At 43.5% G+C, this 71,457-nt stretch overlaps 1 protein-coding gene across 1 annotated transcript; it reads left to right on the top strand.

Moving 5' to 3' along the window:
• The first annotated feature begins 12,335 nt into the window (after window positions 1–12,335).
• Window positions 12,336–53,516, top strand: TDRD15 (tudor domain containing 15). The gene is made up of 4 exons (XM_020967468.2): window positions 12,336–12,470; window positions 34,470–40,677; window positions 47,615–47,728; window positions 51,315–53,516. The coding sequence occupies exons 2-4, from the start codon at window positions 34,473–34,475 to the stop codon at window positions 51,380–51,382; spliced, it is 6,387 nt and encodes a 2,128-aa protein (XP_020823127.1). The 5' UTR covers window positions 12,336–12,470; window positions 34,470–34,472; the 3' UTR covers window positions 51,383–53,516.
• The last annotated feature ends 17,941 nt before the right edge of the window (window positions 53,517–71,457 follow it).

Here is a 71,457-nt window from a genome sequence, read left to right as displayed (position 1 = left end):
GCTGAATCAATCTTCCATGTCTCCCTTCCTAATTGCCCTCCCCCGCCCCACACTGTATGAGACTGGTGACTGGGAGGACAGTAATGAGGAAGTCAGGAAGAGGGGAGGCCTTAGGGAAAGGGAATAAATTCTGTTTTGGAGATACTCAGTTTTAGGGTCCTTTGCTTTGGGGTGTCTACCATAGGCAGCTGGAGATCGGAGGCTGTAGGTCTGCGGAGAGGTTCGGATAAATCCATCTGGGGAATCATCCCCGCAGAGACAATTATTGGGATCCACGGCATGTGATGAGTTCCCCAAGCGAAATAGACACACATATGTGGATGGATGGATATGTGCACATGTCTATGTGTTGAACCATATACTATGCATGCATCTATTCTGTTTGGCTTTTAAAGCCCTTCACAGCCCCGCTCTCTCTCCTACTTTCCAGTCTTCTTCTGCCTTACTCCATATACTTCAGGCTCCTTGCAGTTCCTCAGAAAAAACACCCATCTCCTGACTGCATTTCTAGCTGCTCCCTGCATCTGCCCTTTAGGGCTTCCCTGGCTTCCTTTAGAGCTCAGCCCAAATCCCACCTTCTGTAAGGAACCTTCATCAGCCCCACTCAGTGCTGTCACCTTCCTTGACCTCACCTCACATTTAATCTATATGTGGCTTGTTTGTACATGTTTTCTTCCTCATTAGAAGGTGAGCTCTGGAGCGGAGGGATTGTTTTTGCCTTTCTTTGCATCCCTTAGCACAGTGCCCAGTACACAATAGGTGTTTAATCAATGTATTTGAACCTGACTTGCTATCTTGCAGTCCACTCAACTTCCCAGCTGGTCCAGCCCTGCTCCCCTCATCCTAAACTTGTAAATTAGACTTTTATTTATCCAAGCTTATGACTTTACATTGGTCCCTCTTAAATCTTGCTAGATTCGATGTTCCCTCCTGGCAAGGAGGTGACCTGAGGTCACCCAGTGTGTCAGCTCTGTGGCCTGGCCTGCTTGGATCCCCGTGCTGCCTGAGCCTTTCTCTAGGCCACTGGTATAAAAGTTCAACCAAATGGGGCCAACAGAGCATCAGACCCTGAAAGGCCGCCTTCAGCCAGCCTCACAATCAGTCCAGAAGCCATTGCACTGGATTCTCATGGGGTCCATTTCTTTCCCCATTCAACAACAGTATGAGATTTTATTAAAGACTTTGCTCCCACTGGGGTCTGAGCCTCTGCCCAAAGTTGTTTGTCTTTACGATATTGTTATCCTTGCACAAATTGTTCTCCTGATCCCCCTCACTTCCCTCTGAATCAGGTCATACAAGCCTTCCCAGAAACCATCCTGCTCATCATTTTTTAAAATAATATTTTATTTTTTCCCTAATTACATGTAAAAACAATTTTTGACATTTGTGGGGTTTTTTTAAGTTTTGAGTTCCAAATTCTACCCCTTCCTCTCCTCCCCCCTCCCTGAGACAGTAAGCAATCCTATATAGGTTATACACACGCAATCATGTAAAACATTTCCATCTCAGTCATTTTGTGCAAGAAAACTCAAACAAAAAAGAAGAAAGAAAGTGACAAATAGTATGGTTCTGTCTGTATTCAGATGACATCAGCTCTTTCTCCGGAGGTAAATGGTATTTTTCATCATGAGTCCTTTGGATTTGTCTTAGACCATTTTTTAACCTGTGTTTGCCTCAGTTTTCTCACCTGTAAAATGTTGTGAGGATCAAATGAGACAGTCCTTGAAGAAGTGCTTAGCTTGGTGCCTGGCACATAGATGGTGCTATATAAATACTCTGTTCCTCCCCCCTCCTATCCTTTCCTACTCATCTAAGAGCCTAACGGCTCTCTATTGCCTCAAGGATCAAATATAAAGTTTGGTTTTTTTTTTTTGGTTTTCTGGCATTTAACACTTTGCAACGTGACCCAATCCTGCCTTTTCATTCTCATTCCACGTTCCACAGATCTGTACATTCTCCTGCCCCTTCTCTCTGCACCATTCCCTTCAATTTCCCATTATCATGTCTTTTTACTAGCCATGCACCATGCTTAGAAGGCCCCCTGTGCTTCCTTCTGCTCCCCTTCCCAGAATCCCTCTCCCCTCCAGCACTGTTCTATAAGCTAAGCCTTTCCCAGGCCCCACAGCGCTGGCTTCTCCCTCCCTGATGACCTCATGTTTATTCCACTTACAGAGGCGCATGTTGTCTCCCCAGTAGAATACAACTCTTTGAGGGAGGGATTGTTTCATTTTCACTCCAGTGCCTGGCATCCAGTAGACACTTAATAAATGCCTTTTAAATGACTGATGTCTTTGTAAACCCCTCTTCCCCCGATGCCTTGCACACTGTTGGTGCATAATCAGTGATGATGAGTGACTGACTTTATTGTTGGGTCAGTGATGGGTATAGGGAAGGCCAGGCTGCTTGACCGTCTCCCCAGTGTTCCCTCTACTCTGCTCATGGCAGTCCATTCAGGCCTTGGCTGGCCTCTGTCCATGATGGAGGAAGCTGAAGAGGTCAGTGAAGGAAGAGGGATGATTTACTCTGCTTAGCCCCAAGGAACCATGGTCAAATTTACAGAGGAGAGTGCAGGCTCAGTGGAAGGAAATATTTCCTAACAATCAGAGGCATTCCAAAGTGAGCTGAGCCACCTTGGTAGGTGATGAGTTTTTCAAAGAGATGGTCCCTTTCCAGGAATGTTATGGGCAGGATTAGCCCCAGATAACCCCAGAAGGAGGGTCCCTCAAACTTTATGATCCTATAACTTGATAAGCATTCAGGGCACTAGACTGTGCTGGAGGGGTGAGGGTGGGGTTGCAGGATGGGGGGGTCACCCCATTGAAGACCGGGCCTCACTCCTCATAACCTTAGCTCACGAACCACTTTCTACTCTGCCGCCGAAAAACCCACAGCTGCATTTTCTGAGTCTGTCTTAGTCAAATCTATTGAGTAATTAGTAGAGAAGCAGCTGACAGATGACTCAGAGGGAACAGAGCCCAATGGCCCAGCAAGCTGACCTCTTTGGAAAAAAGATCAATTCCTTTGGGTTTGTTGAATATTCCGCAAACAGGCTCCTGGTGGTCAAGGCAAAGGTGAGCCTGGCCAGGTTAAGCAGCTGCCCTTTGTCCTTCACCCTGCTTCCCTGCTCCCAGCTGTTCTTTAGAGGGGCTCTCTGAGGCTGACCTGAGGCAGAGCAAAGCAGGCAAATCCCGTGTCTGGCGACCATGCTTCCGGGCATCCTGGCAGACACACGGAGCTTCGCCTTTGTCTCTTCTGCCACCACCCAGGATGGACAAGACAAGGCCTGCAGCTGGGGTCTCACATCAAGAGCCTGCCACATAAAGACCAGGCCCCTTCTTCAGATCTGAGATAAGTTCCTGAGCACTAGGAGTTAATATCAGTCACTTTCCATGGCAATGGCTCACATTCCCAGTCTTAATTCTGACCGAATTTTAAAATCAACCCAAGAGATCTGTGATCTCCCTGATTTGGGAGCTACCTTTAATAAATCAGAGTGCAGCCTATCCCTGCCTGCCCATGTCCTCCAATAAGATGGCCTCATGGGGTTCACTGGGGTGATGGAAGCCTTCCTCAATATTACTGTCAAATTGAATAATTCTTTCCTTCTAGCAACCCCGTGAAGTATTCAGGGATAGATGAGCCCTAATTACACATGGGATGAAGGGACTCCCCCAGCTCACACAACTAGTCAAGTCAGTAAACATTTGTTAAGCACCTACTATATGCCAAGCACGAGCCAAGTGCTGAGGGTGCAAAGAGAAGCCAGAAACACAGCTCCCACTTGCAAGGAGCTCACAGTCTGAAGTTGAGTAAGCTGGCAAAGGGTCAGGACTCATCACCCTCATCTTCTGGCCTTAAGATCAAATTCTTCCCTGGAAATTCTATCGAGTCTTGTATTTCTTCAGTATTTATCTTTGCCTCAAAAAAAAAAGATTTTTTTTTTTAACAATTTACATTTCTATACGATGGCATTTTATGACTGTAAAATCTCACTTCCTACATTTTGGAATGTAAGCTCCTTGAGGGCATCCCTAGAGGTGGCTCAGAGGGGTACTTTATCAAGGCCTGTTGATGAATTCATTGATGTGGGACTGGAGCACAGGATAGAGGTTCTGACGAGATCTACAGACTGGGGAGTCATTTGTATAAGACTGATATAGGAACCTGGGGAAGTGGATGGTGTAGACAGAGAGGAGAAAAACCCCAGTCCTGCCAAGTGGCCAGGAGACAAGAGACTAAAGATGGCAGAACGGAGAGAGAGTGGCAGCAGAGATGTCAAGAGGAGGGATGGATCAAGGGAGGAGGGGTAGGAGGGGGAGGAGGAGGAGGGGGAAGAAGCCTTTCCCAGAGCAATCAGGATGTCCCCTGTGACTTTGCAGAGAGCAGTTGAAGTCCTGGGATGGGTTCAGATTCCAAGGACCTTGAGGAGTGAGTGGGAGGTGAGGGTGTGCTGGATGCTGGTCTGACAGTGAAAAGGAGGAGAGATAGAAGATGGCCATCGGAGGACTGGCTGAGGCAATGGCTGGAAGTCCAAGGAGGTCATCTTTTGATGTCTGTAGGCAGTAAGGTGGGGGCAGGCCTAAGAGAGACAAGACAGACAACATAGAATCAAAGAAAGTTCTTAGGGAGACAGGAGGGGTGGGGTCATGGACCAGACTTAGGGGCTGTCTCGGTAAGGAAGGGCCACTTCTTCCTTGGAGAAAGGAAGCCACATTGCCATCTGAATGCAAAGAGCAGGCAACGTGAAGATTTGCAGAGGTGGGCTTCTTAGATTTCTTTCTCCTGAGAGGGTTGGGGGAGAGGGAGCCCCTGGGGGCTTGAGGAGGAAAGAGAAGAGGTTGGGAGGAGGTGAGAGAGGACTGAGTGCTCTGTTGCGGAGGTCCTGTGGGAGCAGGAGCTCATATACTGAGAGCTGTCCTCTTGCCCAGGCCCAAGGAGGCCAAGGCACCTGCCCAAGGTCACGTGGCTGGAAAGTGGCAGAAGTGAACACCGGTCTTCCAATGCCAGTCTCAGAGCTTTTCAGGAAGCAGGAAAGCAGGCTCAGACACATCAGAGAGATTTCCTCCAGCAAAGGTAGAGAAAAGAAAAAAAAAAGCATTTCTAGGTGGCCATCAGCCAACTAAAAGTTTCAAGTAACCCCCACCCTCCAATCCCTGACCAAGGGGGGAGGTGACTTTTTTTTGACCAAAGGAGACTGGCCAGTGTTAGTCATAGGTACTTAATCGGTTAGACAGGCTTCAGTTCTGGGCCCTGAGGCTTCAGCTGATTCCCACACCTGCTGGGTGGGTCAGGGATTGGAGGGTGGGGGTTACTTGAAACTTTTAGTTGGCTGATGGCCACCTAGAAATGCTTTTTTTTTCTTTTCTCTACCTTTGCTGGAGGAAATCTCTCTGATGTGTCTGAGCCTGCTTTCCTGCTTCCCGAAAAGCTCTGAGACTGGCATTGGAAGACCGGTGTTCACTTCTGCCACTTTCCAGAGGCCCAGGGAGGGTCAGCCCTGATTGGCCAACCATGACCCACATTAGCTGGGCCAGCCAAGCCCTGACACTCCCCAGCTCTAGACGAGTGGGGTCATTAAGCACCTAAGACTCCCTGCTGGGACTTCCCCAGGCCAGCACTGGTCTCGGGTGACTGCATTGGGCAGCTGCCACCAGGCCTGGACACCTTCTTCCCCCTTCCCAAGAAGACTGATGAATGGCCAAGAGCTGCCCTTGGCATCTGGCCCTTACTTTGGGCCTTTCATAGCCCACCAGCAGCTGAGTGTTGGCGGGTCCCTCACTTTGCAGGTGAACTCTGGGGAATCTACCTGGTTGAAAGGGTTCTGGAAATGTCCCTGGAATCGGGATTAAAAAGCTCAGGGCTGAAAACATCAAGCCAGCAGAACCCACCGAATTTAGGACAGCCCAAAGGGACCATGCCTGAAGCTTGGGGCTGAGCCCGTCAATTGCTGACCAATTAGAGAGATGTCATGCCTAGAGAAGGGGGTGTCTGGAAGCAGGGCCTTGAAGGACAGATGGGGGGCCTGCAGACAGGACTGGGCAGAGCTCGAAAGCCAAAAGAGCAGTGGAGTCAAGGGCTTGAAGGGGGACAGACAGAGTATCCATGGGACACACTGTGAGCAGCGCATATGGGTAAAGTTGAGGCACGGGGGTGGTCGAGAAAGACATGAGGGTTTCCCTGACCACTCTCCGCCCCAGGCCCAGCAGCTACTGTCTCAGATGGCTTGGATTGGATGGCAGCTAAGGGTCTTTCTGACTCTCAAATTCTGTAATTCTGCAGCAGTTTTTCACATATCCTTACATAGATGCTGTCTCCCCAGACTGAATAACAGCTCTATGAGAGCAGGGCTGATTTCATTTTGTCTTTCACCCATAGTGCCTGGCAGAGCACCTGGGGAAGGGTAGGCACTTAAAAAGTGCTTCCTTGATTCCCATTTTATAGATGAGGAAACTGAGGCTCAGAGAAAGGAAATCATAGAAGCAGTCACTGTGTGAGACAGGATTGGAACCCAGGTCTCGGTGGCATGTAGTTCAGCCTTCCATCTCCCATGTCATCCTATAACTTTTAGTTCCACCCTAATTCAATTGATTCAGAGGGAAGAACCATACCTTGGTCTTGAAGCCAGGAATGGTAAAGGGATGCTCCCTCCTTCTTGGGCTAGACCCCAGGAAAAGAATGTCCTCTGTCCCCTGACAGCCCTGGCTGCTTCTCCTGCCACAGGCCACACACTCAGTCATCTTTGCTTTTCTGGGCTGGGCCCATGGCATGATTCCCCTTCTCTCTGTGGGAGCCAGTGGATTTCAGGGTCCCTATGGCTCCCCCTTCCATAGCTGCCACCTCTGGGGCTGAAACATAGCCTTCTTAGGAGGGCTCCCAGAGCCCCCAAGACCCGCTCTTAGGGCTGCAGTCTTAGCTCTGAGCCTGAGGTGAGAAGGACATGTGGAGGTCATCTAGTCCAACCTCATTAATTAACAGAGAAGGAAACTGAGGTCCAGCAAAGTGACCCAGAGCCAGACCCTCTGGCTCCCAGTCCAGAGACTTTTCCACTGCTCACACAGCCTTGCCTTCAGAACAGACATGACCTAACACCCAGGCAGGCCTAATTATTTGCATGAACCTTCACTCCCAGCTGATGGATAATAATTTATGGCCCCCTTATCAAATACAATGACAGGTGGCTGGGAAACAGAAACTGAAGAGGGAAATTCCATTTTATTGATGAAGATCAGGTTCAATGACTGCACTGTGGGTGAAGAAATGCCATGTATGTGATATCCTCAGCCCTTGGGAGCACGGCTGAGATTAGGGAAGTTTAAACAGCCTTTGAACAGTTGAGATTGCTGGGCCAAAGTCCATTCAAGAACGTTCACTCAGGGTCCCTGCAGAGAGTCTCTAAGTCATCCCTCAGAGCCCTAACCCTAACCTCTTACTTTAGGCACAATTTGGACAATCTGGGTGACCTCAGTTCCCAGCTCACAGCACAGTTAAAAGGGGATGGGGAGAGAGAATCACAGAATTGAGAACTGGAGGGAGCCTCAGCAGCCATCACACATCCAGTCTTTATCTGACTCATCCATTGGCCGAGTGACGCCTCCCAGTGTGCTGTCCTCTGCATATCTGAGGAGCAAGCCATCTATGTCTTTATCTCTGTCATTGATAAAAAAATGTTAACCAGGGTAGATCTGGGGAACTCCACTGGAGACCTTCTAGTCAACAAGCATTTATTAAGTACTTATTATGTGCCAGTTAACTCGCTAAGCTCTGGAGATACAAAGAAAGACAAAAGATAGACCCTGCTTTCAGGGAGCTTACAGTCTAATGGGGGAGACAACACGTAGATGACAGGATCAAATGGGAATTATCTTAGAGAGAAGGCACCAGTAGTAAGGTGAGATTTTACCTTCAGGAAGCTAGGAAGTCCAGGAGGCCAAGATAAGGGACATAGTCTAGGCATGAAGTGTGTGTTTGAGGCGCAGAAGCAACAAGGCTGGAGTCACTGGACCTTAGGGAAGATAGAGGGGAATGAGGCATAAGAAGACTGGAAAGGTAGCAAGCTGCTAGGCTATGGAGGGCTTTAAAAGTCAAAGACAGGATCCTTTATTTGATCCTGGAGGCCACAGGGAGCCACAGGAGTTCACTGAGTAGAAGGGTAACATGACTGGACCTGCACTTTGGGAAAATCGCTTTCATGGCTGAGCAGAAGATGGACTGGAGTAGGGAGAAACTCAGGCAGGCAGACCCTGCAACTGTGACTGCAATAGTCCATGTGTGAAGCACCAGGGTGGGGAGGGGTGAGAGGAAAGGAGGGAACCTATCCAAGAGATGCTACAGAGGTGAAATCAACCAGATATGCTACAGAGGTGAAATCGACCAGGAATGCTGCAGAGGTGAAATCAACAAGTGATGCTGCAGAGGTGAAATGGACCAGAGATGCTGCAGAGGTGAAATCAACCAGAGATGCTACAGAGGTGAAATCGACCAGGAATGCTGCAGAGGTGAAATCAACAAGTGATGCTGCAGAGGTGAAATAGCCAGGTTTTGGTACAATATTAGGTGGGGAAGGAAGGGTTGGGATGGTGTGAGAGAGTGAGGAGTTTAGGATGACTCCTAGGTAGGGAGTCTGAGAGATTGGGAGGATGGGGGTGCCCTCAACAGTAACAAGGAAGGTAGGAGGGGGAAGAGATTGGGGGGAAAGATAATGAGTTCTATTAGTTTAAGATGTCTACTCTGGAAGCTACAACAATCCTCCTCTGATATCCTGGAGGTAACCAGCTCTTGGGAGGCTCTGCCCACAGATCCTGAGCTCTACCAGGCTCTCTTCCATGCTTCCACGGCCATCTTGGGGACGAGATGTGCTGCTCCAAGCATGGAGAGGTGCACCTCTGCAGGTTGGTCAGTAGGTGAATTCTTGGGCAAGGCCACCCCGAAAATGAGAAAATGACCACCAGGGGTGCTAAGAATTACTCGATTTTAGGCAGTCTATAAACAGTAACTTAACTTAGAATGTAAACTCCCTGAAGGAAGGGACTCTTCACCATTTCTTTTTAACCTCAGTGCATAGCACAGTGTCAGGCATGTAGTAAGTACTGGGAAGGGAAGAGAAGGGAAGGGAAGGGGAGGGCAGGGAAGGAGAGGGGAGGAGAGGGGAGAGGAGGGGAGAAGAGGGGAGGGGAGGGGAGGAAAGGAGTGAGGCTCTCACCTTGAGAACTTGGCAGAGTTGGGTTCTTGGTCTGTCCAAATGGGAGCAGGAACCTTATTTCAGAGACATTCCTCATCTCACCTAGTTGTGCTCTAGATGAGCAGAAACAATAAGGCCACGAATCATAATCATGTTAGATGAATAATGGTAACAATAATAGCTACCATTTCAATAGCATATTAAGGTTTGGAAGGAGCTTTTTAAGAAGAGATTCTCATTTGATTCTCACAACAGCCCCATCTTACAGATTTGAGGCAAACAGAAGTAAATAGACTTGCCCTGGCTAGCACATTTAGTAAATGGCTGAGGCAGGATTTGAATTCAAGTCCTCCTGACTCCAGACCCAGAGCTCTATACTGTGCCATCTGAATGCTAAATGACTCAAACAAAATGCATTTTCGATACCGTTAAAAATTGAGAGATTCCTTGGCTGGCACTGCCACCTGGTGGCACTGACATCTCCACTGTTTTCTAGGGTACCACCGTCCTTCCAGTGTGCCAAGGCTCCAAACCAGAGCCTTACCTTGGGCTCTTCTTTTTCTTCCCCACCCTTCATGGGCCCCATCACCCCTAAGCTATGCAGGGGCCAGGTCCTACCTATCAAGCCGATTTGTTCACAGCATTCCTGAAGTGGGGCCCCTGTCTGCTCAGATGTTGACTGCCTGACTAATCAGGACCCTCACCTCTTACCTGGATAATTGCCACAATAATTAGTAATAGTGATGACAGTAGATGACATAAATAGAGCTTTTTACAAATATCTCATTGGAGCCTCACAAAAACCTTGGGAAGGTGGTGATTGTCATTTCTCCCATTTTCCAAATGGGGAAGTTGAGAGGGGGAATTAGAGAGGCAGCTAGGTGGCACAGTGGATACAGCACTAGCCCTGGAGTCAGGAGGACCTGAGTTCAAATGCAGCCTCAGACACTTGACATTTACTAGCTGTGTGACCCTGGGCAAGTTACTTTACTCCATTGCCTAGTCAAAAAAAAAAATAATAAGATAGAGAGGGGGAATTAGAAGCCAGGTCTCACCTGCTTTCAAGTCCAACCAATGCTTTCTTCCTACCTCACTTAAGGCCCTTTCCTCACTCTGGGCTGTTCTCAGAGCATTTATAATAATAACATTATTATTATTATAATAAGCATTCACCTAGAGGGAAGAAGCATTTGCATAGCAGCCACTATGTGCTAGGCACTATGCTAAGCACTTCACAAATATCAACCCTCACAACAACGGAGGGAGGCAGGTACTTATCCACCATACTACTCTGCCTGCCCCGCCCCAGGCTGAGTCTGGAAGGAAGCTAGGGAAGCCAAGCAGAAATGGGGGTGGCGAGGAGGGAAGGTGAGGAGGAAGAGGCAGAGAAAATGTCCAGAGCTGAGAGATGGAATGTTAAACAGTCCGGAGGCCAATGTCACTGGAGTGTGTGGCGTGGAGCAAGGTGTAAGAAGACTGGAAAGGTAGGAAGGGCCTAGGACTAGCTGTAAAAGGTTTTAAAAAACCAGAGTTTGAGGAAGCCAGGGAGTGCAGTAGTAGAGTACTGGGCCTGGAGTCAGGAAGACTCAGTTGAAATCCAGCCTCAGACCTCATTAGCTGTGTGACCTTGGACAAGTCATTTCACCTGTCTGACTTAATTTCTTCATCTGTAAATTGGGGATGATAATAGCACCTACTGTTATTAACAACAGGGTTGTTATGAGGATCAGATGAGATGATAATGGTAAGGTATCCAGCACAGTACCTGGCACATAGTAAGGGCCATAGAAATGTGAGCTAGTATTATATTGGGGAAAAGCCCGTCTTCCACAACTTTCCTGGCGAGTGGCCGTCCAACTTTCCTGCTTACATCTTATGCTTCTCCTGCTGGTGACTTCCTCCCAGGGTCCCTGCCAACCTTCAGTAACACCTGCCTGCCTACATGACTCTCTAGGGAAATTTGCTGTTGTATTCCGTGATTTGTGTGTGCCCTCACCTTGGCCCAGGGTCTTTGGGCCATAATGATGAAGGCCTGTCATCTTGCCTCACTTCAGCACCTGGCACCAAGCCTAGAAAGCCAAGATATTGAATTGGCATTCACATGGGAAGGGGTGGGGAGGAAGATGATCATCACCACAAGATCCCCTTGAGGGTTTGCCCGGTGATTGACAAATATAGATTATATCATTTGATCCTCATAACCACCTTGGGAGGTAGATAGTACAATTAATAAGATGAGGAAACTGAGGCAGACTGTTGAGGCAGGATTTGAATTTACATCTTCCTGTTTCTAGAATGAGCACTTTGTACACCGTGCCTGCCTCCTAGTTACCATACACCATGTGCCCTGCCCTGTGCCAACCTCTGGGGTCCCTGATTGAGGAGACCGCAGTCTACTGGGGAAACACACTCTAGCCAGGCCCATTGGAGTCAACCCACAGAGGGAAAGCACTAGAATTGTGAACTGGGACCTCCAAGAAGCCAGGAGGCAGAGATGAGGAGGGAGAGCCTTCCAGAAGTCACCGGCCAGCTCCAGAGAAGAGAGACTCCAAGAAGGGGTCCATGGGCTTGCCCAGACTGCCACTGCGGGCCATGATGTAGAGAAGGTCCACAACACTCAGAATTGTGGGGGGCAAGAGAGACAGAGAGAGAGACAGAGAGAGACAGGGAGAGACAGAGAGAAAGACAGAGAGACAGAGAGAGTTTTCCCACCTGATAAAACCTTGAGCCCCTGGCAGGCGTCCCTGCACAGGCTCTTACTGAACTTTTGTGGACTCTATTGGAAGGCTGTTTGAAAGGGGCTAGGGCCTGAGGGGGCCTTAGCTTCTCAGTGGATAGGCGGAGGCCCCTTTCTGCACTTTCTTCGATGTTAGTGAGAGGAGCACGGCGGCGTGACGCGGTCATTTCCCCTCCCACGGGCGGGGCACCTGCTGGGGGAGGGCACACACCTGGGCATCCTCTGAACAATGACGCCCTTCTCCCCTCCCCCCGTTCATGCCCCACAGGAGCCTGGGAAGGAGCGGCTGAGCTGGAGCAGGCTCCCGGGTCCAGGTGCTTCTCTTCTCTCCTAATGGCCGCGTGGGCTGGGCGGAGGCGTGTAGGGATTTAAGGACCACCCCCTCCCTCCCCACCTCCTTCCCTGGAGCTTCCCAAACCGGAGTCGGACCAGGGAGGGGCTCTCAGACCATCTACTCCAGCTCCTCTTTTCTAGGGAGGAAACTGAGTCCCAAGAGGGGAAGGGGCTTCTCCCAGCTGGAGAAATTCCAGGGAGAATCGGGGCCCATGGATTACTGTAAGTGCAATTAGGATTTTGGCGTTGGTGGAATTCTGCAGCCTCTGTCCAGCCCGGACTTTGTCCTTTCCTGTCCTTTTGCTTACTCTACTTTGAGGCCACCCTATGCCCACAGGCCCCTCCCCAAAGTCTGCCGCCTCCCCTGCGCCCCCTCCTTTTATCACAGTTTTTCTGGGTTTGGAATTTTGCTTAATAATTCCTTTTGCTTGCTTTTTTTTAAAAATTAATTTATTAATTCTCTCATTCCCCCCTCCCATAGTCAAGAAAAATCCCTCTTCTCTCCTTCAGTTTTTGTTCATTTTTTCCAATTTTTGACCTTTGTTCTAAAAAAGACTTTCCTTTCCTCTTTGACTTCACTCTTTCTCTTCACTTCTTGTCTATTGTAGTCTTTTCTTCTTCCAGTCATGGCTCTTACATGCATTTATTCTTCATGGGATTAAGACTTTCAAGATGCCTCTTTTGAGTTCCCTCTTCTACATAATAGCTAGCTTTTAGAGGGCACCTTCAGGTTGGCTTAGCAATTTACAGATGTGATCTCATTTGTTCCTCACCACAACCCTGACAGGAGGTGCTATTATGTGTATTTAACAGATGAGGAAACTGAGGCAGACAGGTGAAGTAACTCGCCTGGGATCACACAGGTAGTATGTGCCTGAGGCTAGATTTGAACTCTGTCTTCCTGATTCCAGGCCCAGCTCTGACCTGGAAGAGGATCTGTGTCCCAAGCATAGAAGTAGTGTCCCATGGTAGAAATTTTCCTCATCTTTCATTGTGCATACCATTTGCCCTTCCCATGATCACTTCCCCCATTTGCCAGGGGTCCACATGCTCCTGACCTTCTGGGCAGTCCCTGCTCCCAGAAGCTCCATTCCCTTTCTCCTGAATTCTGTTGGGGGCATCGAGGAATCCCTTCCTGCCAGCTGCCTGAGATTTCCTCTTCCCTTTCCTCCAGTTTATGTCTTTGTTTTTGTCACCTTGCCCACGGTCCTGTAAGCCCTCTTCTCCCTGAAAGACCACTGGAGCAATTTTCCTTTCGTTGACTGGATTAGGGTGTGTTCTACATTCCCCTCTCTCTCTTCTTCCTTTCTTCTCGACAATGCACCATCCATCGAGCAATGGGGTGGAGAGGGATGGGGGGGGGTCTTCTGAATCATTTGGTCAGTGGTGGTTGAGGCCTCTTCCTTCCCCATCCATTCTTCCATTTAAACTCTCCTTTAAGCTTTGTCTCTTTGGGGACTTTTAGAAAGAAATCTCTTAAGAGTCCTGCTGGTGGTTGTTTTTAACCCCATGAGTATTTTTCTTTTTTCTGTTTTTTTTTTCCTGGTATAATTTATTTTGTTATTTGTAGCTCCTTGGTTTCTGTAGTTGTCAAATAAAGTTTATTATGCACCTACTATGTGCATATGTACTGTGTATAGGCCTGTATAGGTGAGTTAGATGGTGTTTACCCCAAGCATGTGAAGACAGCCCTAGGTGGAATGGGCAGATGAGAACAATTTCTTCCAATGGCTATGAAAACTGAAGCAGGCGCTCTGGAGTACTTAGAGCTTGGTCAGACATCAGAGACACCAAGGTCAGTCCCGAGTCATCAGCAGTCTGCCTGACTGTTCTCTTGCCTCTGGACTTTGATGACTCTGGAAGAGGGAATGAGGCTGACCACTTTGTGCAATCATGCTTCAACTTAAATCCAATTCATGAGCAAGTCAAGGCATCACCCCAAGATGTCACTAGTCTTCTTTGAAAACAAAGGATGCTAGAGATGCAAAGAAAGGCTAAAAACAAACCAAATCCAAAACAGCCCTTCCTCTCAACAGGCAAAGACCCACATATGAACAAGACATGGACTAGATGAACCATTTTTTCTTACCTTATGGTGTCCAGGTTTTCTGACTTGTCAGGCTCCTCTGGAAGAGAGTCCTTTCTCCTTGACTCATTCATCCTGAAGACAGGAGGCATAAAGATGACTTTTGCTTTTCTAGAGCTCATATGCTCTTTTAAGAGAATTGAAGTTTTTCCTGTTCTTCCAGATTGTCCTTCAGTTCTGTGTATTTCCATCCACTCTCAGTGGTTTTCTCTTGGTTTCTTTGGGGAGATTTGCCACCGTGGATATGACTTTTTCTCTTCTGCCAATCATTTCCGCTGTTCAGTCCATAGGTTCTGCTTTCAGGATTCTTATTTCTCAACTCATTCAGGAACAACATACTGTGGTTCTATGATCTTTTTAAAATCCCCAGGGTCCTCTGCCTGATCAGGTGTTGATTAATTTTCCTATATCTTATACTGTTTTATGGATGTCTGGACTCTTTCCCCTGCTCTGAAGGCCATATTCCCTTTTGTTGTTAATATCTTCCCTGTTGCTTATGGTCTTTACTGAGTAAAGTCAGCCTTTAACAAAAACAAAACAAAAAACAAAAAAAAGCCCCCTAATAGCCCCTGTTTACTTTTGGACTCCTTTTCTTTTGATGTTTCCCCTGAAGCCTGGACCTTCTCTTGCACTGGGATATCCACTTCCTGCCTCAAGTGACATCCGGGCGGGGGGGGGCACAGAAGGGGCCTCAGCTGGATGCCAGTTGCCTTTCCTTCCTGCTGCCTTTCCTTCCTGCTGATGGAGCCCCCCACATACTAGCATCTGTCCCAGTTCTCTCAGTTCCTTAGGTCTTTGACTGAGCACCTCTGCAGCACATGCTCCTTGGCAGCCACCCCAGGCAGAGCAAACTTCCTGCTTTCCTACATCTGTGCCGCACAGGGAGGAGGAAGAGGGGGTATATCAGTTGAATTCTGTTGTTTGTTGCCTTAGAATGGTGGAGTTGAGGGTGTGTGGCAGAGACTGCAGCAGAAAGCCAGGGAATAGGTGAGTGAATGTGAGAACCCAAGTCCCTGGGTTTGTTTGTGCACTGGGGCCGGGGAATGGGGCGCTGGCTGGCTCCCAGTCCCGAACTGTGCCACCCACCTCCCTACTACTTGTACGGCCTTTGGCAAGTCCCTCGCTCTCTCTTGGCCTCAGTTTCTTCCTCTGTAAAATGAGGAGACTTGGACCCAATGGTCCCCAAGTTTTCTTCTGGTTCTAGAACTATGATTCTATGCTTTGCTGGAGTCTTTTTCTTCCACTTTGTGACTGTGTGTGTGTGTGTGTGTGTGTTTGTTTGTTTGTTTTGTATCCTCCAGGGAAGCGATGACTTTGGCTTGCATCCAGAGGGCTTGGTATGTAGTAATTGCTCAATATCCAACTTATAATTAATTGCACATACTTATGTTAAAAGCTATTTGTCTTCCCATACTTCCCCTCATTAGGAAGTAAGTTCCCAACTGGAACACTAATTCATTGTTGGTCGAGTTGTGAACTGATCCAACCATTCTGCAGAATAATTTGGAACTATACCCGAAGGGCTATAAAACTGTGCATACCCTTTGACTCAACAATACCATTGCTAGGTCTGTATCCCAAAGAGATCATAAAAAAGGGAAAAAGGGCCGACATGTACAAAAATCTTTGTGGCAGTTTTTTTGTGGTATCCAAGAATTGGAAATTGAAGGGATGCCTATCAATTGGGGAATGGCTGAACAAGTTGTGGTAAATGAATGTAATGGAATACTGTTGTGCTATAAGAAATGATGAGCAGGCAGACTTCAGAAAAACCTGGGAAGACTTGTATGGACTGGTGCTGAGTGAAGTGAGCAGAATCTGGAGAACACTGTACATGGTAATAACGTTGTGTGATGAACTGTGAATGACTTAGCTATTTTCGGCAATACAATTATCCAAGACAATCCCAAAGGATTAATGATGAAGCATGCTATCTGCTGACAGAGAAGGAACTGATAGTGATTGAATATGGACTGAAGCAGGCTAGTTTTCACTTTCTTTCACTTTTTCCCTTTCAAGTCTTCTTGTACAAGAAGACCAATATGGAAATAGTTTACATAATTGCACATGTATAACCTGTATTTGATTGTTAGCATCTTGGGGAAGGGATAGAATTTGGAGCTCAAAACTTTACAAATGCTTTAAAAAAAGCAACAACAACAAAGTCAGTTCCCCACGCCGAGCTTGGCACAGACTAAGCAGTTGGATCAGCTGTTGGTCAGCGTGCTGGCCGATTGATTTGAAGAGGCAGAAGTGAGATGCCTGCATCCCAGGCAGGGAGGCAGGAGAGAGAGCCCAGTGTGGACAGTGGGGCTGGTTTGGGTTGGCCCTCGGTCTCTGTCCCTTGACCCTAACTTCAGGGAGCACCCTCCTTTCCCCCCAGTGCTATGCCTTTGGGTGGAGGTACTCATCAGAATCCCCAGCATCAGGACCTGGAGGAGGCGGCTCTTAACCCACCCTTTTTAGCCCAGGCCCCGCCCTGTCCTCTTGGGCATGCGCAGGAGTCCCGAGGCAGCCCCATGCGCATGTGCTGCAGGCCTTCCGCTCTGGGGTGCCGCTGCTTGGCCCGCCATCTTGGACTCCGAGGAGAAAGGTTCCGACGGGGAGGTCACCGAGGGCCGATGGAGGTGAGGGGCCCGGTGGGGTGGGGCTCCCTTCTTCCCTGCAGCGCACTTCAGGTCGACCCCGTGCCCATTTCCTCAACTGGGTTGGGGCATTCTCCCCTTTGGATCTTTCATATGGGGGGCCCCCGGACCCCCATTATTCTGAAACCTGTGCCGTGGGCATCTTTAAAGTGGGGAGACCAGCCCCCCAGACCTTCCTGGGAATTAACCCTCTGCCCCCCCATCGCCCCTGACCTTTTACCTTTGTGGGGCCACCCCCTGCAGCCATCATAGTGTTTCAGCCTGGTTCTGGGGGGGAGGGGCTGTAGCACCTGCTGCCCACCCCCCACCCGCCTGAGGGTGGAGGGCCCGGGGAGCAGGGGGGCATGGACCTGAACCCCTCCCCCCTCCCCCCCAACGAGCACCCGAGGGCCCGGGTCTGCCCCTCTCTTGCCGCCTCTGGTCTTAGCGGGGCCTCAGCGGGGGGTGGGGTCTGGGGGCGGCATCTCTGCCCGGGTGGGGGTGGGGGGAGGAGCGCCTGGGGGGCGCCTCTTGGGGTCGGGTGGGCCGCTGGGAGGCCAGGCCCCCCCCCCCCGCTGTCGCCTGCCGGCAGCGGGGGCGCCCCAGGGTTGGCACCCATTTGGCGTGGTGCTATTTTCCGTGCAGGTGGGAAATTAAGATTTAGAATAAGATCGGAAAAAAAGTGGGAGTTTTGTGCTTGACCTTAGGATTAGTTACTGCAGGATTTTCCGGGTCCCTCTTTATCCTGCCCACTGCCCCTCCTCCATGGACGCTGTCCTTTTGGTCCTGGGGGACATCTTAAAGCAGTGGATTAGTTTGGGGAAACCTGGCCCAGAGCTTGAACAGCAGCTGGTCTGTCGCTGCCATCTTCCGACGGTGATTTTGATTAGCAAGGACGGATGGTTGAGCTTGGTGGGTTGTTTCCATGCACTTGAGTTGGCCTTGCAGAGGCACGTTATAAGTTGTTTATTTTGACTTACAATCACCCTAAGTTTTTTTTTTTACATGTGAAGTCACGTAAAACATTTTCACCTTAGCCTTGTCATGGGGAAAAAGAAATAAACAGGAAAAATAAGGAAAATCTGCTTTGGTGTGCAGAGTCCATCAGTTTTTCTCTTTCTAGGTGGAAAGCATTTTTCATTCCAAGCCCTTTGGAATTGTCTTGGATCTTGTGTTGATCAGAGTAGCTAAGTCTTTCGCAGTTGGTCACTGTTATAGTGTTGCTGTTACTGTGTACATTGTTCTGGTTCTGCTCATTTCAGGTTGCATCAATTCATATGAGTATTTTCAGGTTTTTCTGAAACCCTTTCCTCATTTCTTAGAGTATAATGGTATTCCATCACAGTCACACATCACAACTTGTTCAGCCATTCCCTCATTGATAGGTATCTCCTTAGGTTCCCATTCTTTACCACCACAAAAAGAGCTGCTGTAAATGTTTTTTGTACAAATTGGTCCATTGCTTTTCCTTTGATTTCTTTGGGATACAGACATAATAGTGGTATTGCTTGGGTCAAAGGTTATAAAGTTTTATAGCCTTTTGGGCATAGTTCCACACTGCTCTCCAGAAAGTTTGCAACTCCACCAGTAGTAATACATTAGAGTCCCTATTTTTCCACATCCCCTCCAGCCTTTGGCCAATCTTACACATGTGAGGTTGTACCTTAGAGTTGTTTTAATCTACATTTCACCAATCAATAGTGATTTATAGTATTTTTTTATATGACTATTTCTTCTTCTGAAAGCTGCCTGTTCATAGCCTTTCCCTTGTATCAGTTGGGAAATTATTCTTATAAATTTGGCTTAGTTCCCTAATATTTGAGAAATGAGACCTTTTATCAAAGAAACTTGATGTAACAATTTCCCCCTAGTTTCCTGCTTTTCCTCCAGTGTTGGCTGCATTGGTTTTGTTTGTGCAACCCCTTTATAGTTCATCTAATCAAAATTGTCCATTTTACCTTCCATGATTCTCTTTCTCTTGTTTGGTCCTGGATCTGACCAGCATTTTCCCATGTTCCCCTAATTTTCTCATATTGCTACTTATGTCTAAGTCATGCATCCATATTATCTTGGCATGTTGTGTGAGATGTTTGTTGTGCCTAGTTTCTGTCAGACAGATTTCCAGTTTTCCCAGCACTTTTTGCCAAATGATGTTATCACCCCAATAGCTTGGATCTTTGGGTTTATAAAATACTGGGTAACTGTGGTCATTTACAAATTTCTGTGTATTGTGTACCCAGTCTGTTCTACTGATCCACCACTCTGTTTCTTTACCAAGTACCATATTGTTTTGATGATAATAATTTTGGGAGATTTGGTACTGCTAGATTGCCTTCCTCCATTTTTTCCCCATTGATTCCTTTTTATTTCTCCAGATGAATTTTGTTGTTATTTTTTCTAGCTCTTTGAAATAGTTCTTTGCTGGTTCAATTGGTATGGTATTGAGTAAGTAAATTAATTTAGATAGAATTGTTTTTATCATATTGGTTTGGCCCACCCATGAGCAATTGATATTTTTCCACTTGTTTAGATCTGACTTTATTTGTGTGAAGTGTTTTCTAATTGTGATCATTCTGTGTCTTAGCAGATAGACTCCCATAGACAGTATTTTATACTTCTCTGTATTATTTTAAATGTAATTTGTCTTTCCATTTCATCTCTTCTGGTTTTTGTGGGTAATATATAGAAACACTGGTGATTTATATGGGTTTTTTATATCCTGCAACTTTGCTGAGGTTAATTATTTCAAATAGTTTTTAGTTGATTCTCTGGGATTCTCTAAGTATATCATCCTATCATCTGCAAAGAGTGATAGTTTTGTTTCCTCATTGCCTGTTCTAATTCGTTTAGTTTTTTTCTTCCCTTCTTGCTATAGTTAACATTTATAATACAATGTTGAGTAATAGTTGTGACAGTGGGCATCTGCTTTACAACTCTGATCTTCTTGGAAAGGCTTCTATGTTATTCCCATTGTAGGTAATGCTTTTACTGATGGTTTTAGATAAATACTGCTTATCATTTTAAGGAAAGCTCCATTTATTCCTATATTTTCTAGTTTTATTTTTAATAGTAATGAGTACTATATTTTGTCAAAAGCCTTTTCTGCATCTATTAGTATAATATGATTTTTGTTTTTGTTATTGATGTGCTCAGTTATGCTAATAATTTTCCCACTATTCAACCAGCCTTGCATTTCTGATATAAATCCTTCCAGGTCAGTGTGCATGATCTTTATGATATATTGCTGTAATCTCTTTGCTAGTGTTTTATTTAAAAATTTTTACATCAATATTCATTAGGGAATTTTGTTTATAGTTTTCTTTCTCTGTTTTCATTCTCTTTGGTTTAAGTGTCAAAAACATATTTGTGTCATGGAAGGAATTTAGTAGGATTCCTTCTTCATTTTTCCAAATTCTATTTCCTATTTTGGTAATCTGGGTAATTTATGTTTTTGTAAATATTTATTTCACTTAGATATGTCAGTTTCATTGGAATGTTTTTGGGCAAAATGGCTCCTAATTGCTTTAATTTTATCTTCTTTTGTGCATTCACTCTTTTCATTTTTGAGACTGGTAATTGTTTTTTTTTTTAAATCGGTTTCTCTAATGGTTTATGCATTTTTTTCCCTTATAAAATCAGCTCCTAGTTTTATTTATTATTTCAGTGGTTTTTTACTTTCAGTTTTATTAATTTCTCCTTGGTATTTCTGGATTTCTGATTTGGAGTTTAATTGTGGATTTAAATTTTTTTTTCTTTTTTAAAAATTTGCATTGCCTGTTCATTGATCTGCTCCTCCGTTGATGTAAATATTTGGGGAGATACCTTTTCCCCTAAGTAATGTTTTGACTGAATCCCATTAATTTGTGTCTCATCTCATTGTCATTCTCTTTAATTACATTATTGATTGTGTCTGTGATTTGTTTTTTGATCCACTCATTTCTTTGGAATTGGATTATTTAGTTTCCAATTAATTTTTGATCTATGCTACCAAGGTCCTTTATCAAATGTAATTTTTATTGCATTATGGTCTTAAAAGAGACATTTAATATATTTACTTTTCTGCATTTGTTTGTGAGGTTTTTATGTCCTAATAATATGCCCTAATGTCAGTATTTGTATAGATGCCATATACAACTGAGAAAAAGGTATGCTTCTTTCTATTCTCATTATATATTCCCTAGAAATCTAGTATATCTAACTTTTCTAAAATTCTAATGATCATCTTACCTTCTTGTTTCTTTTATGGTAGGTCTAAAATGAAGTCTTCCACTATATAGTTTTGTGGGTTTTTTTCCTCATGTAACTCGTTTATCTTTTTTTCCCCTAAGAATTTGGATGCTATGCCATTTGGTAGATGTATATTCAGTATTGATATTACTTCATTGCCTATGATACCTTTTAGCAAAATGAGTTTCCCTGAATGTATCTTTTAACCTTTTTCTTAGTTCCTTCCCCTCCTGCTTCCTTGTTGGGTAAGATGAATTTCTATACTCACCTGTGATACTGTGCCCTTTTTGAACCAGTTTACATGAGGAGATTGAAATGTTGCATCCTTATCCCATTTTCTCCTCCATTGTAAAAAAGTCTTCCTAGCTTTCCTCTTTTATGTAAGATTCCCTCCCCCCCTTCTTCTTCTCCTTTCACTTTTATTTCAGGCCTCTCTCTTTCTCGACCCTTCTATTTTTTTTTTTTTTGTAATGAGATCATCCCAACATATTTGTCTTATATCTGTGCTCTCTGTCCATGTGTACTTCTGCTTGGCTTAATAAAATGATAAAGTTCTTAGGAGTTACATGTATCATCTTCCTATATAGGGATATAAAGTTAAATGTTATTAACATGTCTCTTATGATTTCTCTTTGATGTTTACCTTTTTATATTCCTCTTGAGTCCTGTGTTTGTCAGATTTTCTATTCAGCTCTGGTATTTTCATCAGGAATGCTTGAAAGTCCTCTATTTCATTAAATGTCTTTTCCCCCCCGAAGGATTTTACTCGATTTTACTGGGAAAGTTATTATTGTTGTAATCTTGGCTCCTTTGCCTTCCAGAATATCATGTTTTACGACCTCTACTCCTTTATTGTGTGTAGCAGCTAAATCTTGTGTGATTCTGAGTATGGCTCTGAGCTCCAAGTTATTTGAATGATTTTTTTTCTGGCTACTTTCAGTGTATTTTCCTTACCAGGGAGCTCTGGAATTTTGCTATAATAGTCCTAGTACTTTGCATTTTGGGATCTCTTTCAGGAGGTGATTGGTGGATTCTTTCAATTTTTACTTTGCCCTTTGGTTTGAGGATATCTGGGTAGTTTTCCTTTATAATTTCTTGAAATATGTATGTCTAGGCTCTTTTTGATTATGAATTTTAAGTAGTCTAGTAATTCTTAAATTCTATCTCCTTGATATATTTTCTAGGTCATTTGTTTTTTCCAGTGAGATATTTCACATTTTCTTTGATTTTTTCTTCAGTTTTTTGACTTTGTTTTATTGTTTCATGATGTCTCATGAGGTCATTAGCTTCCAGTTGGCTAATTCTAATTTTTAAGGAGTCATTTAGGTATCAAAATCATATTTATATCATAGAAGGAACCTGGTAGGACTTCTTATTTTCCCCAAAGATTTTCTATAATATTGAAATTAATTCTTTTTTGTTTGGTAGAATTCACTAGTAAATCCATTTGGTCCTGGTTTTTTTCTCTTAGGGACCATGTTTATGCTCATCAGTTTATTTTTCTATTTTCTGTAATTTTTTTGTTTTCTTCGGTGAGATGTTATACCACTTTTACCAAGCTGTTAATTTTCTTTTTATAATTTTCTTGCATTGCTCTCATTTCTTTTACCAATTTTTTCTTTACTGCTCTTATTTGGTTTATGAAAATTGCTCTTAAAATAATTTCAAAAAGAGCTTTGTTTAGCTCTTCCAGGAATTTTTATTGGGCTTGTGTCTGATCTACATTTTTTTCTTTAAGGCTTTGCTTATAGATGTTTTCACATCATTGTCTTCGAGTTTGTGTCTTGGGCTTCCCTGTTTCCATAGAAGCCTTCTTATGGTCAATTATATTTGTTAGAGCACCTGGGGGCTATGGGGGGGCACACGCTGGAAAATGACTACCTTGAGCTTCAGTGGCTAGATCTGACGACCTGTAGATTTTTGGTGCTTATAAGGTGGTGGGCTCTGGGGAGAGTCCTGAGCATGATCCTGTTCTGTGCATTGGACACTGCTGTGCCTCATTCCCTCTTACTCTCATCATCATTTCTCTTGATCTTGACTTTTTTTGTTTCTTCATGTATTTTCCCCATAGCTCACTACAGTAATCTTTTGGTAGTTTGTATGGAAGTACCTTGATAAGTAATTTGATTCAGGCAGTATTGCTGTTTTTATTATATTGGTACAGCCCAGAAATTAGGAACTGCTGTCACTCCATTTAGGGTTTCTTTATTTTTGTAGCATGTTTCATGGTTGAATCATATGGTTCTGCTCAGTCTTGGTGGTTGACTCCCATGTCATTATTTTCCTATGCAGTACTTATATTTTCTACTTTTTCAGTCTTTTGACTTTGTTTTGAAATTTCTTGTTGTCTCATGGATTTCCTGGCTTCTCATTCTCGGGGCTTCCTGACTCCAGGGGCAGCACTAACCATATCCTTTGGCCTCTTGCTCATTGCAGAATGGAGCTCTGTCCTACCGTTCCATGCCTCTTCCCAGTGGATTTTGGATGTTACACTGTCACATATTTGAGTTACATTGTGTCTCCTCTGTTACTTTTCCCTTCCCATTGTGGCATCTTGATGACATCTTTCATTTCTTTTCCTGAAGTTCCTCATTAACTGCATCCTGTACTGTTCAGCTCTCGGCTGGGTGATACTATTTACAAATTTAAGACTCTTGGCTTTTGTGTTTCTTTGCCAGGAGACAGAATGTGGATACTGAGTTTTTCACGGGAATGATGGGAATCATTAAAAGAGTTTTGCACTTCCTGAAGGCAAGCCTCCAGCTCCTCTCTCTTCTTAGCTATAGGTTCTGGAAGCTTTGGAGTGATGCAGGGCTTGATGCCATTAGCACTGATCTGTTGATTCTTTCAGACAAATCTCATTTTCCCTCCTCCATTGGAATTGTTTCCCATTATCACTTTAGAATTTTGTCTTCCTAAGGGTCTACCATCCTTCTAGGCTGACTTGAGATCATTTTACTCTTGGGGATCCTATGTCTTTCCTCTGACCTGTTTGAAATGTACTTTCCCCAAATTCAGGGTTTCTTGTCCTTTCTCAGAAACTTTAGGGTGGAGTTTGCTCTCTTTGCCCCTAAAGGTTCCCACTGTATTCCAGCAACCAGTGCTGCCCTGTTGGTGAGAAACAGATCTGAAATAGAATCTTTTTTTTTTTTTTTTTGATTTCCTCACCATTCTTAGAAGGTTAAAATTATCATTAAGGTAAGTTTAAGAAATTAGTAGCTGTTCTGCTTTTTAAGAATGTAATTTTTACCTCCTAGAATTTCTCCTAGTATTCTTCTCTCAGAAAGTTATCTCATATAACAAATAATTAGATTTTAAAGGAAAAAAAAGAAAAAGAAGGGAAAAAATAAACAAAAATGAAGACTATATCCCCAGAGTCTGAGAAAATGGGCAATATTTCATGCTTGTGGACCTGCCCCCTCTGCATGGGTGTAGGGTGGGGATGTCGACTCTCATTTCTTCTTCTTGGGTGCCAGTGTCTAGGGCCTCCTCCACCCAGTGTGTGTACAATTAAAGGAAAGGAAAAGAGAGTGGATTTGGGAGATTCTGAGGCAAGTAGTGCCATCAGCAGCCCCCATTCAACCTTACCCACTGGAAGTGTTTGCATTGAAAAGGTAAGATGTAGATGGGAAAGTTATCTGACTGAAGTACACTTCCAAACAGAATCAGCCAGTGGGAGACTGGGAGGTGTGATGTCTGTTATAAATCTGTACTTTAAGGTATTTATTGGATGCAGGCCAGGATGTTCACTTTGGGCTGCAAATACTTCCCTCATTGCCTGTGCTTCCACTTACCTCCTCTGGATGAACTGGTCCTCGTAGTAGGGTACTGGTAAAGATGTGAAGGTTAGATTAAAAAATGTTCTGGGAGGGGAGATTGCTCCGAGTAGTCTGGTCTTCAAAATCACTTTACCCAAAAAGACAGGGGAGGAGGGAAGACCCAAGACTCAAGGGCATCCAAGAGAAGTTGTGTAAGTTATGGAAATTACTCAGATCAGCTCTCTTCCACTGCATAACCCTTACTCACGTACAGTGCTGAGCTTTCCCCAAGCGCAAAGCATTTAGATGTTTCCTTAATGTGCTGCTTTAAGCTGGGGGGGGGGGGCGCAGCTGCCTTAACTTCTTTCTTGATACTACAAAACAAAAGTTTTATAAAAGAAACCTTATCCACAATGTTCTTGTAAGAGGTCAATTATTGATGCTATGCAATGTTTGAAAAACCAGGTCGTTATGTTCTTAAGACATTGTTGTGATGCTTTTTGGGGGGGGGAGGTTATCTTTCAGTCTTTGTGAAGAGGAGAAAGAAGCCACTTTGTGCCTGGTTCTACTTGGAGATTGCTCTGTTTAGTCTAACCATCTCCTAGTGATTATTCTCAATACTATAGAATGGTGCTGTGAGGGAAGGGGCTGAGTGTTTTCAAGGTTTTGATCATTTTTGTACTGAATTTTAAACAATAAGTAGAAGGTTACACACTTTTTTTTGGTAGAACAGTGAAACTTTGTAAGAGTAATAGTGCCTAGTTATCATGTGCAGCCTCTCCAAGAGTATAACAAAACTTGTATTTGGTACTTTTTCTGTTCTTAGGTCATTAAGCAGCAAGGTTGAGGCAGATAAAGTATGAGAGGGAGGGAGGAAAGGAAAAGAAAGTTGTGTTCTTTAAAATAGTGTGACCTTAAAATTTTCTTACGTGATGTTAACAAATCTGTTATAAAAATAGATTAAGAAGGTCAAGGGGTGTGTGTGTGTGTGTGTGTGTGTGTGTGTGTGTGTGTGTGTGTGTGTGTGTGTGTATGTATATGTATGTATATGTGTATGAGAGAGAGGGGTGGTGTGTCGGGGGGAGAAGCTTGAAGCAAGAAGAGAATGGAATCCCTTATGTATAGAGTGAGAGAAACTCCAGGAGGAATACGAAGACTGCCTTCCTGACTAAAATTGGATGACATGCGTTGCTCAAGTACTTGAGTAGAATAAGAGGCAAGTGGCACTGGTGAACCCTGGAACTAAGCTCAGCCTGGCCTCAGGCTGCTGTAAGAAGATTGGAGAGTGAGTATGGGAAAGAGTTGGATTGACTGATTGGGGCTTCCCATTGAAGAGGAAGGAGCAGGTGGAATGATCGAGGCAGTGCTTGAGGGGTTGGAGAAAACAGAGCCATCCAGAGAAGGATGGGAGGTTAAGGATAGAAGAACATGAGTCTTTGAAGAAATGGAAGCCATGTGGGTGAGGGTGAGATCCAGGGCGTGACCATTCCTGTCCACAGCTCCCACCAGGGCAAAGAGCAGATAATGATGTTTAAAGACACTGAGCATTTGGGAGCTTAGGGTGTTTGGGGCACAGAAACATCGGTACAGATATGGAAGTACCAGGGGGTAAGGGCAGGATGGGGGAGAAGATGAAGATGGTGAAACTGCTCAGCTCTTCAAGAAAGGAGGAAGAAGTGCTGGGGGCTGTCCAACACCAGCGCTGGTGACCAGAAGCTGGATTTTTGTCACAGGCACGGCATTATTTTATGGCACATTGGCTTGGGTTTTTTTCTCCAAGTGATTATCCTTCATGCTGTAATCAATACATCATGGCTGAATATTTAGAGAAGTATTGTTTGTAGGTTTGTGATCAGACTGGCTCTGCTCACAAGCACTTGACTTATTTCTGACTCTGTACAGAGGGCCGGCCTTCCATATAACTGTAGTTTCCTTCTCCTGGTATGCTTTAGAGTAGTCGTGGTTGCCAGTGTTTTTTGTTCCATGAACCCCTTTCAGTGACAAAATGAGTCCTGCAGGGTAATCTAATATTCTGCTAATTATATTATTTTAGATTTAGTCATTAAGTGTTTATAAGAAATAGGGAAATTTTTGCCCCATAAAGCTCCAAATTAAGATTTATTATATAATTATAATTTTAAAATATAAGCTTTTGTTTTACCTGTAATTATGAAAACTATAAAATTATAAAACTGATTATCAAATAATTATGAATGTTCATGTGGGACATTCTATAAGAATTAGAAGAAGTAATCTTGTAAGACCTCATGTGCTTAGTGTTATCTACAAGAGTCAATATTCGATTTATATTACAGATTTTTTGAATATAAATAACATTTTTAATGAAGTAAATTACAACATGGAAGTTGTTTAGCAAAGTAATACTTAGTAAGCTTAATTTCAACGTTAGACTAAATTTTAATTTGTGCAGAAGTTTGCAGTATTTGGCTCAACATTAGACAAAGAATTTTAACTCTGTCTGCATTGAGTTTGTTTCTGTATTTTGATTTAAAACAAGAATCAAAGGAAAATACTTGCTTACCCAAATATGATGGGACATGGTAGGAAATTTTTCTAAGCTTTTTTGCTAAGAAATAGAAATTTTTTTTTAATTTTTAGCCACGTAACCAGTTGATGAAAATGGTTACAATATAAAAGATGAACTTTCCTGCTGTCTCATGACAAACACAATATTAAATGATAAATGTGTTGAAAGTATAGTTGCATATATTACTTTGTTTTTTTTTAATGATATTTCTACATAAACTAACCCTTGTGAGGGAAAAATTTCCTCACATGTGATCTCCCCCCCCCTCCCCCCCAGTGGCTCACTGGCTGTATTCCCAGAGAAACTTCACAGAGTGCCTGACCAGGGTTGCCACTCAATTAACTTGAAAATCTGCCAGATAGCGGACTAGTAACATAAGCAAGGATAAGTTGAAATTGGAAGACAGCTTTAAATGCTTCAGTGAGGACCAACAGGTTTGTTTCTGCAGAGCATTTGTCCTAGTTCACAATGGTTTCAATGGGACTTGGAACATTTGCATGCCCAGTATGTCGGGGCTGCAGGAATGCCAGTGCTCCTCACGTGTGGGTCACCTGATTACACAGCAGACGCAAGAGGCCGGCTGATCTTGTGGGTGGTGGAGTGTGCACGTGCCGACCATCCATTGGAAATTGGTTTGTGCGGTGGCATCGGACCTTTGGGGTGGGTTCCCGGTAGTTTGACAGAAGCTGCCTGAGCGTAGTGCGCATGCTCAGGACTGGGTAGAGCTTGATATCAGCGTTCTAGCATCACCAGAATCATTTTGTGAGTGATTGTGACAGTCTTGGATCATTGCTGAAACAAACCTGGAATGCTTCAGACAGGCCTGTGCTTGTGACCACAAATGTTACCACGTATTTGTAACCGAATTAGGCAATTATGGACCCACCAAAAGGGAACCTCTGGTTTAGGGTAAACATTTTGAGATTGAGGTAATTCAGCTCCTCCTGTAAGACCCTGTAACCCACTTGCTGGTTGTTGGAGAAAGTCAGGGATGAAATTGTTTGTAGACTGTTTAAAGTGATGTGACTCTTAGGACCTTTCCCACCACTCTTCTACAGTCTTTAGAAGTACAAGGGAGCCTCACAGCATTAGGGGCCCTTTTGTATTTTTCTTTTTTTAGGGGTTTCCTTGATCAAAACCCTCCTTACCAAGTGGCTGGCCTATTTAGCTTGAAAACTGGCTCAAGATGTCCCTGGGGCCATACACAAAGCTTTTCTGGTATGGTCTAGCTCACTAGCATTTCAGCTCCATTGGTGTAACCTTTGAGTAGACAGTTACTTCTGTGTCACTTTGGAGACATCAGAGTTTGTGAACAACTGGACACACGGCTAGGGGGAAGGAGGAGAGATGGCCCGCGGAGGGATCTTTTGGCATGAAATTGAAGAAGGCTCAGATCCGTTGGTCATGCCTCCTGAGGAACACTGAAGGGAGGAGTGGGTTGAGGATCCCATGGGATGGAGAGGGACAGATTACAATCCACCTTAGTGGAGGCATCTTTCACAAATCCATTGGTGTGTTCATTTTGTTCAAAAGCTTTTTCATTGCATGTGTTTGCAGTTGTTTAATTTTTCTCTTGCCCCTCTCCTTTTCTGTGTCCGAAGAAGACTTGAATAATCTTTATTCAAGCATTTATGGCCATGTGTCAGGAATAGTGCTACACACTGGGGTTGCAAAGAAAAAGGAAGGAATCTTTGTCCTCAAGGAGAGAGGAGAGACAAGAGACGGGCTTGAGCTGAGTGTTAAAGGAAGTTGGGGTAGCTAAGAGGCCAGGGTGGTGATGGGGCAGGTCAGGACCTTCCAAGCATGCCAGTATAATTCTTATATTATATCTTCCAAGCATGCTGGTATAATTCTTATATTTTCCAAACATGCCAATATAATTCGATAATTCCTCAAACAATGTTGCTATTACTATATACAGTGTTCTCTTGGGTCTGCTTATTTGATGCAAGTCTTTCCATGCTTTTCTAATATCAACCAGCTCATCATGTGTTATAAAACAGTAGTATTCCATCACAATTCTATATTGTCTGTGCCACCTTTTATCATAATGTAGTTTCCCTGTTTATCTTTAATTGAATCTATTTCAGCTTTAACTTAGTCTGAGATAATTGCTATCCCTGCTTTTTTTTTACATCAGCTGAAGTATATTAAATTTGAACCTGTCCCTTTATTTTTACTGTCTTGTCATTTTAAAATGTGTTTCTCATAATCTACATATTGTGAGAGGATTCTGGTTTTTAATCCATTCTACTCTGTTACCATTTTATGGATGAGTTCATCTGATTCACATTCAGAGTTATAATTACTAGTTGTACATCTCCCACCATTCTACTTTTTTTGTCACTGTTAATCCTTCTCTTTTTACCCTGTCTCCTTAAATTTCTAATTCCCTTCCTAATCCCACACCCCTTCTAAGAATCCCTCCCTTATCCTCTCCCCTTACATTCCTATTCCTTAATTTACCCACCCTTCTAAAAGTCTCTCCCTCATCCAGTTCCCTCACCCTCCTATTTCTCTAAGTTAAGACTTTTATGCCATTCTAGAAGTATGTGTTTTCCTCTTTAACCCAGTTTTGATGAGAATAAGGTTCTAGTACAACCAGCCCTCCATCCCTTCTCGCCTCCACTGTAATAATTCTTCCTTTCATGCCTCATTTGTATGAGATAATTACTCCATTTTACCTCTTCCTACCCACTTTTATTTTTTAGAATCTTCCCATCATACTTGATTCAACTACCAGCATTCTATGTATGCCCTTTCAAGCTATGCAAATAATAACTTTTAAAAAAAATTTTGTTTTCAACATTCACTTTCATAAGATTTTGAGTTTTAAATTTTCTCCCCCTCCGTCCCTTTCCCCTCTTCCTAATATGGCATGCAATCTGATCTTGGCTCTGTGTATACATTCATATTAAACATATTTTCATATTAGTCGTGTTGTAAAGAAGAATTAGAACCAATGGGAGGAACACGAGAAAGAAGAAACAAAACAAAACAACAACAAAAAAAGAGGAAAAATAGTCTGCTTCTATCTACGTTCAGACTCCAAAGTGCTTCCTTTGGATGTGGATAGCATTGTCCATCATGAGTGTTTTGGAGTTGTCTTAGGTACTTACATTGTTGAGAAGAGCTGAGTCTATCAAAGTTAGTCATAGCACAATGTGCTTCTTTCTGTGTATAATGTTCTCATGGTTTTGCTCTCTTCACTCAGCATCAGTTCATATAAATCTTTCTAGGTTTTTCTGAAGTCTGCTTGCTCATCATTTTTTATAGCACAGTAGTATTCCATTACATTCATATACCACAACTTGTTCAGCCATTCCCCAGTTGATGGGCATCCTCTCAATTTCCAGTTCTTGGCCACCACAGAAAGAGCTGCTATAAATATTTTTGCACATGTGCGTCCTTTTCCCATTTGTATGATCTCCCTGGGATTCAGCCCTAGAAGTGCCATTGCTGGGTCAAAGGACATGCACATTTTTATAGCCCTCTGGGCACAGTTCCAAATTGCTCTACAGAATGGTTGGTTCAGTTCACAACTCCACCAACAATGCATTAGTGTTCCAATTTTTCCACATCTTTTCCAACATTTATCATTTGTTTTGTCATGTTGGCCAATCTGATAGGTGTGATGTGGGTACCTCATAATTGTTTTGATTTGCATTTCTCTAATCAATAGTGATTTAAAGCATTTTTTTCATACGACTATAGAGAGCTTTAATTTCTTCATCTGAAAACTGCCTGTTCATGTCCATTGACCATTTATTAATTGGGGAATGACTCGTATTCTTATCAATTAGATTCAGTTCTCTATATATTTTAGAAATGAGCCCTTTATCAGAGACACCAGCTGTAAAAATTGTTTCCCAGTTTTCTGCCTCCCTTCTGATTTTGGTTGCGTTGGCTTTGTGCAAAAACCTTTCAATTTAATGTAATCAGTCATTTTGCATTTCATAAGTTTCTCTATCTCTTGCTTGGTCATAAATTCTTCCCTTTTCCATAAATCTGACAGGTAAAGTATTCCTTGCTCTCCTAGTTTGCTTATGGTATCAGCCTTCATATCTAAATCATGAACCCATTTTGACTTTATTTTGGTATATGGTGTGAGTTTTTGGTCTGTGCCTGGTTTCTGCCATACTCTTTTCCAGTTTTCCCAGCAGTTTTTGTCAAATAGTGAATTCTTACCCCAGAAGCTGGGGTCTTTGGGTTTATCAAATAGTAGATTACTGTAGTCATTGACTGCTGCATCTTGTGTACCTAACCTATTCCACTCATCCACCACTCTTATTTCTTAGCCAGTACCAAATAGTTTTGATGAATGCTGCTTTGTAATACAATTTAAGATCTGGAGTGGCTAGGCCACCTTCCCCTGCATTTCTTTTCATTAGTTCCCTTGGTAGTCTGGACCTTTTGTTCTTCTAGATAAAGTTTGTTATTATTTTTTCTAGCTCTATAAAATAATTTTTGGTAGTTTGATTTGTATGACATTGAATAAATAAGTTAGCTTAGGTAGAATTGTTATTTTTATTATACTGGCTTGGCCTACCCCACGAGCAACTGATGTTTTCAGAGCATTTAGATTTGACTTTATTTGTGTGAAAATTGTTTTATAATTGTGTTCATATAGTTCCTGGGTTTGTTTTGGCAGGCAGATTCCCAAATATTTCATAATGTCTATATATAGTAACTTTAAATGGAATTTCTCTTTCCATCTCTTGCTTTGTTAGTAACGTGTATAGAAATGCTGATAAGTTATGTAGGTTTATTTTATACCCTGCAACTTTGCTAAAGTTGTTTACTATTTCAAGTAATTTTTTCACTTGATTCTTTAAGTATATCATCATGTCATTTGCAAAGTGTAATAGCTTTGTTTCTTCTTTGCCTATTCTAATTCCTTCAATTTCTTTTTCTTCTCTGATTGCTACAGCTAACATTTCTAGTACAGTTTGAATAACAATGGTAAAAATGGGCATCCTTGTTTTACCCCCAGTCTTATTGGAAATTCTTCTAGCTTATCCCCATTGCACATAATGCTTACTGATGATTTTCAGTAGATGCTACTTATTTTAAGGAAGACTCTGTTTATTAGTGAGAGCTACTTCTTACTGTACCATCTTGGCTCCTGGAAGTCAATAACATTCTTAAGAGTTGTAGATAACATTTTCCCATATTAGAAGTAAATATTTTGATCTCATTAAGTCCTTTAATGTTTACTTTCTTATGTTTCTCCTGAATCTAGTAGGTGAAATTTTCCATTCGGTTTTGGTCCTTTCTTCACAAAGACCTGAAAGTCCTTTAGTTCATTAAATATCTTTTTTTTTCCATTCAGAATTATACATAGCTTTGCCAGGTAAGTTATTCTTGGTTGCAAGGCCAGCTCATTTGTTCTTCAGAATATAATAATCCATGTCCTTCAGTCTTTTAATGTAGAAATTGCTAAATCTTATGTTATCCTGACTGTAGCTCCACAATATTTAAATTGTTTTTTTCTAGTTGCTTATAGTACTTTTTCCTTGACCTGAGACTTTTGAATTGTAGCTATGATGTTCTTGTGAGTTTTCATCTTTGTCTCTTTTTGAGTAATGGTGGGTGGATTTTTTCAATTTTTATTTTACCTTCTCACTCTAAAACTTCAGGGCAATTTCCCTTAATTTCTTGAAGTATAGTGTCTATATTCTTTTTTGAAAGTCATAACTTTCAGATAGTCCAACATTTCTTATATTATCTGTCTCTCCTTGATCTGTTCACCATGTCAGTTGTTTTTCTAATATGTTTCACATTCTCTTATAGTTTTTCATTCTTTTGATTTTGTTTTATTATTTCTTGGTGTCTTATGAAGACATTAGCTTCCCTTGCCTATTTCTAATTTTAAAGGAGTTATTTTCTTCCGTGAGTTTTTGGATGTCTTTTCCCACTTGGTTGATTTTCTTTTCATAATTTTCTTGCATTGCTCTTATTTTTTTCCTAATTTTTTTCTTAACCTCTCTTACTTGATTGTTAAAGTCCTTTTTAAGCTCTTCCAAAAACTCTTTTTGGGCTTGTGACCATTTTGCTTTTTAATTTGAGGTAGAAGTAGCTCTTTTAAGATAACTTCATTATCTTCTTCTGAGTTTGAACTTAGATCTTTTCTATCACCATAGCAACTAACTATGGTAGACTTCTTTCTCTTTTGCCTTTTTTACTTTTTTTTCTGTTAACTTTGTGTTAGAGTTCCGCTCTAGTCCCATGGTGTAGGGGATAATATCTCAGGTTTCAGGTTTTTTTGATGTTGTTTTCTGAGTTCCACCCAGGAGCCTGACTTGAGGTAGTCCTCTCTGCCCCTGAGTCATGACCAGATCCCCCAGCAATGCTGTCACAGCAAACACTTTTGTTCTCTGTGCTCCCTCCCAAAGCTGCAAGCTTCAGCATGCTGCTCTGCCCTGGACCAAAACCAAGGCCTTTGCTGTCCTGCGAGTGCCCACAGCCAGCAGGCTGCCCCCCCTTTGTGATCACATTCACCGAGGTGTGCTTGCTCTTCCTTGCCCACAGCCACAGCCTAGGACTGTGTGTGATGAGCTTACTTGGACCCGGTGTCCAGAGCCAGTGCAGGGCTGTGGGATCTTCCCCTGACCAGCTATCTGACCCCTACACTGTCCCACCCTGTCAGTGAGGTGAAAGTTCTTGAAGCTGAGGCTGCCTCCCAAAGTACCTGCCCCTGGGCTTCTTTGTTGATTCCCCAGCACCTATATGGAGGTATCTGCCCTTCAATCAGGTCACAACAACACCCTGAGAGACAGGGTCTTTCCTAATGTCCTCCCAAGCTGTCTTAACTATTTCTGCTGCTCAGAGTTCACTTTGAGGCATTATTTTATATTTTTGTGGGGGAATTTAGGAGAGCCAGGTAATTTCCTGCCTTATTCTGCCATCTTCCCAGAATCCTCTCTCCCAAGTTGGCTTTTTCAGAAAATAATTCCTTCTTTAATTTTTGCTTTACAGACAATGGATTCTAAGCCTCTGTTCCCACCATCCTCAGACGTGGCTCTGAAGATCTCTCATATAGAATGTCTGGCCAAGGAAATTTTGGTGAAGTTTCAGGGCAAATATGATGTTGAATGTGAGTTTGACTACTACATATTGCAGAGTGAAATCCAGCAGATCCCTAAAGCATATGATAATGTTGGCGTAGGGGAATTTTGTTTGGTGGAAGAAAGAGATTCTGGAGAATGGCATAGAGGACAAGTAGTAGAAAGTAAAAACCAGTCCTATAGAGTATTTCTCATAGACTGTGGGAAAGAACTAAGAGTCAGCGCTACCCATGTGGCTTCTGCAGGTGACGGCTTGTTTGAACTCCCTCCAAGGATAGCAGTTGGTGTCTTTGCTAACATACTCCCTCTTGGGGAGAAGTGGTCTCCCAAGGCTTTAAATTACTTCACGTCATTAGTAGGTCTCCACGTGAAGGGACTTGTGCAGGCCATTCTGCCTCATCAAATGGTTCTCCTGGAGGTCCCAAGAATCATCTCCGAGCTTCTTGAGCTACAGTTAGGAAGACTTGTGGATGGAGATTCATTTCGTCTTATTATAGAAATGTTAAAAGAATGTCCCCCTAATCCCTCTAGTTCCCAAATGCCGGATCTGCTGCAGCAACAGTATAAAAGAGCTGGCTCTTCACGTAGTAATAATGAGATTTCACCTAATTATCAGCACGTCCTAGATAACTTGCAGCCATCTCTACCTGTTAACTGTATGGAGAGTGTGAAAATCGCTTCTGCAGTCAGTCCCACCAGATTTTATTGTCACTTAATTAAATGGTTGCCAGAGCTGGAAAATTTAACAACAGCAATGTCTTTGCACTATGAAGCAATCAGCAGAGAGAGAAATCCTCCAAGTGACAATTTTGGACTGCTTTGTGTTGCCAAAAGGAGAAATAGGAAGTGGTATAGAGGGGTTCTACAGCAGCTCCTGCCCCACGACCAAGTGAAAATTTGGTTCATGGACTTGGGCAGCAGTGAGGCTGTGCCCTCCCGGCACGTGAAGAAACTGAAGCAGGAGTTCAGTGTAGGGCCATTATTTTCATTCCCTTGTTCTCTGTCACATTTCAGCAATCCAGACAGAGATGTAAGGAATTTTCAACTGAAGTTATTTAAGCGAGCTTTGTTAGGGCAGATGGTGTTTGCACATGTTGATCAGTTTGATCCTGAGGGGCGTTTGTATTATGTAACTTTCCATAGTCAAGAATTTGTGATGAGCCCTAAGAACCTGCTACATTCAAACAGATGCCCTCCGTCACGTAGCCAGCGTAGTCTGATGTTGGAGGGAGAAACCTCTCAGCCTTTGGGAGACAGAAAACCCTCCCCCAGAAACAGTCGTGAAGTGGAGAGCTTCCCGGGTGATTCGGCACCATTAAACTCTGCACTGGAAAAAGACCCTTTGTCAAAGGTGGCCATACGCTGGAAGACAGTAGAAATGAAAGTAAATTCTGCCTATGTGGCTTTCGTGGAGTACGTCCTTAACCCATCCAATTTTTGGGTACGTACCGATGATCACCAAAACAGATTCCAAGACTTAACGAAGAAGATAGGAGAATTGTATGATTCTTGTGAGAAGGAAGAAATGATTCTTAAAAAGCCAGAGCCTGGTTTATTTTGTTGTGCTCGGTACAGCAAGGACATGCATTTTTATAGAGCTGTCATCACTGAAGTTAATGGTTATAAGATTAATGTTTACTTTTTGGATTTTGGAAATACTGACTCGGTACCATTTTATGATGTGAAAACTTTGCTGCGAGAATTTTGTGAGTTACCGGCACTAGCTATGTGCTGTTCATTGGCTCATGCGTGTCCCACAGAAGATATATGGGTAAAGAAAGCAACAGATTTTTTTAAAAAGACAGTGTTTGACAAAGCACTCCTGCTTAAAGTTGTAGACAAGAAACATGACAAGTATATTGTTAATGTGCAATGCGTTGAGGCCTCTGGGAAAGTTAATGTTGTTGGGCTTATGGTGCAAGCTGGCTATGCAGAATATTGGGAAGTAAAACCAGAATGTCTTCCAAAATTTGGAACAGAGTTTTTAGGACCAAATTTAAAACCTGAGCACAACCTTGTAGTTGCACAAGCCAAGCCACCTCTCTTAGCCATATCTGGCCATAGTTCTTCAAGGAAGTCGGAATTCTCAATTGCTGCCTTTTCAGGGTCAGAAAGCCCTTTTCCCAGAAGTCTAGGGCATGTGTCTGGGATAAGTGAGCCTCTCCATCCATACAAAGAATATGTGTTCAAGCCTGGAACTATTATTGATGTTAAATGTTCATATTTCTCTTGCCCTGGAGACTTTTCTTGCCAGCTGCAGAGTAACATACCAGCACTGATGGTGCTTATGGAGCAGATGCAGAAGTATTACGGGACCCATAGTGACCCTTATCAGGCTGGGCAGGTTGCCTGTGTTGCCAGGTACGTGAAAGATGGAAAATGGTACCGAGCAGCTGTTCTGACTCAAGTGTCCCCCAGAGAAGTGGATGTCATATTTGTTGACTATGGTAATCAGGAAAGAATCTTAATTAAAGATCTTTGTGCTATTAACCCAGACTTTCTTATTTTAGAGGGTCAGGCATTTAGATGTAGTCTTAACAATTTAATTGAACCCATTAATTCTGAATCATTCAGTTGGACAACAAAGTCTTGCATAGATTTTGGAAACTTTATTTCTTCCTATGATGGACTATTGACTTGTATCATCTATGCGTTGGTTTTAATACATCCAAATTGTCTGTGCAACATAGTTGACTTGCAGACTCCATTCATCACTGCCCGAGAATTTCTGGTCAATTGTGGTTGTGCACAGCATAGTGCCTTCTTAAAGTCCTTGCCGGCATCAGTGAGCCTTTACAGTTTCTGGTATTCTTCTTTTAACTTAAAAATTGGAAGTGAAGAAGAAGTATGTATATCCCATATTCGAAGTCCAAAAAAGTTTTATTGTCAACTGAGGAGAAATAGTCGAAGCTTGGAGGTAATAACAGCAAAAATTGCAGAGATTAATAACCTCTCAAATTATCCAAAATTTGATGGCAGAACAAGATTATGCTTGTGTAGGTACTTTGAAGATGACTTCTTTTACAGAGCAATCGTATCTCCCGTGGATTTATCATCCTATTTACAAGTATACTTTGTGGACTTTGGAAATAAACAAATAGTAGATGGAAGCAAATTAATGCCTATTTTAGATCACTGTCCAGAGTTGCTTTTTACACCAATGCAGGCAGTACAGTGCTATCTGTCTGGCCTTAGGGATATGGACATTCCAGCAGAAATCAGCATCTGGTTTGAAGAAAACTTTCTGGGGAAACCGCTGAAAGCAGTGGTAGTGTCTAGGGATTCACATGCCCAGCATGGCTTAGAACTGTATGATGGAAATCAGCAGATAAATCAGAAAATTAAGACTTTGCTTCAAGTTTATGGCAAAAAGTATGACCAAGGAAAATGTGTGGACAAGTTTCATAAGAAATGTGAAAATAAAACGTTGAATAGGGCACCATCAAAAGACAAGGTAGACCGCTGTCATTCTTCCATAACTAAAACTAGTTATCCCAAGCATCTTGAAAACAAAGTAGACCAAACTGTGAATTCCAAAGATATACATGTCAAACTTTTAAAATCAACAGCCTCTGTTAAAATTGAGCCTGTTTTAGACAGCAAGGTGAACCAGCCTTTAAAGGAGAGACTAAAAAATACAAATAGAAAAACTAGCCCTGAATCTGTTTCCCAACTTGACTTAATTAGTAAAGGAAAACCAGTATGTGCTGCATCAGAAACTTGTATAGCTAGACAGTGCTTAACTACCTCAGTAGCAGGGAATGTGCCAAGACCACAAATCTCCGATCTTCCTCCTTCTCCTGTCCACCTGAATGCCAGAGTTAAGGGCTACATATCTAATATATGGAGTCCAGCAAGTTTCCACGTCCAGCTTGCTGAGAGTGAAGACTTAATCTTTAAGCTTGAAAAAGAACTAAATGCAGGGATGGCAGATATGGACAGAGGGAGTGAATTGATTGCACTTTCAGTGGGAGATCTCGTGGTTGCAAAGTATGCTGTTGATAATACCTTATATAGAGCAGTCATTAAGAACATTGTATCAAGGGATTCTTTTGAAGTGGAATTTATTGACTATGGTAACACAGAAATTGTAAATTTGTCCCAAATCCATGAACTTGATAGGAAATTTTTGACTGTTCCTCAGCTTGGCCTTCATTCTTTTCTTAGTGGAGTAAGATATGATGAGCCTGATGAATTATGGGACAGCAAGACAGTAGCTTACTTTGCTGAAAAAGTAAGTAACAAATTAATTTCTTGTGAGTTTTTGAAGAAGCATGAACAAAAATGGGAAGTAAATATTATTTGTGATGAGAAGTGTGTTGTTAATGAAATGATGAAATGGATAGCCTGTTCAAAGAAGCAAGAGAAAGAATCAAAAACACCTGAAACTCTCTCTAAAAAAGTGAGTCTGGGTATTGATAACAAAGAGAAGAGAAGGTCAGATGAAAGTCAACGCCCCAGAACATCCTGCTACCAGCCAGCTAAAATCCCGAGTCCTGAGTTAAAGCCTGGACAGCTTGAGAAGGCCAAGATACTTCACATTTCACAATGTGGAAGCTTCTCTGTGAGACTAAGTAAAAATGCACAGGTGTCATCCAGCTTGCTTTCTTTGATCATTAAAGAAGCCAAGGAAAACCCTTTCCTGCCTGTGGAAAATATAGAAGAAGGTTTGGAGTGCTTGACAAAATCCAGAGTCACAGCATCATGGTGCCGCGCCAGGGTGGAGAAGTGTTTGGGAGAAGAGAAGATGCTTGTTTATTTGCTGGACTGTGGCCTGTACGAAGTATTGCCCTTGCTGGGGACGAAGGAGCTCGGCCATGAGATCAGAAGCATTCCCCAACAAGCTGTGCCTTGCAAATGGATTTGGATTGAAAATGCCAGAAAGATGTCGTTTCAGTCTACAGCACACATGTTTGCACACTTGGAAACAAAAATCCTGTTCCTCCGCTATCTCGGTGCTGCTTGGGAAGTAGAGATCTTGGTGGATGGCCTGTTGTTATTGGAATACCTAAACTTTAGAGTTAGTCAGAGTGAGGAAATTAAGCAGAATCAATCAGAGATTCTTAGCCCCATAAAGTGGGCTCCTCTTCAGAGCGGCCAACAGTATGGAGGCTTTGCCACGGCCATTTCTGACCCCTCTGACTTCTGTGTGCAGCCGGAGGACTTCTTTGATACAATGACATCACTATGCAGGCTGCTTTTGGCTCTGCCCAATCACCTACCCACCCTGCCCCCACAACTGGTCATTCCAGGGTCCAGTTGTTTGTTCAGATATGGGTGGGAAGGCCAGTGGAACAGGGTGGAAATTTCCGAAGTCTCCACTCAGTCTGTGCTGCTTCTGTTTATAGACTATGGGTTTTCTGTCTGTGTTCCCCATTCAGAGTGTGCTAACCTGAAAGTCATTTCTGAGGAACTTTTGCGTTTGCCGCGGCTGGCTTACCGCTGTGCCTTATATGGCGTACTGCCTGCTAATGGGGACCACTGGGAGGATGCTGCCAAAGCTTTTTTTCAAGAATTACTGAGCAAGCCGGGTTTGTTCTTTCAGTTTCAGGAATACAGCCCTGGGACGAAACTGGAAGTCAAGGTCATACTTGGGAAAAACAGCATAGCAGACCTGCTAGTGGTAGCTGGGCATGCCGTCTTCTCTAAAGAGGCAGCTCATTTTGTAGCAGTGAATAGCATCCAGTCTGCTAAAATTGAGTATAAATTGCAGGGAAGGCACTTTTATCCACTATTAGATAAGGTTTTCCCAAATGAAAATGTACTTTTGACATGCACAGGGAAAGAGGGACCACAGCACTGGAAATTTATTCCATGGAAAGATGTCTACAAAAATATTTTTGGGAAGGCCACCCCTAGTACTTGTTTTCATTCCAGAAACTTAACCCCGAAGAAGAAAGTTGGAAATGGAAAACACAAATCTAAAAGTATAAAGTTTGAGACATGTGAGAGAAATACATTTTGGGAACAACATAATCACATTAGGAATGAACCTAGTTGCATCAAAAATATTCCTGAAAACCTACCACCAGGAGGAGTATGGAAAACATATAATCTTTGCACCAGAATAAAAACATTGAACATCGATGAAGAAATGGTAGTAGAAGAAAATTCAAACAGTAAGTAACTATATTGTTATTGCCTAAGTACAGCTTTGTGCATCATGTTTGAAATTTAAAAGTTCACATATACATACACAATATGAATACATACCACATACAAGTCTGACTTGTATAACAAAATTCAGTGTATAAAAAAATCTGAATTTATGAAATGGACACATTGAGGAATGTTTAATTTGTATTATAAAATGAGTCTTCACTCTTCTGCAAAGGTTCACCATAAAGTTCTTTAAATAATGAGTTCCTCTAAAGAGAGTTCAATTGAGAAAAATCCCATCTTCATACAAAATATTGAGGAAGAAATCATAAAGCACGACATATCTGTATTAATGCTGCAACTGTACTTCTGTCATGCTATTTTCTGGCTGGTAGCCCTCCTTCTTTGGAGATAATCTTCCTTTCCAAAGGAAGTATATTTTAGCCTTGTTACGTACAGGTAGCCACTAGGGAGGTTTGCTGCTCATTTTGTTTCTCCTGTGTAACCACAGGAGTTGAAAGAGAATGGAAAAAAGCCTTTTAAAGAAAAATGTAGATAGCTAGGTCAGAAATTTTTTTCCCTCCTTTTCTGTGTCTAAAAAAAACCCCAAACATTTTTCCTTGCTATGTTCCCAATCCTAGACATGTAGAGGGGTTGCCACAGAGCCAGTATGTCTGTCTTCTGGCAAACGTGTGCCCAAGTATAACTTTAAAGAGAGGAGCTAACCTGGTGCCCATGGGATCATTGTGCTGCCCTTCACCACCCCCCCAGTCATTATGGGAGGGTGAGGAGAAGGAGGTCTGGGGCTGCCTTTACAGAAAGAGTGAGATAGGACAAAATGGTGAGGTGGGGCTAGCCAGAAGAACCTGGCTGTTGTCAGTCAATAAACATTTAGTGAATGCCTACTGTGTGCCAGGCACGTATATCAAGTGTTGGGGATGCAGAAGAATCCCTTGCCATCCAGTGGGGGAAGACGACATGTACAAACTATGTACAGATATTCTTTATACAGGATAAAAGGAAACTTGTCGTCAGAGCATAGGCTCTAACATTAAGGGGAATCACAAAGCCTGCTCATGGAAGGTGAGGTTTTGGCTGGCGCTTGAAGGAAGCCAGGAAGCAGAGAGGTGGAGGGAGAGGGGGTGTTGTCAGTGTGGAGCAGCCAGCCAGAGTGAATTCTTAGGGTTGTGAGATGGAGGGTCTTGGGCAAGTAACAGTGCAGAGCTCAGAGTCACTGGGTTGTAGAATGTGGGGTGGGGGTAGAGAGGGTGTAAGGTATGAGAAGACTGGGAAAAAGGTGGTGGGTGGGCAAGTTATGAGGGGGTTTGAATGCCAAAGAGAGGACTTTATATTTGATCTGGAGGTCTTAGAGAACCTCTAGAGTTTATTGAATGGGAGGGGGGTGGGTGACATAGTCAGACCTGTCTTTAGGAGGAGGGAAGGTGTCAGGCATTGGTCTAAATGCTTTACTGACATTCACATTTAATCCTTGCAACAACTCTGGGAAATCAGTGCTATTATTATCTCCATTTTGCAGATGAGGGAGGAAACTGAGGCAGACAAGTTTCTGTGACTTAATTGCCTAGGGTCATCCACCTGGTAGGTGTCTGACTTGACTCTAGGCCCAGCACTCTGTGTGCTGTGGTGCTCACTAGCTGCCTCTAAGATCACTTTGGTGGCTGTTGTACTAGTCCAGGTATGAAGTGACCAGGGCCTGCACCAGGAGGGGGCCGGTGTCAGAGGAGAGACGAGAGGGGACATTTGGGAGATGCTGCAAAGGTGAAATTGACAGGCCTTGGCACCGTGTTGGATCTGGGAGCCCAAAGGAACTGGGAGGAGGGTGCTGCCTTTGACAGTCATGGAGGGGAAGAGTTTGGGGGCAAGACTGCGAATTTGGTTTTGGACATGTTGAGTTTGAAATGTCTGCTGGACGTCCAGTTGGAGGTTCCTGAGTTCTCAGCAATAATTCTGTCTTATTTCTGTGCTTCTGTATTTTGTTTGGTTTCACTTTGCCCCTTATTTCCTAAGGTCTTGGTGTGGAAGATTTCCTCAAATCCAGATAATATGAGGGGGCATGTGCAGCCTTAAGAGTTCATGTGGGAGCTCAAGGTTAGAGAGAGCAATGCCACCACAACTTGGGATAAGGATTTGGGGGGCAGAGGTGGGGTGGGGATTACCTCCAAGATCCTGTTCCCAAGCTCCCTGAAACATTTGGGGCCAAGACCAGTTTACTCACATCCTTTTTTATTCTTGAGCCTCTCTAGAACTCTGAGGGGGGGACGTTCCCTTGGTGCTTGAGATTCAGAGCAGTGGGGCTCTGTACCCAGACCAACTTGTGAGAAGATGGTGAAAGCCCAGAATGTTCTTCCCTTCTGTGCTGTTCCTTCTCTAGAGATAATGGCCTCTGACAACTCGGACCTGGAGCTCAGGTTTGGGCCATCCCCCAGCTTGCTTTTTGGAGACAAAACCTTTCCTTCCCTTTTGAGGACTCTCATAGGCTCACAGGCTGAGCTTCTTGCTCCCTTGACTGGTTATTCAGGTGCAGTGTGTTACAAGAATGGACATACTTGTATAAAGCCAAGAGCTAAATGCGGGGTCAGGGGGGAGTTTATCCCAAGAGTGATATGAACAGTTTGCCCTGCCATGGTCTGAAGTACCAAGACCACCTGTGTTGGCCTGTCTCGTGTTCCACACCAGGGTTGGCTCCTGAGAAGTTGACTGCATAATTAAGCCAAAGAAGGTGTTTATAGAATTTTTAGAAGTTATATAATTTTAAAAGTAACTGAAATATATTCTTCATATCACATTACTTTATAAATGTAAAAAAAAACCATCTGAAAAGCTTAGTAATCATGATAGAGATTACATGCTAAATGTGAAACCGATGAGGGGGTGTCAGTATAGAACATCCAAAAGGAATCTCGGGTTTTTGGGGCAACTCTGTGGGTCTGCCTTTCTGAGGCCCCGTGCCACTCTTCATCAGCAGGAGACTTTGCCAGGGAGCATGCTCAAATTCAAACAGTCCATGGAAGCTGTGTCCTGCAGGTGCCTGGTGACCGTGGGAGGTCTGGTCTGCTTTGGAGAATGTTGATGGAGAAACACATGAGGCAGAGGCAGCTAGCTTGCCACTCCTGGGAAGGCCTGGGGGTTTGGAAGGCTTTTGCTCATGGAGTTTTCAGAGGACGCCTGCCGGCCCCACTCCCTGCAGCTGCTCCTCAGACCAAGTCTTTGTCCTGCTTATCTAGGAGCTCCGCTTCAAAGGAAGTACAGAGGACTCGGATCCTCCCATTTTGGAACTTCTGAATGGGGGAAGGAAGAGAAGAGCAGGAGCCTGACTCTTTGGGGCCCTGTTCTTTGCCTTCTTGCCTTAGAGAAGTTCTTGCTCGTTAGTCACCTGAATGCCTCATCAATACCTTGTGTTATGTTTTAGGACTTCTGCCCTCCCTTCCCCTTAGATGTGAAAAAGGATTAGATGGGCTTTGTTCATTTTTCTGTGCTCACCTCGTTGACAGTGTCTTCATTCTAGGCGCCAGGGAGCTCCATCTTTGTGCCCTTCCCTATTTCTTGCGTTTCACAAGATCTCCATGAAGTAGTGAAAGCATGAAATAGCCCTGGGGTGAGTTGGGACTTAATGTTGTATTGGATGGCGATCCCTCATAATCCAGCGTCCTACCACTTTGGGGAGATGCCCATGCCATAGAGGAGGTTTGTAACGTGAGACAAGTTTGGGTTTTTGTTAAGTGACTTCATTTTTAGGCCTGAAATCCTTGGCAAAAAAAAGAGTTGTATAAGATGTGTTTCATTACTGCATGTGGGTCGACCTCTGATACACATGGTGGTGGGACCTCGGGCAGCTTATGGGATAGTTTGGCTCGATGGCTCAGTGCTACAGGCTGAAGAGGAGGTACCTGCTCTGGTTCATGGGCCTTCCTCATTCAAGAGTCACCCAGGCTGACAAGATCACAGGTCTGGCCCTCACCCCTGGACTGAGCTTTCTTAACCATCCTGTGAAATGCAAAAAAATGAGAGGGGCCATGAAAAAGGAACTGCAGCTGTTTGGTTTCATTGAATGATTCTGTTTAGCCAGCTTACTTTTTAGAAATTGTTTAAATTCCCGGTATTCAGAATGGGTCATGTTTGAATTAGTGTTTTTGTGTTACCCATAGCTATTAATAAATCAAATATACAAAAATGCCAGTTACTAAAACATGGATAGAGTCCTGGACCTCAAATTAGGAAGACTTGATTTCATATCTTGCTTCGGGTGCTTAATAACTGTGATCCTGGGAAGGTCACGTTACCTCTGTCTGCCTTAGTTTCCTCATTTGTAAAATGGGAATAATGATAGCACCTGCCTCTCAGCTTTGCTGTGATGGTAACATTTGTAAAGTGCTTTACAAATCTTAAAGCACAGTACATGTGCCAGCTATTATTACAGCATCAATTAGTTTGTAAAGCCGGATGAGGTCACTTAAATCTTGGCGTTATGAGCACATGAGAATTACTCACATTTATAAAGCATCTCAAGATTCACAAAGCACTGGCCTTGTGTTCATCTGGTGAAGTAAGTAATCCACAAATGATTCCATTGTTTTGAATGGAGATTAAATGTGTTTGTGTCACTGTGTTAGCTTGTTAGCGGACTGTACGTTTTCTATTTTAGCCACTTGTGTTAACTGACACTAAACTGGATGCTGGATGACTTAGTTGCTAATTTAAACTTTTTATAATCGTTGCCAGTTCCCAAATTTGAATCTAGGTGCCCTAAACTACTAGAGATGGAACCAGGAGAACAGAAAGATTCTCTGTTCACTCCTAGAGGTGACAGAGAGCCACTGGAGTTGATTGAGTAGGGAGATGACGTGATCAGGCCTGCCCCTTTAGGAAGATCACTCTGACAGCTGAGTGGAGGACGGACTGGCTCGGGCAGAAGCTTGTGGCCAGCGGTGCCCCCCCTCATCTATTCTAGCAGTCCCTGGGCGGCGAGATGCGAGCCTGCCCCAGAGTGGGGACAGCAGCAGCAGCAGAGGAGAGATGGGGGCCTGTGGGAGAGATGTGACTAAGGTAAAGTCAGGAGGGCATGGCTAGGGATTGTGAGTGGGGGTTGAGAGACTGAGAAATGGAAGATGACCCTGAATTTTGGGTCTAGGTGACTGGGAGGATGGTGGTAGGAAAATTTTGGAGGGAAAAGTATGAGTTCAGTTGTGAACTTGCTCACGGGACATCCAATTTTATACGTCCATTTGATAATTAGAGATGCATGATAGGACCCTAGTCAGGAGACAGAATTATCTGTGTAGAAATGGAAGGGAAACCTTGGGTTTTCTTCTGAGCACAAAGTTGGAGAGAGCTCATCCAGCCAGTAGGTATGCACATATGATGTGGGAGTCATTTACTAGAGTAAATGCAGGAACAGTCCTGGCTCTTGGGATATCCATAGTGTCTCTAGTTGAGGAGATGAGAAATGAACAAAGAGAAAACAGACCCTACAAAGAGATGATGCATGGTAGGTATAAAGACAGCTGTGAAGAACATTCGCAGGCTAATGAGAGAGGAGTTTGGGCCATGGCTATTGTTGGGTGCCCGGATTTCCTCTGGCTGAGGAGGGTTAGGGTTTGTGAGTGGGAAAGTGCATTCCCCAGCGAGTGAGGGCCAAGAAGTGTGTTCATGCAGCAAGCCTTTCTTCTGCCCCAGCTATGATCTGGGGCTTGGAACTAGAGGGTGAAAGCACTAACAGCTGGGGAGATCAGGGAAATTCTTTGTAGAAGGTAGTCCCTAAATGGAACCTTGGGTGAGTTAGGGGATTCAAGACACCGAGGCAAGGAGAGAGGTCATCCCAGGCATGTGGACCAGCTTGTGCAGTGTCTGGGAGGTAAGAGATTGGGATGTTGTGAAGTAGGCAGGAGCTGGAGGTGGGGGCACCAAAGTCAGATCAGTCAGAAAAGGTGGGCTGGGGCCGGGCCGGACTTTAATGGCTCCGCCACAGGGTTTGCATGTTTATCCAAGAAGCACCAAGGAGCCACTGAGCTGCTTGGATTGGTGAAGCTGTGCTTTGGGATGATCACATAGGCAGTGATGGGGAGGAGAGACAAGTTAAGGGAGAACTGAATAGCCTCTGAAGGTAGGTGATACCTTTGTCGGGGCAGAGGAGACATGGGAGAGATGTAGAAGGGAACTCGGTGGCATTTGGTAACTGATCAGCTCTGGATGTTGTGACAGAGGGCCTGCCTGAGGGTGGCGCCAAGGCTATTTTAAGTGAGTGTGAGGAAGGTCTTTTGTTTTGTAAGGTTATGGGGAGCCCCTGAAAGGTTTTGAGCAGCTGTGATGTTCTTAGCCTTAAACATTAGTTAACGTCAGACTGCTTATCTCAATGGCTTTTGTGAGGAAATTGTAGAAGTGTCATTGTTTAGGCTGTCATGGGCTGGCATCAAAGTGGAAATGTCTTGTAGTCTCTTAGACGTAAAAGTTTGTCCGTGATTCAGGGAGCAAGGTTCTACCTGCATGTATTGCTTTAGGAGTTGTCTTAGAAACAGTTCTGGCCGTAATTTTTCAAAATTGTCTGTTTGAACTTAGCAAGCTTTGAAATGAGAAAAAACCAAGTTATTTAGGTAAATACTACTGTATAACTTAAGAATGATTTCACATTGATTGCTGTGTTTTTAAGAAAGGATTTGTGTAGTTGAAGAACAATGTATTTCTAAGTATAACATCAGTTTAAAAATACAAGAAAATAAATGAAAAACAGCTGGCCTTTAATTGCAGCAAATGGGGCTAACCTTGGTGGTTTCCTAGCCACGTGTCCTGTCCCCCCCCCCCCCACCAAGTTAGCGTTTGAGTAACAAGATCCGTGGACTGAAAAATCTTTGGCTCTAACTAGTGTCATAAAAGGGATGGTAACTAGGCCGGTGGTGCATTAACCCTAGCAAGCCCAGAGCTGGTGTTTTTGTTGTTTTTCAGAGGACGGAGGTGAGAACTTGGGTCATTCATGCATTAGTTTGCCGACCACTGTTCAAAAGGAACGTAGTTCTGGAAGCCATGAGGCATGCCACGGATCCACAATGTGTGGTGATGGTAAGTACCTGAAAAAGGCCTGAAGGACAACAGATTTCCCACATTTTCTGTTCCTCTCCTCTTTGCTGCAGAAATCTTCCCTCAGAGATTCGTTCATCTGATTCAGCAAATATTTATCACGTGCTGCTCGTGAATAGAGTGTGGTGTTCAGTTGGGGGCAGATGATGTGTTCTGGTATAAGGCATTGTTACTCATGCTGTGGAAATGGGATGGGATGCACACAAATGAGCCTGATACATAACAAGTGCAAAGATGCATGAGAGAAGGCCAAACAAAGCTGGCTTTGATGAGGTGGCAGATCTGGGGAGGGAGTCATGGCGGGCTTCTGAGCACCCGCTGAGTATTTGAGTTGGATATCAAAGGAAGATGAGGTATTCTGTAGCCTGAGGAGAGGAAGGCTGTCCAAGCACAGGGAGCAGCCTCAGATGATGGTTTGCGGGTGAGAGTGTGGGGTGTAGACCAGCTACACGTGGTGCTGAGATGTGGGGATACTGTAGACAGAAATGATGGAGCTTAGACTTGAGTGGGGAGACAAGCAGGCCAGTGTGGAGGGGGCATGAGGAGCAGCAGGGATACGGGGTTCTGAACATGTAGCTGGCCACCGAGGTGGGAGGGAGGGCATGTCTCTGCCTTCATGCAGCAGTCTCCACCCTTCCCCCTCTCTGCAAGTGCCCTTGATGATTCCATTCTGTCCCGTCTTCTCCATCTTCTTGACCTTGGAGTCACTGTCCTTTTCCAGTCTTCAGTTTCTTCCTCCTTACTGTATCTTTCCATGCTGTCTAAAGAATTCTCAAGTCTCATCGATCTTTACAAATCTCCTGCAGACCCTTGTGGTTCACTCTGTCCATATCTCTCCCATCTCCCCATCTCTCTTTAAGCCAGACTCTGTGGAAAGCTCTCTGCGTTTCTTGACTCCATTTCTTCACCTTTTACTCCACAATTTTTGTATTCTAGGTGCCAGCATCATTACTCAATTGAATGGCTCTCTGCAGAGTTAGTGAGCATCTCTTAATGGCCAGATCTGATGGCCTTTTCTCTTCCTCTCTTTACCCCTCTGACCACCCTCCCTCCCTCCCTCCCTCCTGGATGCTCATCCCTCTCTGGTTTCCATGATGCTGTTTTTCCTTGGTTGTCCATCCCATCTGATCTCCATCTTTCCTGCTGATTGATCCATGTGGTTATCCCTAGCCTCGGCCCTGTCTGTATGACTTCATCTCCAACCATAGCTTTATTTATTTATCCTCTCTTTGGATGATTTTCAGGTTGACATAGCTAGCTTTTCTCTTTCAACAGCTCCCATCCTGGGGCACCAGTTGCCAGTTGGGATTTTTCAACTTCACTATGTACTCTGGCCCACCTGGGAGGATTCAACTACTCAGTAGCTGTTCAGCTAGTTCCAAATCCCCCTATGTCTCCCCTGATCATTCCAGTGATACCATTATTCATCCACTTTCCCAGACTCACAAGTAGGGTGTTTTTTTCACTTTTCCTTGTCTCATGGTTCCTATCAGTTGTGGAATCTTGTTGTCCCCATCTGACCCCTTTCCTCTACTCAGCTGTCTTCCTGGTCACCCCCAACCCCTGCTACCTGAACTGTTGCAGTCACTTCCCAAGGGGTCTTCATGCTATACGTCTCTCCCTCTCCAGGCTGTCTGCCATACAGCTGTCAAACATTTCCCAAAGTGCAGAGCTTTATGTCACACCTCTGCTAGTAAACTCCAGGTGTTCTTCATTGTCTCTCGGATCAAATGCAGACTTCTTTGGTTGGTATTTTTAAGTCTCTTCTCCCTTCTTTTCCTGCCTTATCACTCACTTTCTGACTCCCTCCCCTTTGAGGGTGGTTTTCTTGGGGGCCACATCTTAGTGTATGTCAGCCTCTCCCATGCTGGGTAATTTATGGTTTGCCAGCCTAGGTCTCTGTCCCAAGTGATTTTTGGAGAGACAGAACTGTCCCCAGGTGGATGTCACATTCTGAGCTGGGGAAATGAGGACACATATAAAGTGACTAAATAGAAATAACTACAAAGTTGGTAAATAGAAGGTGGGCTTCATGCAGAAGGTGGGTCTTGAGACAAATCTGAAGGAAGAGAAGGGCTCTGAGGCAGACGTGAGGAGAGGAGAACATTCCAGGCCAAGGCACAGAGGAGTGCAGACGGAAGGCCATGAGCAGGGCACCAGGTGAGGGACGGGGGAATGTCCAGTGAGGCAGAAAACATAGGGTAAATCCAGGTAGAAGAGGGCTTGCCAAGCCAATCCTAGGGGTTCCTGTTGTATCCTAGAGGCAGTGAGGAGCCGTAGTCAGAAGGGCCTCTGAGGAAATCATTTTGGCAGCACAGTGAGAAGTAGGATGGTCTGGAGTGGTGAGAGATTTGAGGCAGGGAAGCCAGTGATAAGCCTCTTGTTGTATCTAGGTGAGAGGGGATGAAGGCCTGAACCTGAAGGAGAGGAAGACAGTAGAAAGGATGAGATTTTGCAGTTGGTGCCATGGGATGAGAGTCGGGGAGGAATCAAGGCCAATGCCAAGGTCGTGAACTGAGGTGATGAGTGGGATTGGTGGTCGCTTTGACAGAAACCGAGGAGTTTTGTGGTGAGGATAACAAGTTCCATTGTGAATGTGTTGAGTTTGAAATGTCTCTGGGGCACTGAGTATGAAATGTCCAAAAAGCAATTGGTGATGGGGGCCTGCAGCCCAAGGGAGACTGAGCCTGGCCATGTAGACCTGGGAGTCTTCTACATAGATATAACGGCTAACCCCCTAGAAGCTGAGGTCACCAAGGGAGAAGAGAAGAGGTTCTAGGACAGAACCTTGGGGACCATCCAAGTTAGGGCATGATATGGATAATGAGCCGGCAGACGGGAGAACTAGGAGAGGATAGTGTCACGACCCCATGAGTGGGGGGGAAGGGAAGATGAATGTTTAGGAGAGAGGGTGTTCAGATGCTTCAGAGAGAAAAAGACCATCAGGTACATGAGATCTAGGATGGTAGGGACAGGTGAAGGTTTGTTAAGGATGATGTGTGAAGGTAGGCAGAGGTAGAGGATTTAGGGAGGGGGATGATGGAGGATTCAGTCTGCTGGAGGAGGGGTAGGCCTAGGCCACGTCTCTGTCTGAGACTGTGGCTAGAGTGCCTGATGATGGAAAAGGGGTTTGGAGATGAAGAGAATGTAAGAGGAGGGAAACACGATCAATACTTGCTAAGACTGCTTGGAGGAGAAAGCAAAGTCTCCTGGGTAGTTGAAGCAGGTGTCAAATTAATGTAGGTATGCTCAGTGTCAGTTGGGTAAAAGCTTTCTGAAGAGAGCCTTGAGTGGCAGAGTGAGATTCAGTGGCTCCAAATCTGCTTTGTTGGGGATAATGATTGTTCACATTTTAATGACTAAAAGTTGGAAAATAACGTCCAGAAATGATAATGACTAAGTACTGAAAACCATCCCTTCAAAGTTCACATGGGTCTGATGGGATGGTTGCTGTCTCTCAACTTTGCAGAGCTGCCTATGTTTGGGGTAAAAGTGACCTTTTTAGGCCACAGTGTTTGTCATTTTCTTTTATTAAAATACCACATAATCCTGCCATTTCTTTCCTTAGCTGTTGAACATTCCAGTGATTTTCTTCAGTTCGAGGATGGACAGCTGAAGAGGAACCTCACTTCATGAGGATGGTTTGCTTTCCTGGCCATCTGGGAGGTTTTGTTCTTGTTTTTCTTTTTTTGTTATAAAGTGTGGTTTCAGTTATTTTGGTTAAACTTTTACATTAGTGTTGAAATGAAAAGATCACAATTTTCATGAAGTATTCCCAACTTGGCATTTTTACCTAAGCTCGATCACAGTCCCAGTTTGTCTTATGTCTTTCCCAGGGGGTTGTTTTAGGGTTTTTGCCAATGGTAGAAACAGACACACTTTGAAAAGGGGATGTTTTGCTAAGTTTCTTTACATTAGCATTAAAGGATTGATTTTTTTCCTTGTTTTAGGCAAAAATTTAAATTGGTTTAAGGCTTGTGTAAACACAGTGATACACCTAAAATAAGTCCTTGTCAACTTTAAATTTAGCGAGTTTTATTGAAGTAGCAATGGAAGATAGTTAATAGGTTCAGATTTAAGTGGGGCTTCAAGGCAGCAAGAAGCACATGGCACGCATAAGACTGGCTTCAGTTTTTTTATTCGATTTGTCTTTTTTAAAAATTTTTTTTTGTTTTTTGTTTTTGGGGTTTTTTTTTTTGGCTAGGCAGTGGGGTTAAGTGATTTGCCCAAGGTCACACAGCTGGTACATGTTAAGTGTCTAAGGCTAGATTTGAACTCAGGTCCTCCTGACTCCAGGGCTGTTGCTCTATCCACTGTACCATGTAGCTGCCCCCGATTTGTCTTTTTTAATTGGATAATTATTTGTTGTGAGAGATTTTGGCTGCTTTGCATGGTTCTGACACGTGTCGAGGGAAAATCTCAAAAGATTATTTTAAAGGAGTCACTTGACCTTTTAAATGCCTTTTTGATATTGGGACTTTGGGGCAACTGGGTGAGGTGGTGGATAGAGCTTCCAGCTTGGAATCAGGAAGACCTGAGTTATAATCCAGCCATAGACATTTACTAGCTGTGTGACCCTGAGCAAGTCACTTAACCCTGTTTGCCTCAGTTTCCTCATCTATAAAATGAGCTGGAGAAGGAAATGGCAAACTGCTCCAGTATCTCTGCCAAGAAAACCTTCATGGGGTCACAGAGAATTGGACAAAACTGAACTTAACCACAAAAAAATGAAACTTTGCTGTGATGCATTAGGAACCCTTTCAGATTTTCTGGCCAGTGTGCTGGCAGGGAGCCCACTGAGAGCAGCAGGGCTGTGGAGGGGAGCATCAGCAAGGAGGGTACTGGGTAGTACTGGTCTTGTGCACGACAATTACAGATTAAAAATCCCTTGGGTTTATCATGTATCTGGAGCCTACCCCACCCACTCGTCCCTTTTGACTTTTCTGTAGAAGCTGCACCAAGCATCACTGAATTCTGCCTTGTTTCTCAACTCTTCTAGATGAAGGTTCTCCTGCTCCTTGTCACAGAGCCTTTCCTACAAATTGCCTTAATATGTTCAGATATTTGATTGGCCTTGGTGTGTGTTTTAAGTTTTAAAAATATCAGAATGTGTTCTAAGTTAAGTTTTAAAAAATTAAAAAAATATTCTTTTCATTTTGAAAGTTACACAAGAAGTTTTACTCTGTTTGTGCTCTTTGGAAATGCCTCTAAAACTGTTGTTACTTTTTTCTGCCGTCATGTTTCATGTAAATTGCATGAAGTGTAAAAGGTGCCTCCAGAAAACAAGCTAGCATTTTATCTCCCTAAACCATCATTACACATTTGGCAAATGTTCATTTTGTGTCTGTTTGGATGCAGACTGATTTAAAGATGTTGTGCATTTATGTTTGAAAATTTAAACGGTGAGAGAAGCTATCTTTTGGACCTGAGATTTGTCATTCCTGGGTCTTAATTTTTGTTGCTTGAAGGTTTCTCTCTGATTTTTGAGGTAGATTTGGTCATTGAAGAACTTTATAATTGCCAAGTTTATGTGTGAAGAGTTTGTAAATGTAAGTTCCATTTGCAACATCGCCAGGATTATTGGCATTTAGTTTTTAAGAATTCCTGTTGTTCTGTATGATAACATATATCATGTGTTTTTGTTTAGCAACTTCAATGGCACTGAAATTCTTTGGTGAAAAATGGCAGATCATTAAAAAAAATCATTGTAACATTTGGTTTCTTTAATGTAGCATCTGACAGGTATCTCTATTAAAGCGTTTAAATTACATCCAACTTGAGTCTGACTTTTTTGTTTAGCTTCTTTCTTTACAGTGAAATGTGTTGAATTGGACTGAAATGCTCAATCCACTTTTAAATGGGTTTCAAACAAGTATTATAAGCTGTTTTCCTAAGTAGATGCCTTGCTGTAGTTTTCCCGTTGCTGTTAATAGGACCATTGCAATTAATGCAGCGACTCTGCCCCGAAACGTGCCATCTCCAGGTCCAAGAATTCCAGGGTCCTTTCATCCACCATAATTCATTGGCTTTCAACCTCTCCTTGTACCTTCCCTTTGTCTGCACCATGAGTGCCAATCCCTTGGCCCTTCAGTGCTCTCCTAGGCCTTCTCCCACGTGCTAGCCACTCTGTCCTCTTCTCACCATCTTGAAGCCTTGGTGAAACAAGGTTCCTCTATGCTGCTGTCCTCTCTTGAAGCCTTGACACCTGTGCTGGCCAAGCCGCAGCCTTGGGTCCTTCTCACTGTTTGTTGCCTTTGTTTTTTTTTTTTTTGTCTTTTTTTTTTGTTTTTGCTAGGCAGTGGGGTTAAGTGTCACACAGCCAGTGTCAAGTGTCTGAGGCCGGATTTGAACTCGACTCCTCCTGACTGCAGGGCCGGTGCTCTGTCCACTACACCACCTAGCTGCCCCTGTTTGTTGCCTTTGCACCTGCACACGCATGTGCTGCTAAACAAAGGTAGGGAGTGTCCATTATCAGTGTGTTACCTCAATCTTGGCTGGGCTCACTGCTGCCAGGAAGTCCCGTTCTACCTCTCTGGTTGGCCACTGCCCCACTCCCCACTGTGGCTCTTCCACCCCATGGCTTCCCCTTCCCTGGCTTGCTCAACTGAGAACCTTGACTTGCGTAGGAAAAAAGTGGAGGCCGTTTTCTGTGAGCTTCCTCTTCTCCCATCATTCAGGTGCTTTCTGCTCCTGTCTCCCATGATGAAGTGGCTCTCCTCCTTACCAAGGCAGACCCCTCTGTCTGCTCAGGAGATCCCATTCAGTCCCATCTCCTCCAACAAATGGCTTCCTCTGTCATTACCACTCTTATTTTAAATCTCTCTCTTTCTCTACTGGCTCCTTCCTGAGTACCTATAGACGGGCCCGTGTCTCTCCTGTCTTCAGAAAAACCTCTCCTGTCCCCACTAGCTATCCTCCTATATCTCTTCTCTCCTTTTTAGCTAAACTCCGAAAGGCTGACTCCACTTTTTCTGCTCTCGCTCTCTTAACCCCTTACGGCCTAGCTTCTGACTTGATCATTCCAGCAAAACTGCCCTCTCCAAACTTCCTAGTGGTCTTGTAGTTGCCAAAGCCAGTGGCTTTCTTCTCCATCTTCACTGTCCTCATCCTCTCTACAGCCTCTGATACCGTTGGTCACTCTCCTGGAGACTCCTCTCTGGGTTTTTGGGGCTGTCTCTCTCCCGGTTCTCTTACCTCTTTGCCCCTTCTCCGTCTCCTCTGCTGGACCCTCCTCCATATCGTGCCCTGTGCCTGTAGGTGCCCCTCAGGGTCCTGCCCTGGGCCCTCTTCTCCCTCTAGACTAGTTCATTTGGGGAGCTCATCAGCTTCCGTGGGTTTAATGACCGTCTCTGCGCTGATGATTCTCAGATCTGCCGGTCTGGCCCCACTCTCTGCTGACTTCCAGTCTTACATTTGCGAATGCCTCTCAGACATCTCAGACCGGGTGTCTCGTAGACGTCTTAAACTTGACGTGTTCAAACAGCTTGGGATTTTTCCTCCTAGAACCTTCCCCCTCCTCCCTTGCGTCTTATTGTAAAGGGCGGTGCCACCTTCCCAGTTGCTTGGGCTCCTACCCTGCGAGTCCCTGGAATCCTCGCTCTGCCTCCGTGTCCAGTTGTTGCCCAGCCCTGTTGGTTTCTTTGTTGCACCATCTCTCCCATGTGCCCTCTTTCCTCCTCTGATCCTGGTGCAGGGCCTTATCACTCCTGCGTGGACTGTTGCAGTAGCTGCTGGGAGGTCTGCCTGCCTCAGGTCTCCAGGCCATTCTCCATTCCGCCTCTAAAGTGCCTTTCCTAAAATGCAAGTCTGTGACAGGGTCACCCCCGTTCAGTGAATTCCATTATCTGCACATTGCCTCTGAGATCAAAGTGCTCTGGCATTCAAAGCCTTGCATGTCTGGCTCCATCCCCCCTTTCCAGTCTTCTTACACCTTGCTCTCCAACACAGACTCTTGGGTCCAGTGCTCTACTAGCTGCTTCTGTATTGATTTTTTCCTTCGATGTCTCATCTGTAGGAGATAATTACTCCTTTTTATCTCTCCCTACAGTTCTGTTTCTTTTAGAATCACCGCATCATACTCAGCTCAGCCCAAGCCCTTCTTTCAAACTACACAGATAATTATGGTGATCTGATTGATCTTTAATGTTTACCTTATATCTCTCCTGGATGTTATGTCAAATTTCCCTTAAGTTCTGGAGTTTTTGTCAGAAGTCTTTCAGTTCATTGAATGTCCATTTTTTTTTTTTCACTCAGGATTATATTTAACTTTGCAGGGTGAATTACGCTTGGTTGTAATCCCAGCTCTCTTGCTCTATGACTATAGTATTCTAAGACCTGCAGGCCTTCAACATAGTAGCTGCTGGCTCTTGTGTAATCCTTATTGCAGCTCCATAATATTTAAATTGTTTTTTTCTTGCTGCCTCCAATATTTTCTCCTTAACCTGGAAGCTTGGACACTTGGCTATGATATTCCTGTAAGTATTCCTCCTGGGATCTCTTTTAGGTGGCAATCAGTGGATTTTTCTATTTCGGTTTTGTCTTCTTGTTCTGGAACTTGAGGGCAATTTTCCTTGATAGTTTCTTGTAATATTGTGTTAGGATTTTTTATCATGTTTTTCAAGCAGTCTGACTATTCTTGTTATTTCTCCTTGATCTTTTCTCCAGATCAGTTGGTTTTCTGATGAGATATTTAATTCTTTTGATTTTGTTTTATTATTTCTTCGTGTCTTAGAGCATTGTTTGCTTCCCTTTGCCCAATTCTTTTTTTAAGGAATTATTTTCTTCCTTAAAATTTTGATTCTCTACTTCCAGTTGGTTGACTTTCTTTTCATGATTTTCTTGGATTGCTCTTATTTTTTTCACTAATTTTTCCTCTCTCTCTCTTATTTGATTTTTTTTTTTGAGTGAGGCAATCAGGGTTAAATGACTTGCCCAGGGTCACACAGCCAGTAGTAAATGTCAAATGTCTGAGGCTGGATTTGAACTCAGGGCCTCCTGACTCCAAGGCCAGAGTTCTGTCTACTGCGCCACCTAGCTGCCCCCCCTTATTTGATTTTTAAAGTCCTTTTAAAGTTCTTCCAAGAAATCTTTTGTGCTTGGGACCAGTAGTTTCTCATTAGCAAGGAGCTTTTTAACAAAGGAGCTTTTTTTAGCTTCATGATCGTCCTCTGAATAGGAACCCAGATCTTCTCTATCCCCATAACAACTATCTATGGTGGGATTCTTAATCCTTTGCTTACTTTTTTTTTTTGTGGGGGGTTTATTTTGTTTTTAGCAGCTATTAGTGTAATTGCGTGGTAGTCCCAAGGTGTGGGGGGTGATGCTTCAAGCCTCAGATCCTTCTTACTGTTATTTCCTTCGGCTTTGTGGCCCAGATTTGGGCTCTCCTCTCCACTCCTAAGCCACAGCTTGGGCCCCCAGCCCCAGTCCCACAAATGGTTGTGCTCTGTGCAGTCCCTCTAGTGGCTGCAAACTACTGCTGTCTGCTCTTCCCTGGAACTGAACCGAGGAACAGTGCTCTCTTGCAAGTGCCCGCAGTCAGCAGGGTCCGGGCCCTTTGCTCTTGCACTCACCAAATGTGTGCTGGCTACTTCTCCCCCTCAGCGGCAGCCCGACCCAGGATGCATCTGGTCAGCACGGCTGTACTTGGCACCTTTCGACAGTGGAAGGTTGTTTCATCTCCTCCTGCTCAGCCATCAGATCCCCACACTGTCGGCGAGATGATGGTTTCTGAGGCTGAGGCTGCGTCTCTACCCCACTCGGGCCGAACCTCCTCCCCTAGAAGTTGGGTCTTTCCTGAGGTCTTCTCAAAATGCCTTAAGACACTGCTTTACCCCGTGTTTGTTTCTGCTTCTCTGAGGCGATGGTCTGTGTTTTTTGGGGGAGGAAATTTGGAGAGCTGAAAGTTTTCTGACCTACTCTGCCATCTTCCAAGAATCCTCTCCCTGGATAGTCTTTAAAATTTGGCGTGGCCCCACATTCATTTATCCCCTGACCATTCTGATGCTGAGGTCAGCCTCTCTGAACTCCACTGTAGTGGTCCCCAGACAATGGTCAGACAGGCTGTCACTAATGTGGTAGAGCTTGCCTACACTCGCCTCTCATGTCTAGTTCAATTAGGTAAATATTCGTTAAGTGCCTTTTGTATCCAGGACACTTTCCTGAATACCTTTAACTGCTAAATCTCTGCTTAGTGACATGCTAAGCTATTTCTTACTATGGTATTTATTATAGCAAATGCTTGACTGTCAGTCTCCCTCAGGGACCTGATCACTGAGTAACCAATGTTCTTTTGGAGAACTGAAGATTACTCTTGCTAAGCATCAGACTTAAATCTTTCTAAAATGAACAAATGCTTACCTGAGTTCTTAGGAATGCTATGAAAAACTGACTCATTGCAGCAAACGTTTTTTTGGTGGCAAAGTTGAGCTGGCTGTTGTTTTCCAGAAGAAAGTTCCTGAAAGCTGTGCCCACACACCACAAATTCTGCCCAGCCCTACCTAAGCCCCACTGGGGAGAGGGTCATTGCCAAGGGCTTAGCTTCATAGCAACCTTCAGAAATGTAGACACACACAGCAGTTTGGATTGCTGGACAAGCCTTCATGTTGGCCATTCATGGATTTGTGAAATATGGAAGCGTGCAGAATATATGGAAACATGATCACTTTTGCAGGCATTACTTTTTTTTTAAAATACAGTTACAATTTTTCAGTGGTATTTACTGACCTCTAGTGGCATTAAGGTTTGTGCTGTATTATTGACACATTTATATTTATTTTCCAACTCTACCTTTTTAAAGTATGTTTTGTTATTACCCTTTAAAATTAAAAAAAAACCTGATTATCCTTCTATTAGATAGATTTGTACCTAATACAGATCTTTTGCAGATACTACCCTATCAAGGCTTGTCTCACCTTCCTCTAGGCACTGATTACCTGTCTGCTCCTTCTCTTTCTCCTTTGCTGGATCCTTCTGTGATCACACCCTCTGACCACAGGTGTTCCTCAAGGTTCTGTCTTGGGCCCTCTGCTCTTCTCCCTCTATCATACTTCCTTTGGGGATCTCATCAACTCTGTGGATTAATGACCGTCTCTGTGCTGGTGATTCTCAGAGCTACCTTTCCTGCCTCAGTCTCTCTGCTGACCTCCAATCTCTCATGTTCTACTGCCCTTCTGAATCTTAGCTGAATGTTTTATAGACATCTTAAAGTCAGTATGTCCAAAACAACTTGTGATCTTTTCTTCTAACCCCCCCCCCCACCTTCCCTATTTCAGCAGAGGGCAACACTCTCCTCCTGGTGCCCCAGGCTCCTAAGCTAAGAGTCATCCTGGGCTCTTTAACATTTATCCCCCAAATCTAAGCTGTACCAAGGCCTGTAGAATCTGCCTTTGTAACATGGCTCAAATACACCCCCTTCTCACCTCTGATACCCACCCCCCCCCAGTGCAGCCCCTCGTCATCCTACACATGTATTATCGTAATAGTTGCTGGTGGGTCTGCTTCAAATCCATCCTTCATCCAGTCACTAAAGTGCAATTCTGATCATATTATCTTCCCCCCCTCTCCCCCGAGCCCCATACTCAATAAACATTCCTCTCTCAATTTGGAAAGCCCTTAATCTTTCCTCCCATTAGAAATCAGATTGCCTAATTTTGTGTCCTGGCTTGCATCCTGTTTTCTTTTAATTAACTGGTCTTGATTAATTGTTTTCAATGCATAAAAAACTCTCATTCTGTATTCAGTGTCTTTGAACTAACTGTGGAGTCCACTGACCTGTTTATTATGCCTGTTTTGCTGATAAATCATATAGCTTGGATTGTATTTACTCAATTATTATTAATCATCTGCCACACCCCCAACACTTTGCTCAGACCACTGACCTCCCTGGCTTCCTTTAAGTGCCCCCCAAAATCTCACCTTCTATAGGATGTCATTCCCAAACCCTTTTAATTCTAGTGCCTCCCCTCTGTTAATTACTTCCTATTTATCCTTCATGTAGCTCACTTTGTGTTTGCATGTTGTCAGGGATTTTTTCTTACCTTTTTTTTGTTTCCCTAGCACTTAGAACAAAGCCTGACACATAGTAGGAGCTTAGTAAATGTTTATTGGTTGATTGTTTGCCTTTCTCAGGCTCTTTGCTGTGCTCGGAATGGCTCCTCCTACTTTTTTCCCTCCCTATAAAATTCTTCCCCACTGTAAAAGGTCAGATCCTCTATAGAGCCTTCTTAGATCTGATCCCATAGAATCTAGTCCAATTCATTATGACCTACCTACATTTGGCGTGATTAAGGGAGAGTTGACATCCAAAACGAGGCGAGATAATAGGAAAGCACCTAGTGTTCCTAATGAGCCTATCCTGAGTCTTAGATGAATGGGGAGCCTGCCTTGGTACTGTTGGGTCAAACTCCCAACATACGGATTAACAGGTGTGATTTGTGGATCACTGTTTTTGAAAGAATGGGACAGGTATCCCTGGACTGTAATTAAAAAAAAATGTCATTACTAGAGTAGTTTGAAAGAGTATACACATAGGCGGCTTGGGGTTGAGTGTGATGGGATGATGCTAAATAAAATTAGTTACAAGAAGGGTAAAATGGAGCAACTATCTCATACAAATGATGCATGAATGTAAGAACTTTTACAGTGGAGGGAAGGAAGGGGTGGCAGTTGGGCTATGGGAACCTTATCAGAACTGGGTTAAAGAGGGAATAACATATACATCTAGTTTGGTATAAAAGTCTTCTTAACTTACAGAAAAATAAATGGGTGAGGGGATATGATAAGGGAGGGACTCCTAGAAGGGTGTTTGGATTAGGGAGGCAGTGGTCAGAAGTAAATTGGACTTCTGAGGAGGGATAAGGTAGAGAGAGACAGAGAAAACAGTGGGGGAAAATAAGAGAAATATTCAACTAATAATTATAATTTTGAATGTGAATGAGAACAGCTCACCTGTAACATGGAAATAGATGTCAGAATGGATCAAAACCCAGAATCTGATGATAAGTTGTTTATAAGAAACACATTTACAAATGAGAGACATACATAGAGGAAAAATGAAGGACTGGAGTAAAATTTATTATGCTTTGGCTGATGTAAAGGAAAAAAAAGCAGGGGTAGCAAGTATGATCTCAGACAAAGGTAAGGCTAAATTAGATTTAATTAAAAGATATAAGCAGAGAAACTACATTATGTTAGAAGGTGGCATAGATAATGAAGTAATATCAATACGAAACCTATGTGCACCAAATGCTATAGCATCCAAATTTGTTAAGGAAAAAGTAAATTATAGTTGGAAATAGATAGCAAAACTATAATAGAGGGGGACTTCAACCTTCCCTTCTCAGAAATAGATAAATCTAATAAAAATTAATAAGAAAAAAGTTGAGAAGATAAATAGAATCTTAGATAAGTTAGACATGATAGCCATCTGGAGAGAATTGAATGGGAAGAGGAATATGCCTTTTTCTCAGAGGTACATGACATCTACAAAAATAGACCACATATTAGTATAGAAAAACTTCACAACCAAATGCAGAAAAGCAGAAATATTAAATGCATCTTTTTCAGCTCATAACATAATAAAAAACTATATATATTTTAATTTATTTTTTTACAATCACTTCCATATGCTTTTGAGTTTAAAATTTTTCTCCCCTTCCTCCCCCCCCCCATCCTCCCCAAAACGGTGCACAATCTGTTATGGGTTATACATTTACATTCCTATTGAACAAATTTTCACATTAGTGATATTGTAAGGAAGAATTAGAACCAATAGGAGGTACCACCAGAAAGAGGAAACAAAACTCAACAGAAGAGAAAAAAAAATAGCAGTTCAACTTTCACAGTTATGATTACTGTCTGTGTCTTTTTCTCCATCTATTTTTCCCTCTGTTTATGCTTTTCTTTCTCCTTTCTCCTTCCCCCCCCCAGTGTTTTGCTTTCGACCACCACCTCTTTCAGTCTCTTCTCCCTTCTATTATCCCTTTCCACTTTCTTCCCCTTTACTCTCACTGCTTCTTCCCTCCCTTCTACCCTCCCCCCCTTCTTTCCCCTTTTCCCTCCTACTGCCTTTAAGGCAAGTTAAATTTCTATACCAAACTGATTATGTTATTCCCTTCTTAAGCCAAATCTTATGAGAGTAAGGTTCAAACAATGCTCACCCCACTCCCTTCTTTCCCTCTGCTGTGATAGGATTTTCTGTCTTTTCCTATAATGTAATTTACCCTTCTCTGCCTCCTCCTTTCTCGGTTCATTTTCTAAGATCAGACTAATCCACTTACTTGGATCCATTTAATCCACTTGATTAGATTTTTTTTTATGTCACATCAAAGTCAACTAATATCTACCCCCTTTATGTATACTCCTTTAACATGGTGTGATAACAATACAGTTCTCAAGAGTTGCAAGTGTCATCTTCCCTTGTAGGGATGTAAACAGTCCGCCCTTATTAACAACATTTTGTATCTTTCTGTCCCATTTACCTTTTTATGTCTTTCTTGAATCTTGTACTTGAAGATAAGGATTTTTTGTTGAGCTCTGGTCTTTTTATCAGGAAGGTTTGGAAGTCCCCTATTTTGTTGAATATCCATCTCCTCCCCTGGAAGATGATGCACATTTTTGCAGGGTAGTTGATCCTTGGCTGCAATCCAAGCTCCTTTGCTTTACGGAATATCGTGTTCCACACCCTGTGGTCTTTTAATGTAGAAGCTGCAAAGTCCTGCGTAATCCTGACTGTGGTTTCCTGATATTTAAATTGTTTCTTTCTGGCTGCTTGCAGCACCTTCTCTTTCATCTGGTAATTTTGGAATTTTGCTATCATATTCCTTGGCGTTGTCAATTTGGGATCTCTTCCAGGTGGTGAGCGGTGTATTCTTTCTATGGTTATTTTACCTTCTGGTTCTAGGACTTCCAGGTAGTTTTCCTTTATGATTTCCTGAAAGATACTGTCCAGGCTCTTTTTTTCATCATGATTTTCAGGTAGCCCAATGATTTTTAAATTGTCTTTCCTGGATCGATTTTCCAGGTCGGTTGTTTTACCAATGAGGCATTTTATGATTTCATCTATTTTTTCACTTTTTTTGTTTCTGTTTGACTGATTCTTGCTCTCTCATAGAGTCACTAGTTTCCATTTGTCCAATTCTAGTTTTTAACAGATTGTTTTCTTCTGTTAGTTTTTGTACTTCCTTCAGTTAGCCAATTGTATTTTTAAGGGATTTGTTTTTTTCAGTGCATTTTTTTTCCAGTTTGCCAGTTGTATTTTTTAAGGACTCTTTTACCTCTCTCATTAGACTTTTAAAATCCTTCTTGAGCTCTTCTAAGATTTTTTGGGCTTCAGACCAGTTCATGTTCCCTTTTGATGTTGCAGATGTGGGTTTGTTGACAATGTCGCCCTCTTCAGAATTTCTGTCTTGATCTTCACTCTTCTCATAATATGAATCTATAGTATGTTTCTTTTTACTCAAGGTTTCTTTATTCCCTGGTCTTTAAAGAGATCAAACTTTCCTGCTGGGGAACAGAGGGCATTGACCCAAGCTTCTTGTGTTGGCAGCCTAGGTCTTGGTCACTGGCTTTGTGTGCTGGGGCCTCTTATGTTGGCAATTAGAGGCTGTAGGGTTCTGGCAGCTTACCTCATGTTGGGCTGGAGTCAGCAAGGCTGGAACTTTTAGGCAATTCTGGGTTGCCTGCTTTTCCTTTCCTTTAGCTTTCTTCAGCTCCTTTTAGATGGGTGCTGCAGGGTACTTATCTGCCTGGAGCCCCTTGCAATGCTGCCTCCCTCGTTTCTGCTAATGCGCTGGGAGATTCCTTTGTGGTAGAGTGCTGAGGCTGATTCCCATTGATTCCCCCACCCTCACTGAGGCACTTGGAGGTCCAGGTGTTGGTGTTTGCCTGCTCTACCATGTGGGCTTCAGGATCTCCTTCTGGTTGACATTTGGAGACTGTAGGGTTCCCACAGCTTACCTGGTGTTGGGTTGGAATCAGCAAGGCTGAGACTTTAGGAAGATTCTAAATTGCTTACTTCAGCTCCTCACAGATGAATGCTGTAGGGTGTTTATCCACCTGGGGCCCTTTGTAGTGCTGCTTCCCCTATTTTTGCTGAGGCAGTGGGAGACCTGTTTGCTGGGCTGCTGCACTGTTGTTCTCCTTCTTTCTTCTAGTTCCAGCTGTTCCAGCTGTTCTGGGGTGATATTTTCTGGGTTTTCAGAGGTTGATAGGGGAGGGTGAGAGCGACTACCTTTTTACTCTGCCATCTTGGCTCCCCAAAAGCTACATTTAATAAAGAACTATGGAAACAGATTAAAATAATTGGAGACTAAATAACCTAATCTTAAGGAAAGTGATCAAAGAACAAATCAGAGAGTGATAATGATGAGACAACATACAAAAACTTAAGGGATATAGCAAAAGCAGTATTCAGAGGAAAATTTCTATTTCTAAATGCATACATCAATAAAATAGAGAAAAAGGAGATCAATGAATTGGGTATGCAATTTAACAAGCTAGGGAAAGAACACACTAAAAATCCTCAATTAAATAGCAAATTGGAAATCCTGAAAGTTAAAGATGAGATTAGTAAAAATCAAAAGAAAACCATTGAACTAATAAATAAACCTGAGAGCTGGTTTTATGAGGAAAAAAATGATAAAATACATAACCATTGGTTAATATGACTTAAAAAAAGAAGAAAACCAAATCACTAGTATCAAAAATGAAAAGGGTGAATATACCATTAATGAAGATGAAATTAAAACAATTAGTAAGAGTTATTTTGCCCTATTATGTGCCAATAAATTTAATAATTTAGGTGAAATGGGAGAATAGTTAGAAAAATATAAACTGCCCAGATTAACAGAAGAGGAAATAGAATTTCCTCTTAAATGAACCTATTATTTTAGAAATGAGTCTATTCTAGAATAAACCTATTTTAGAAAAAAAAGAAATTGAACAAGCCACAAATGAGTTTCCTAAGAAAAAAGCATTAGGACCAGATAGATTTACAAATGAATTCTACTAAAAATTGAAAGAGGAACTAATTCCAATATTAAATAATTTGGAATAATAGATAAAGGAGTCCTACCAAACTCCTTTTATGAAACAAGTATGTTTCCTGTTACCTAAACCAGGAAGAGCAAAAGCAGAGAAAGAAAATTATAGAACAATATCACTAATGAATATTGATGCAAAAGTCCTAACTAAAGTATTAGCTAGGAGACTACAGCAATATATCAGAAAGATTATGTATTGTGACTAAGTGGGATTTATACCAGGAATTCAGGGCTGGTTCAATATAAGGAAAACTATTAATGTATTTGGTTATGCCAATAACAAAAGCAAAAAAAAAATCATGATTATATCAATAGATGCAGAAAAAGCTCTTGAAAAATACAACACTAATTCCTATTAAAAACAGTTGAAAGCATAGCTATAAAATTTTTCTTTAAAACAATAGGAAGCATCTACCTAAAAACATCAGCAAACACTGTCTGGCATTAGAATAATCTAGAAGCCTTTCCAATGAAATCAGGAGTGAAAGAAAGGATGCCCATTATCACTAATATTATCCAATATCATACTAGAAATACTAGCAATAGCAATAAAGGAAAAAAAATTGAAGGAATAAGAATGGGAAATAAATAAGGAAATAAAACTATTTCTTTTTGCAGATGATGTAATAGTGTACTTGGAAAATCCTAGAGATTCAACTAAAAATTTAGTTGAAACAATAACTTTAGCAAAGTAGCAGGATATAAAATAAACTCACATAAATCATCAGCATTTCTACCTATTACCAACGGAACCCTATAAGAAGAAAGAGATGCCCCATTTAAAATAACTGTAGACTGTGTAAAATACCTGGGAGCATACCTGCCAAGACAAACTCAGGAACTGTATGAATATAGTTTTTTCATGGTTTCTTTTTATTTTTTAAAGTAATTTATTTTCCCCAATTACATGTAAAAACCATTTTTAACATTCATTTTTAAAAAAATTTTGAGTTCCAAATTCTTTTATACCCTCACTGTCCTCCCCCCTCCCTGTAACAGTAAGCAATCTGATGTAGGTTATACGTGTGTAGTCATGTAAAGCATATTTCTATATTATTCATTTTGTGGAAGAAAACTTGAGCTAAAAAAAGAAAGAAAGAAAGAAAGTGAAAAATCATATACTTTGGCTTACATTTAGACCCCCCCAGTTCTTTCTTTGGTGGTGGGGATAGCATTTTTCAGCATGAGTTCTTTGAGATTGTTTTAGATCATTGTATTGCTGGGAACAGCTAAGTCATTCACATTTGTTCTGTGGACAGTGTTCTGCTTCTGTTCATTTCACTCTGCATCAGTTCATGGAAGTCTTTTCCAGGTTTTTCTGAAATGATCCTGGTTATTTTTTATAGCACAATCATATTCCATTACAATTATATACCACAACTTTTTTAGTCATTCCCCATTCCCCCTAGACTGAATAGTGATTGGAAATCCAAGGAGAAACCATGTTGGTTCATCTTTCCTGCACAAGATCACAAATTTGGCTCACAGGAAAGTGACTAGAGCAGGAACTGTGGAATATGTGTGGGCTAGGTAATCCCACAGCAGCCAGACCCCAGAGGTGAAATGGGGGGATTGGGATCTCAGACTTAACCCCAGGAAGAACAGGGACCCAGCACCGTCACTCTGACTCCAGAGGGAAGGATCTAAGACTCAAGGACTGGTGCCTCCCCTCTTAAGAGAGGGGACTTTAGAGCTGGACCCGTAGGGCAGAAGTCTACATGGCTGTTTCTTGGACTCAGGATAGAGTATCTTAGAGCCGTACTGAGGGCAAGGGGCTGGACCATGGAGCTGGTGCTCTGATCCCAGAGACAGAGATCTGAGCTGATACTTCCAGGCACAGGGGCCATGATTTTAGCTGTCACTCAACCCAAGAGAGAGGCTCACAAAGTCAGATTCCTGGTGCAGAAGAGGGCCCAAAACACGGTCCCTTTCTTTCACCTTAGATGACAACTAGCTGTGGCTCCTGCTGGCCCCTTCCAAAATCCAAAGTATTTCCCCCTACTGATGGCTTATGTCACATTCTGGCAGCCTGTATGGTCAGTTCATTCTTCTGTCCAAAACACTTCGGTTTCTTCCTCTTGTCCCCAAGGAAAGTTCAGGCTCTGTTGCTTGGCAGTCTAGGTCTTCTTGCTTCCCTGTGTGTTCAGCCTTATCTCATATTTCTCCCCTCCATGCATTCTGCAGTGTTGGAACCTCCCCCAGCCTCTGGGCCTTGGCTTATACTATAGATTCCTCCCCATCTTTAAAGCCCAATTCAAATACCATCTTTAGGAAGTCTTCCCTCCTCCCCTGTAAGTAATGACCTTTGCCTTTAGGCATTTTGGAACCAGCCATTTGTATTTCTTTAGTGCATTTGTAAGTATCTGTACGCACCAGTGAATAATGGAAAGCATTTATCACAGCTTACTATATGGTAGGCAGTGTGCTAAGCACTAGAGATGCAAATACAAGCAAGTAGAACAGTGCTTGCCCTCAAGGAACTTACAGTCTGATGAGGAGATAACTCCTCTAGGGGAGTAGGGACCAAGGAGGAGGTTCTGCACAGAGAAGTCGTGGGGATGGTGAGTGATGTCATGGGACTATTGATTGATAGGTCCATTTCCTGGAATGATGGGGTTGAACTGATTACCTGATCACTGTTCTCAGAGCTGTAGTTGGAAAGGAAGGAGGAGGAGAATGTACATGGGAGGGAGGCATTGTGGAGGGTGTGGGGTGTGGGCTACTGTGGTAAATATGCCCAGTCAAAAAGAGCCCAGAAGCCCAGGGTGAAGCTTGAGTTTTAAGTCAGAATTTAGAGGCATGGGCGTATGGCAGCTTGGGAATTTGTATCTTCAGCATTTCATGTTTGAGAATTTACCATCCTTCTTGGATATTGCCGGTCCTTCCTCTGAAGGATGCTTTGAAAAGCAGTCAAACATTTATTAAGTGCTTACCATGTGCTCAGGCACTGGGCAGCATCAAAGGACTCTTCCTAATCCAAAGTCACCAGATGGTGGTGACTTAATTCAGAGCCTCATAAAAAGAGCTCTACAAGGGCAGGTCTAGTTTCTCATTTAATTTGGTACCTCCCCTGCCCCGCTACCTAGCAGCACTGCTGATAAACAAAACAGGTGCTTGATAAACGTTGAAAGGGAGTGAACCTGTCTTTGATCTTGACTGCATCCTTCCTAGAGCTGTACCACTTGTCGCCACTAGGTGCCGCCATCTGAACACATCATGCATTTACACTTGAAGTTTGAGACCAGTGGAGGGAAGTCGTTTTCTTCCCCAATCCCACAGGTTGAATGAATCCTGTTGGAGAAGGAGATTCTGTCACGTCAGAGCTCCTCACCCCATCAGCCCCCCGAACATCTCTGAATCTAGGAGTAACCGAAGGGATCTCAGAGCATTAGCAGGGATGAGAAAAGCTGGAAACAGCAAAGGCTGAAAGGATGAGAAAGACGGGATGGGCCATTGATGGATGGAGGAGCAAAGAACCCACCCACGATGGGCATTGATGAAGGGCTGGCGTGGCTGAAGGAGTCCTCTGGAAGACTCAGAGAAAAAGGTGGCCCCTCCTGACAGACCCAGCCTCTTGACCCTGTCCCCTCCTAGCTCTCCGGAGAGTTGGTCCCCTGCACCAGATGCCCCACCCCAATCTTCAGTCTCTCCCTACTGGCTTGTTCCTTCCCTGATGCCTCCAAACATGTTCAGGGTCCCCAGCCTAAATACTAGGACTCCTCTTTACCCATCCCCACCCCAGTTCCTTCTAGCCGGACTGGCCTGGAGGTTTCTCCCAGTACCCTGATCTTTCACTAAGCCTTTACAAGGGCTGAACCCCAGGCTTAGAGCTTCTCTTCTCTGCCTTTTACAATTCCTAACACCCTTTGAGGCCCAGCTTAGCTGCTGCCTTCAACGTGAAGTCTTTCCTCATTTCTGCGGGGAGTCCTCTCCTGCCTGATATTACTTTTTATTTGCTTATGTTGTTGCTTCCCTCCAACAGAATGCAATCTCCTGGAGGGGATGGACTTTCATTTTTGTCTCTGTACCCCAGCATCTTGCCCAGGCATTCTGCTTAAGAAGCTTTTGAGTTGATTATGGCTGAGGCTGGAGGGTGGGGCCTAGCTTAAAACGGGATTTTGAGTGGGCACTGAGGTGATTGGCTCACAATCCTGCCACTTCTCCTCTGCAGATCCCTTGTACCTCAAGCCATGGTCCTCACCTCTCTGCCATTTTGGTAAAGTATGCTACTCTTTACATGTCCAAAACAGAGCCTGTCGTCTCTGCTTCCCTTCCCCCACACCTTACCCTCTTCCTGAGTTTCCTAGTTCTGTCAAGGGAACTCATGTGGTTAACATTTCTCACCAGGACCATAGTAGTAGACTCAACTCATCTACTAGTAACATTAGCTAGTACTACCAGGTGGACGAGAACAGTTTGTTCCAGTGGCTACAAAGGCGCATTTAGAGCTTGGTCGGACATCCAAGACGCCAAGGTCATCCACTGCGTCCCGGCCACTGCCAGTCGTCCTGACTTTTGTTTTACCACTGGAAGAGAGGGAGAGGCTGATGACTTTGTGCAGCGCTGCCTCACTTAGATCCAGTTCGTGTACAAGTCAAAACATCCCCCACCCAGTGATGTCATTGGTCCTCTTGGAAAACAAAGGACTCACATCCCCTGCCACCACCCTTACGTCTCTCCCTCTCTGGTGCCTCCTCTACAGAACCGTCCAAGGGAATTTCCTAAATCAGGGCGACCATGTTTCTGCTTCAGCAGGTTCCCTCTTGCTGGTAGGATAAATTAATTGAGACTCCTATTTGCCATTTCAAACCCTCTCCAATCTGGCCCAGCTTGCCCACCTTTCTAGGCTTGGGACTTGTTTCCTATTACATGCATCCTTCCAGCTAAAATGACCCCTTGGCTGGTTTCATCAGGCCATCTAGAATGGCTAGAATGTCTTCCTGCCCTCCAGAAATGCTCCCAGCTCTTCCATGGCTCCTTTCCCATCTCTACCCTCATGACTTCTCTTTGCATGGGCTTGGTATGGATTTGGTGTTGACTCACCTGCGAACATGTTGTTTCCTCCAGTAGAATATAATCTCCTTGAGGGCAGGGACCCCTTTTTTGTATCCCTAGCGCCAGGTTCAGTGCTTGGCACCTAGTAGGTAATTGTTGAATTGTTGTAATTCCTGGTTCTAACCCCGCTGGCTCCTTGACTAGCCTCCTTGGGTAGGACTTTGGCCCATCTGTACTATGTATCAAAGAATGTGGAATTTGGGGTCAGAAGTCCTGGTTTTGTTTCTGTGATCTTGGGTGAGTCATTTCTGTCTTGTGGACCTCTGTTTTCTCATTTGTAAAATGAGCTTCCAGTCCCAGAATGTGATGCTCTCTGGCTGACCTCCACCTATACAAGGACTCCTGCCCCCTCCACTTTACCAGCTCTGAAGGGTTCAGTCATCATGGACGCTGGCTTTGACCAGAGACTCGGCAAAACTATTCCAGGAGGATGTTCCTTGGCTGACCTTGGCCCTCCCAGACAAGGCCCACTGGTCCTAAACCTCATAAGCACCAGGGAGGTTGGGGAGGGTGTGTGGAGGAGAAGAGCAGCAGACACAGGAGGCTCTGTTGGAAAGTCTCAGCCATGGGCCAGCAGATTTGGAGTGTGGGTGTGGGACCTGCCTGCTGGCCCTCACCCTTCCTAAGCAGCCCCACTTAAAGTTGGAGCCGATTAGGACATCAAACAGCCCTGGCAAGTTGCCGCTGGCTTCCAAGGCATCTGCTAGGTAGATACTTAGGGTCATCGCCCTTAAAGTTCAGCTAATCTGACCCCCTCATTTTGTAGGGAGGGAAAGGAAAGCCCAGAGAGAGGAGATGCCTCATCATCATCGCCAGCCCTCTCATGGAGGTCAGGGTTCCTAAGGCTTTCAAAGTTGTTTGGTTTTGCAGCATTAATGCAACAGTATGGATTGTTCTCCTGCTCCCTTCCCTCCTCATCTGTTTATACAAGTCTTCCCAGGCTTCTCTGAAACCATCCCCTTCATGCTTTCTTACAGCCCAGTGGAATTCCATCGCCTGCATCTGCCATAGCTTCTTCAGCCATTCCCTGGTTGATGGGCGTCTCCTCAGTTTCCAATTCGTTGTCCCATATGAAAGAGCTGTTGTGAATATTTTGGGACACATGGGTCCTTTTCTTCTTTCTGTGTTCTCTTCTGGCCTAGTGTCCCTGGGCCAAAGGGCACACACTATTTGGTCACTTTTGGGCACCGGTCCAAACTGCTTTTCAGGTGACCTTGTTTTACAGATGAGTAAACTGAGGTTCATAGAGGTTGGGGGATTTGCCCATGCTCACACGGTATCAGGGGTATGAATCCAGCATGCTTTCCACCATTCGGAGGCTTAGGACAACAGCTCTGGAGCCCAAACCCAGGTCATCTCATGTCAAATATAATGCTTATTCTTTTTAAACAAGTGGCCTCTCACTCGGTCTCACCGTCTTTGTCCACGTCTTTTTCACAGGACAGGAACCTTTCCTTTATCTGGAGGTCACCCAGGGGACCAGTCAGTGCCTCTGTGAATGCTGCTCAAAATGAAGGAGGACACTGGGCCTCCAGGATGGCTGCTCTTGGCCTGACTGCCTCAACCCTTGTGGAACCTACAGCCCAATTGCCCATAGCTTTTTGGGCAGCAGGC

This window comes from Phascolarctos cinereus, unplaced genomic scaffold (assembly GCF_003287225.1).
Source record: "Phascolarctos cinereus isolate Bilbo 61053 unplaced genomic scaffold, phaCin_HiC Scaffold_2;HRSCAF=192, whole genome shotgun sequence".
NCBI classification, from domain to species: Eukaryota; Metazoa; Chordata; class Mammalia; order Diprotodontia; family Phascolarctidae; genus Phascolarctos; species Phascolarctos cinereus.
The sequence above is the reverse complement of the archived record's forward strand: the minus strand, read 5'-3'. Positions and strand labels throughout refer to the sequence as shown.

What these genes read in the sequence shown, in the direction of transcription:
- TDRD15 (XM_020967468.2), top strand. Translation starts at nt 34,473, where the DNA reads ATGGATTCTAAGCCTCTGTTCCCACCATCCTCAGACGTGGCTCTGAAG. An exon ending in AGTAGAAGAAAATTCAAACA is followed by an intron (nt 40,678 to 47,614) that starts GTAAGTAACTAT and finishes GTTGTTTTTCAG; the next exon opens with AGGACGGAGGTGAGAACTTG. An exon ending in ATCCACAATGTGTGGTGATG is followed by an intron (nt 47,729 to 51,314) that starts GTAAGTACCTGA and finishes TTCTTTCCTTAG; the next exon opens with CTGTTGAACATTCCAGTGAT.